Source organism: Aquarana catesbeiana, linkage group LG03 (assembly GCF_042186555.1).
Source record: "Aquarana catesbeiana isolate 2022-GZ linkage group LG03, ASM4218655v1, whole genome shotgun sequence".
NCBI lineage: Eukaryota > Metazoa > Chordata > Amphibia > Anura > Ranidae > Aquarana > Aquarana catesbeiana.
In genome coordinates, this window is record NC_133326.1 from 123,398,746 (window position 1) to 123,459,693 (window position 60,948).

At 42.6% G+C, this 60,948-nt stretch overlaps 1 protein-coding gene across 15 annotated transcripts; it reads left to right on the forward strand.

Annotated features, from left to right (window-relative positions):
• The first annotated feature begins 7,235 nt into the window (after positions 1–7,235).
• On the forward strand, positions 7,236–59,527 carry TPM1 (tropomyosin 1). 15 transcript variants are annotated; one of them, XM_073619137.1, is made up of 10 exons: positions 7,236–7,495; positions 8,764–8,889; positions 9,089–9,214; positions 35,796–35,929; positions 36,268–36,385; positions 36,552–36,622; positions 37,591–37,666; positions 39,309–39,371; positions 39,463–39,532; positions 40,291–40,373. In XM_073619137.1, exons 1-10 carry the CDS (start codon positions 7,382–7,384, stop codon positions 40,371–40,373), a joined length of 981 nt encoding a protein of 326 aa, XP_073475238.1. In that variant the 5' UTR covers positions 7,236–7,381. The 15 variants fall into 15 exon arrangements, with proteins under 15 accessions (XP_073475238.1, XP_073475229.1, XP_073475230.1 ...); XM_073619128.1 differs by lacking the exon at positions 9,089–9,214 and adding an exon at positions 50,701–50,883 and having other exon boundaries at positions 7,239–7,495; positions 40,291–40,369; XM_073619135.1 differs by lacking the exons at positions 37,591–37,666; positions 40,291–40,373 and adding exons at positions 38,261–38,336; positions 58,530–59,527 and having other exon boundaries at positions 7,240–7,495.
• The last annotated feature ends 1,421 nt before the right edge of the window (positions 59,528–60,948 follow it).

Here is a 60,948-nt window from a genome sequence, read left to right on the forward strand (position 1 = left end):
GTAATGTTGCAGCCCACTTTACGATTTGTGCTGTGCCCTTCACCATTTTCAATTTATGGGGAGGTAAGTATATTAGGGAAGTGAGGCCTGGGTGAGAGGGGTAGGAATGGGGTATTGGTACAAGGAAGGTTGGGTAGGGAAGAAGGGTTGGCATGGGAGTGGTAGGATTGGGGGATTGGTAGAAGGAAGGTTGGGCAAGGGAGAAGGGGCTAGTGTGGGAGTGACAGGTAAGGAAAGATGGGGCTGACGCCTCCACAGTTTTAAGAGCCGACCTCCCCTTTAGGGGGCAAAAACCTCTCCTGAATTATGGCTACATCAGGATTCATCTATGAAGAAGAAAGGAGAGATTGCTTAGGAGTATGTAAAGTCTATCTAGTAGAACCACATTTTCTTAAATTCCTCTCCATGGTGTTTGAGTGTGAAGGTTAATCCTCCATTGTATGTAATTCTTGTACTCATGTACACTAGAAAGCCAGGGTAGGTAGAAGGTATTGCTTCCACAGCAGTGGAATACATGCTATAGCAGCGGAATGTTTATACCAGTCCAAAGATGGCCATAGATAGATTGAAATTCAGCCGGTTCAGCAGAGACTGGTTGAATTTCGATCCACGTGTGGCTACTGCAGTTGAATAATAGTCGATCTACTGATCGACTTCTGTTCAACTGCCCTGTTGGATAAAAGCTGCTCGATCAGCGGCTGCAGCCAATGGTTGCAGCCGCTGATCTGTGTATTCTGACAGCGGGGGAGTCTTCCCACTGTCAGAATACAATAGTGCAGCACAACGGGGAGGATTCCCCATCCACCTCAAATGCATGGATGGGGGAATCGGTTCAGTTTTTTTCATTCCACCCCTGGTTAAACAAACAAAACTGAACCATGTATGGCCAGCTTAAAGGTAGCCATACAAAGCTCAATTTTCTCTTGTTTAGCCCGCAGAGAGAAAATCAGTTGATTCCCCCATGGAGGAATTTCCACCGCTGGCTATTGTATGCAGACAGCCACGACATCTGATGCTGCCAAAATACAATAGTGCTGCCGAACAGTGAGTACGTCTAAAAGATGTTTGGCTGATAATTTTCAACCCAGCTCAGGAGATTTTTAAATTCATTTCATGCAACTGTTTGTATGGAATTTTAGAAAAATCGTTTGTGAGAGCATGCGATAGTACCATCTGTAACCCAATAAATTTTGTACAAAAGCACTTAAAATTTTAAATGTATGTCCATGCCAATGTTTCAAATCTAAACATTGAAATATGGTAATGTATAGAAGTGATGTAATGCTTAACTATGCATGTGGACTTTTTTTAACATTCTTTCTTAAAACCAACTTTTTTTGTTGTTGTTGCAGAAAAGCACTGTTATTTCATATATCCTTTTATCATATATAATCATTTACATGAAAGAATGTTTGTGACAGCAGAAGTTCTACTTCCAGGTGAAATTTTTGATGGCTCATGCACATGCACATGCATGGCTCAGGCTCATGCACATGTAGGCAGGTTGCCTACAAATGTGGGTTTTTGTTATAGTGAGCTAGTTAGCCTTCCCAGGCTGGGAAGGGGTTAACTAGGTTCGGACTCCTTTCCCAGGCTTTTTTTCCAGGCTCCTTCCTACCCTGTGATATGAAAGAGGGGGTAGGTCGGGTCCCAGGGCTCCCTGTTCCCACTCCTGGCTGCAGCCCAAAGGGGACACTGAGAAGGGCCGCTGTGCCATGTGGTTCTACAGAACACCAGATTACAGAGGAACTGCTAAATGTCTGGACAACGCCAAACATGGACTTGCAACATTGTCCGTCCAAGCTCTTCCCACAGGACTGCCGGTCCATCCATTACTGGATCTTCCCACCCCAGAGCCAATGGATCCACCTTTGATCCTCCCCAGTGTTGCCTCTCCCGAGTCAGCACCTGTTGAAAAGGAACAGTTTAACGACACTCTGGAACCCGTATCCACCTCCCAAGAGGAACCTTTGCTTGTGTCCTGAGAGAGATTTAGTCTTCAAGAGCAATTAGAAGGAGCTGCCACCTCTCCCAATGTTCTCCCCTGTTCTGTCTGCCACCGCAGAGGGACACTTAGAGTGACTGATTTAAGGGCTCTTTACGCCGCCCTACGAACGCTTACCTTCCGCAAGGGTCAGTGCCAACCCTTAGCTAAATAACCAGGATAACGGAGCACCTGAGAGACTTCAACCACCAGAACAAGCTTATTGAGGTGGAATTCCACTGGCTGTACTGGGAATTTAATATTGGCCAGCACATAAACATTAAGCCCCGATACTCCTTTCCCGTGGTGCACCAAATAGGGGTGAAAGCACCCGGTGTCGGGAGAATGGATCTTGTATCCTGATCCGGCCTTTTATGTGTAATACCCACCAGCAATGGACGCATGTTTAATGTAACATGTTGTATTGTTGGTACTTTACTTTAAGTTGATGTGGTTACATCCCTGTTATTTATTGTGCAGATCGTTATTTGATCAATTTTGTTTGCAAGTCGGTACAGCTTGCAAAAAGGAAAGGGGAAGTGTAGGCAGGTTGCCTACAAATGTTCGTTTTTGTTACAGTGAGTTAGTTAGCTCACCCAGGCTGGGAAGGGGTTAACTAGGTTGTGACTCCTTTTCCAGGCTTTTTGGGCCCTGCTTTCTTACCCTGTGATATAAAAGAGGGGGAAGGCTGGGTCCCGGGGCTCCCCATTCCAACTCCCGGCTGCAACCAACATGGGATACTGAGAAGGACCCCTGCGTCATATGGTCCTACGGAACACTGGATTACCAAAGGAACTACCTAAGTGTCTGGACAACGCCAAACATGGACTTACACCTTTGTCAAGATATGCCTGGGCAGTTTCAGCTTAGGTACATAGGATCTGTGTTGCACTGGAACTGTATTGTACAGTTATGGACTTTGCCATGAGAAGTTCTTAGTAAAGTTTTAAAAACGTCCTAAGCCTGGTCTGAAGTTAATCAAAGGGGTGAATAATTGATTATGCGTATCAGAAGAACAGGAGCTGTTAAGCACACATGGGGTACGAAGCAAGGCCACTACAAAGGGTTAACGCGGCAGGAGAGTTGCAGAGCAGTTGCCCCTGGTAACCAGGAATTGGTGAGGAGTGTATAGCACCTGCTCATGAAGCATGCTACCTGGTTTAGGTGACAGGTCCTCAAATAGTGGGTGGGTTGGTGATCTGGCTCGCTTCCTAGTGGTCAAAGTAATCGGTACCAAACCCATTTTGATAGAGTGGAGATGGAGCAGAACCTTTGTCAGTTTTTATTGCTGTCTGTGTCCCTGTTAGGGAGATTCACCCTCTCCATTTGTCCTGTTTACCATTATCACTGGAAGTGAAAGTAAAAAAAAAATCCCCAATTTTGGGTTGTCCCTAGAAAAGTAATAGAGGGAAAATCTTCCAATGGGGATGCTAGTTCTGGTGACCTGTGGGTCCCCAAGGAATTACATTAATTTGCAGGGATTTCCCCTCACTTCCTGTTTGGCTATGGGGTAGGAAGTGAAGGGAAATCTCCACAATGGGACACAGATGGCGAAAAAAAAAATCCTACAGGGGTTAAAATCCTCCCTTACCCTATCCAAAATGAAAAAAACAAGTTTGGCTTTATAGTTCTGCTTTAACCAATTGCCGACTGGGCCAAAGCTGAATGACAGCTACAGCATGGCCGGCTAGTTCTGGGAGGGCGTACTATGATGTCCTCCCATGAACGAGCTTCTCGCACGCCCCCTGGGGTGCGCATCGGCAGTGTCCATGGCCGCCAGGTCCTCGGGACCCAGCGCATCATGGGTTGGGGTAAAGGGCCAATCCCAGCTGCCCTTTACTATGTGATCGCTCCGTCATTACTGTCAACAAACCGGCATCATGTCCGGTTCTCTCCGATTGTGTGAGGAGAAGAGGGAGAAGCTGCAGTATAAGTCTGCTTGTTTTTTTTTTTCAAGTGCCACATCAGTGCCCAGCAGTGCTCTACAGTGCCACATCTGTGCCCCATCAGTGCTTTACAGTGCCACATTTGTGCCCCAGCAGTGCTCTACAGTGCCCCATCTGTGCCCAGCAGTTCTCTACAGTGCCACATCTGTGTCCCATCAGTGCTCTACAGTGCCACATCTATGTCCCATCAGTGCACATCTGTGCCACATCAGTGCCCAGCAGTGCTCTACAGTGCCACATCTGTGCCCCATCAGTGCAGATCTGTGCCACATCAGTGCACAGCACTGCTCTAAAGTGCCCCATCAGTGCACATCTGTACCCCATCAGTGCCATATCAGTGCCACATCTGTGCCCCATCAGTGCCACATCTGTGCTCTACAGTGCCACATCTGTGCTCTACAGTGCCACATCAGTGCCCTCCGTGCCCTACATTGCCACATTAGTGCCCCTACAGTACCAACACGGTGCCCATCAGTGAGTGTTCATCATTGCCACCCTATCAGTGGATCCTCATCAGTGCCCGTCAGTGCTGTAAAAAATGCATAGAAAAATTAGTTTTCATTTTTTTCCATATTTTCAAAAACTTGTGGAAAAAATGGCATGTTCAAAAGACTCATAATGCCTCATAGAATATACATTGGGTTGTTAGCTTTCCAAAATGGGGTCATTTTGTGGGCGTTCCCATTGTCCTGGTGCTCCAAGGCCTTCAAAAGTGTGATAGGTTGTCAGGAGATTATATGTGTAATTTATGCTCCTAGAATGCCTGACGGTGCTCCCTGCATGTTTGGGCTCTCTATGTGGCCAGGCTGTTAAAAAGTCTCACACATGTGGTACCACCATACTCAGGAGAAGTAGAAAAATGCGTTTTGGGGTGTAGTTACATGTATGCATACGCCGTGTGAGATAAATAACCTGTCAATAGGACAATTTTGTGGAGAAAAAAAAAATTCTTAATTTTGCAAAGTATTTTTACACCGTGAAAAAATTCATCATGTCTCTTACTAAATACCTTGGAATGTCTACTTTCCAAAAAGGGGTCATGGGGGGGGGGGGTATTTGTACTTTCCTGGCTTGTTAGAGTCTCAAGAAATGAGATAGGCTGTCAGTACATCAGGTGTGATCAATTTTCAATGATCGTTGCCACTATAGCTTGTAGACTCTATAACCTTCACAAAGACCAAATAAAATACACTTATTTGGGTTATTTTTACCAAAGATATGTAGCAGTATAACTTTTGGCCATAATTTATGAAGAAAAATTACGAATTTGCAACATTTTATATCAAAAACAAAGAAAAATGCATTTTTTTTTTACCAAATTTTCGGTCTATTTTATTTATAGCACAAAAAATAAAAAAAGCCAGTGGTGTCGAACAACTTGCCAACCAGCCGATGGCGGGTCCACACGTTCCTGCAAATCAGCGTAGGTGTACGTCGGCCGTAGCAGGCATGCGTGCGCCCACTGTATGACAGATCTGTAAGACAGATCCCCATTCTGACAGGGGAGTTAGAGAGACATGTGCTGTTCCTAGTGATTAGGAACAGCAATCTCTCTCCTCCTCCAGTCAGCCCTAGTGTTAACCACTTCCTTTCCAGTGACATATATACAGTAATCAGTGGCTATTTTTAGCTCTGATCGCTGTATAAATGTCAATGGTCCCAAAAAAGTGTCAAAAGTGTCTGATGTGTCTCAGTCGCAGTCCTGCTAAAAATCACAGATTACCGACATTACTAGTAAAAAAAATTAAAATAAAAAAAATGCCATAGATCTATCCCCTATTTTGTAGATGCTATAACTTTTGCGCAAACCAATCAATATATGCGTATTACGATGTTTTAACCAAAAATATGTAGAAAAATACATATTGGCGTAAACTTATGAAGATATTTTGGGATATTTATTATAGCACCAAAAGAAAGCTCTATTGCCAGCTTAACACCATATCCAGCACTGATTGCATGAAAAAAAACAAACAGGCTGGTTGTACTGCAGTCGATTGATAGATTAAATATATAGTAGAAATAGCTTGAGATAGTACAACCAGCCTGCCTGTAGATGGATCGAAATTGAGACGTTTCCTGCAAAATTGGCCAAACTTTGAGTCGTCTGTAGCTAGTTTTAATTCACCTTTTATTTGTTTCTGAAAAGGTGAAATAAAATTTTAGGCTGGGTTCACACTGTCGTGCAGAACGGCTCACAGCAGGGGTCCGGTGCGTCCCTGTTCTCCGTTTCCGGTCCGATTTCAATCTGAGTTTTTGGCTGAATTCGGACCTGAAACGGACCAGAAAACGCACAGGACTCCTGTGAAATTCGCTCTTCAGCCGTCCCGGGGCTGTGTGAACCGACTCCATTGAGAGCCGATCACAGTCTCCTGACATGCGAATTGGATGCAGGGAAAACCGCATCTAATTCGCAAAAGTGTGAACCCAGCCTTCAAATCAAAATGGCCATACAGTACACTATTCACTATCAGCCCAATATTGAAAAATTGAAGGAGCCAGATGGAAAATTTTGACTGAACAGCAACTGCATCCGATTGGTTATACCCAGGCAACATATTAACCACACCTGGAGACTTGTTCATCTGCGCTGTATAGCATGGAGGGAGGAATCTGTTAGAATTTTTTAACTGAACGAAAAAAATCGAACTGTGTATGGCCAGCTTAAAAGCGATGGCTGGTTCTGTAACGATAAAGGCAGACTGACAGCTGACACAAAGCAGCTGTACTGTGACCAACGGCAGCTGGGTCCTGATATGTGGGCAGGTGTGCTTTTGATTTAATATTGTGTGCTTTAAAAATCAGTTTCTTTACCATAAGTTCTCATTCTAGTGCCTGTCAATAAGAGGATGTCAGGATCAATAAATGATACAAGCATAGAAAGGATCTGATATTCTGGGAGCCCCCCCCCCCTCTCAGTCTGTGTGTGATTCTGTACAGAGTGATTAGAAAGCAGTAGGAGCTCCATTAATCCCTGCAGGAAGATAATAGTTAGTTGAAGGAGTTATCCTGAGAAGTCCCATGTAGCAGAGAGCTCCCCTTGCAGCCTCATGTCTAGAGGTTTAGAAATAGGAACAGGCTGCTCCCCCCCCCCATCCCATCCCAGCCTCCCCCTCCCATCCAGACATGTATGCCTCTGCCCATCACACCCCTTATATAGTCAAATGCAGTCAAATGGTTGGCTGCAGCGAATAGAAGGAGACAGCCTTAAAAAAAGCCAGCAGTGGGACACAGAGGCAAGGCTCCCAAAAAAGTATTGGGTGTCCTAAGGAATTTGTGTAACCCCCCCTCACCCATCCCTGGTACATATTTCTGAGGCTGGAACAGCTGAGAGTTTGCACTCCAGCCCAGGGCTCAGTCTAAGAAGGAAGCTCTCTCTGCATCCTCCCAAGGTCCTGCTCTCTTGTCCCGGTTCTCTGTGTGTGACTAGCCCCCAACCAAACCAACAGCCATGGACGCCATCAAGAAGAAGATGCAGATGCTCAAACTCGACAAGGAAAATGCCTTGGACAGAGCAGAACAGGCTGAAGCCGACAAGAAGGGAGCAGAGGACAAGAGCAAACAGGTCTGCTTGGACTTTCCCTACTCCACAAAAAGCCAAAAAGCCCCCCTAGAGCAGTGCCAATAGAGGACATCAAGTGCCAGTCCTGTTTTTTTTATCCAAGAGATTTCCTATGCCATCCTATTAAGTTCACTTTTTTTTTGGAAAAGCTAAAGCTGTATTAAACCCAAAAAGCAAAAATGTAATTCATTGCAGCTTACTAATCCTTAAATGTGGTGGCTGCATTAGTTTTCTTTTTTTAGGTTTGTTTTGTTTTATGTTAACCTGAAGATTGGTTAGTAACGCATTTCATGTCTTAGGGTGTCTGGTCCGGATGGAGGAGCAATGGAGACACCTGTGGACAGCAGGGTTGTCAATCTGGGGAGAGGGTGGAATTAGCAGCCATAGATGGACTTCACTAACAAGTTAAAGCAAAACTCCAGCTAATGTTTTTAAGCAGTTACAGCAACAGTTTGTTTTTCCTTTTGTACTAAAGGTTTTACATAAATCAATAAAAGCTGGCCATTGTCACCTGTCAGTGTTAAATGGCTTGTTTTAACCCTCTAACTGCCATTTTTGCTAGACAGCTGTTAAAGGAAGTTAAAAAAGATCAGACTTACTGTCCAGATACCAGGTGAAAATAAAGGAAAAGCCTAAAAAAAACTAAAGCAGCCACTCCATCTAAGAATTGTTAATCTGCAATGTAATACATTTGTGTTTTGGGGTTTAATACCACTTTATGGCATCGCTCTAACTGCCACTGAATGGACCCATGAATCCTACCAGCACGTGTGACTGTTGCGAGTTGATAGATAGTCAGTAGAAACATGTTGACAAATTTAAAAAAATGGAAGAAATGTTTTCTAAATATTGGTTGCTGAAGCTGATAATTACATGTTATCTTTGTATTTGTTTAAATATGTGATTGTCACAGAGAGCTCAGCTCTGGGTGCTGCTTATTCAAATTGCACTAAGAGCGCCTTCCAAAATGTCATGTCTTCCTGCTTTAGCGAAAGGCTTATTCACAAAACCGACAATGGATAAAAAGCAAAGTTCATTCTCTTATTACTTCTCTAAATGGAATATGTTGATTAGATTTCTGTTACTTTGAGTTTGTGAATAAGCATTTCCTTATGAGCAGATTTCATGCCCTTTAGGTCCATTGGCTCCTTCTATTTATTGCAATAATGTATCTACATATACATTATATGAAATAGATTGGTTACTATACTACATGAATACATTTATATCTCCTTATTTTTCTTGTTCCCGAACATTATAACCCCACTTAGTTAGAGGATGAGATTGCCCAAATGGAAAAGCAGTTGCGGCAGACTGAGGATTTAAGGGATAAGATTTTGGATGACCTTCATCTGGCTGAAGAGAGCCTCCTAGCTGCTGAAGAGAAGGCCACTAAGGTATAAGACGGTACCAGTGACAACTGCCTAACTCTTTTCTCTCTTTTCTCTCTCTTCTCTCTCTCTCTCCTCATGGTTCCTGTTCTGTACTGTCCTCTCTGCACCTCTGTTGCCTGCTGCCACACCTTATTACCCCCTCGTCACTGCCCTTGTCCGTGCACCCACTGCCCCCCATGGCACCGGTCCTACCTGGGCACAGCTGGAGGATGAACTTGTAGCAATGCAGAAGAAAATGAAGGGTACTGAGGATGAGTTGGACAAATATTCAGAAGCCCTTAAGGATGCCCAGGAGAAGTTGGAACTTGCTGAGAAGAAGGCCACTGATGTAAGTTAAGGTTACGAAAGTCCCCAACCATTGATTGCACTTCCCCTTCATTTTCTTGCTAAGACACTAGCTTTGCACCTGTTCTATTCAGACATTCCTGGCCATATTACACTGCATGTGTCACATAGGGGTGTGGACCATTCCTAAAATGTTTTAAATGATATATGCTTCTATTTACTTGTATTAACAAATGTAACCCAATGAGGTGTTGAATGTTTTCATTAACTCACCCATTACCGTTCGAGGGAACTATTAGTGTATTCTCTGGTAATAAGTAGACATCTCAGCACAGTATGGGTTAACTCACAACTGAAAAGTTTAATTGTGATAGACGACTTTCATTTGATATGATTAACTAATTAATGAACTACTCAATATACTAAATATTATATATGTGCTGTATACAGCATTTCTTTTTTTGTGTTATGCACACATGTACACATACACACACACCTGAAATTGGAAGACTGCTTACCACTGCTCGTCATGTGGTCTGCCAGGCCCTGTTGGCTAAGTGGACCTTGTGCCTTGCCCCAGTTTGGGGGGTGTTAGGAAAAAAGTTTATTATTCATATTTTTAATTTTTTTAACGTTGCCATGGCCGGTCCCAAGCCCGTGCTGTGAGAAGAGGAGTAATAATGTGCCCATGATCATCATTACTGAGATATTGAGATAACATAAATTGGGGTTTAACCATCAAAACCAAGGAAAGAAAAAGGTGTGCTAAAATGGAGTTGTTGCCATTAGCAACTGAGCAGATTTCAGCTTTAATTGGCTGTTATGGGCAACAGCTCCAATTTCCTGCTTTTAGTGCAGTTATGATGAATCAGCACTGTTTTCTGAATGAGAGTTATAGGGTTTCAGATAGGGGAGGGGGTGGGGAATTTGTTTTACTAACTGTTTTGGAAAACTATAAGTAATAAAATGGAATTAGGAAGGAAATGAAAAGTTACATGTGAATTTGATATAATCATAAAACAATGGGGTTGACACACTTAAAGTGTAGGATGTTCCCTATAGCCCAGCAAAGCTCTTTTCACATAAATTATTCAATTATGTTCAGTTTCTAACTCCCCAGTCCATTGGAACATTATTGTTTAATTAAAGTGAACACAACTTTACTGTGCTGTGAACTGTCTATTTTTTTAGTGATTCACATACATACATAATTCTTTTATTATAGGCCCAGGGCTAGTTCCAGTAACTTTTATTTTGATTTAATAGATTTGTAGGCCTTAAACAACCATTGTAACTAACAGGATTGTAGAACTATACATCGGAGTTCTTTCTTATTTGTTTCCTTCGTTTTGATGATCCCTAGGCTTGAATGTGGCCTTAAAATTAATTTTTTAATAAGTTTCAAAGAACGGACAAAATTTGCATTTTCAGTGGTGCAAGCAACTCATTCATTTCCCCAGATCCTAAAACCCAATTTCGTAAATGCGCTGTAGAAAATGTTTCAGTGTTGTAATTGTGAACTTATTTTTTACTGAATTAGAAAATGGCCTCTATTCCAAAGATTACAATCATCAGAGAACAACTTTTAGTGTAGTTTTACAAGGTGTGTGACAGCATGGAAGAAAAATGGGAATGGGATTAGCAATCTGAAAGGCAAAATCTTTTTGATGCCCAGCCATTGTTAGCTGATGAGGTCAGAGACAAGAGTCTTTGTAGATGACAGGAGACATTTAAATTTTGCAGTGACCTCTTTCTTCCAATCTGTCATACATGTGCCAAGGAGAACTCCAGCCCTTACAGTAAAGGAAGGAGGAAGATGATACTTGCTGTTCCTGCAGAGTGCAGAGATAGGCACACACTTGGTTTATATATAACTCAGAGCTTTATATGGTATACACTCAAGACTCTCAGCCTCAGCTGTCTGCTCCCTGTCAAAGGTTAAATAACTTGGTCCTGGGTGGACCCTTCAGTATACCATGCATGAGCTTCTCTATACATTATCAAGCCCCTTCTAGAGAATATCTTACAATTCTAGTTAAAACTTTTCATTTTACAGGAAACACTAGGAAGGTGTTTTATTCCGATTTTATTAGTATATTTTTTAAATATTTCAAAGACAGAAAAAAAAATGATGGGTATAATATATGCTTAAAAGCAATCAGCTCACTAGGAATAATTCAAGAAATTTGTTTTGGGGAGTAAGCTGTTCTAGAAAGTGATTTTGAAGCCTATTGTCAGTTCAGCTTAGTTCTGACACTCAGTGTACATTGTAATGGCAGCACAGGTCTGAAGCTTGCAGTCTATGATACAATGGAACATTCTGTATTGTGGAGTGAAAGCGGCTGCATATGGATTCCAGACAGATATTCCTTATAAGGAAAAGTATGTTGACTATTTAGAAATCGCTCTCCATGCAGAATCCAGACTGAGAGAGCGGATTTCATCTGGAGGTTTAAACTGAGAACAGTTATTGCTGTTTATTTAATGTTACAAGCGAGCAGAGGCTTGTCTTAATGAATTAGTTTATTATAGGAAAGCCCAAGGCTAGGTAATTTAATGCAGTGAATCAAATATTCCATAGACGTAGGTTATTCTTTGGCATCTGCCAACCTATTACCTGAATGGGAAGTTTTGAATAAACTGTGCCTGAGATTTGGCACTAAGACAACAAACATGATCACATATACTTATACTATATGCACAGATGAAAGATGCAGAATTAGAAATAGGAGAGGCTTTATTAGCTGGGAGTCAATAATAGATGCCTAAGTATAACTATGAGTTATACGTAACATCTTTTATTAGCAGCCGTTTATATACAGTCATTACTTATATAGACATTACTCTATATATAAGTACTTAATTTATATAAGCCATCGTTGAAAGGATTTCCTTGCAATAATAACATATTTTAAATATACAATGTCTATAAAAGTGATAGCACACTGTAAAATATATGTGTATTTTACATATATATATTTTTTTTTTTTTCTAATTTTTTTTGAACAAAGCAAAGAGCAAGATAACCATAACCTATAAAAAAAAAGCGATTGCAGACCCTTCTCAATGAATCTAAATACAGTAAAACTGAACTCATGTTGCTATAGATTACTGTATAGAGCAGTGGTCATCAATCCTATCCTCAGGACCCACTAACAGGCCAGGTTTGCAAGATAACTGAAATACATCACAGGTGATATCATTTGATGCTCAGTGATTGCAGTATTCTACTCTGCATCTCCCCAAGGTAATACATAAAACCTGGCCTGTTAGTGGGTCCTGAGAACAGGGTTGATGACCACTGGTATAAAGGATCACTGCTTGATTCCCTAACTTACTTAATAAGGCTGTACCATGTCTAAACGCGTGTGATACTGTATAATATACTGTGAGCTATTAAAAGCTGACAGTCTTAAAATAGGTGAGTAAGTGAGGGTGTTTAACATGTCTTTTATTAGGATTATGTGTTTAGTGTTTATTTATATACTTTATATACTGTATCTGTATGAATAAACTTGCTTGTATGAGGATCAGTTATCATGGTGGATTACATTTGATCTGCTGGTAATTGCTTCCTGTATGCAGCAAAGGGCACAGCTCCAATCAAAATTACACAGGATGGCACATAGGTCCACAAAGGACAGTAAATACGATCATTGTACTTATGTGTCCTTTGTCCCAATCTAGAAGTTTTCCATTGACTTTAAATACAGATCGATTTAAGCATAAGAAGATGCGTCCAAATTCAGGAGAGAATACAGAGGCACACTGTTATTCCTCATATAAAAAGACACTGATACTCAGGTCTGTGGTACTCATACACTACAACTTCTGGTTAAGGTCTTCCTGTGTGGCTGATCATACACTATACAATCTGATTGTACAATTTCCTTTAGATCTACCATCAGCTATGTAATGCAGCAAACTGCCTTTATTGTTACTATTTGGATGGATTGTTTAGGTTTGTCCTTATATATCATAGTTTGGTAAATATAAAGGCGATTGTACAGAGATTGTATAGTGAGATAGTACAAATATTCTGATTGCTGAATTCCTTTCTCTACAGACTTGGCACTGCATATCTAGTTATATTGCTTCTACTCTGAGTTCTTCTAATCACAACTAACTCCCTATGTTTCAGTGAACACTCATGTGTCACTTGGCCTACTGAACAAGTGTAAATAGAACAAGGGTGGAGAACGCAGTAACGCACCCAGCAAGAGTGCATGCTATCCCTGAAATAGGCTGCATAAACTATTCATCAATGAGGTTACAGGAAGAGAATCGTATTTAGCGTAAAGTAAAGAGTACCTGTGCTCACTTCAAACATCCAATCATGTACTGGGGATTTTACAGAAACAAAGCCTCTCCCACCCATGAATGGATGTTTAATCACAGATTGACCTAATCTCTTGTCACACTTTAGTAAAACAGGCCTTGCCTTAAGCTGACTATACACAGCTCCAATTTTGGCCAATTCTTGCTGAATCTCGAATTGTGGATGGCCCTGACAGCACCACCCGGCTTTCAAAATTGACTGATCCAGGCGGAAAATTACTGTCTGAACAGTAACTGCATCCAATCCAATGCAGTCACTGTTTGGGTAATCAGGCGTCCACAGTCAGAGCCGCTGATAAGGCAGCACAGCCAGGCCTTCTGTATGGGGCCCATCAGTTCAAAAGGGGGCAGGAGAGGCAGCTGTACTGCCTTATTGCTGACACTTGTGGATCCAGGGCAGATGAGGCTGCAGGGAAGGGACTAATGAATCTCTGTTCTCAGTCCCTTTCTCTGTTTCAAATGTGAGATGTCAGACCCCTGATATTTCCCTGAAGCCCAACCCCTCCCCACCCCCACCCCCAACCCCTCCCCACCCCCACCCCCAACCAAAAAAAAACCATTTTTTTAAATAAATAAAAAATACAATTTTATAAACATGTAAAAATGTACAGTGATTTTTCTCTAGCTTAGTCCATGGACTGACCAAAAAAAATCTAAACGTGTATGGCTAGCCTTAGTCTAGATGTGCACTGCCTAATTACAGAAAGCGATGGCATCACTTCAAACACCTATAAAAGGGAAGATATAATAGTAAGGATTAACAATAGGCACAAAAGAGAGCCTGTGGGTGATGCTGGTTTTCACTGTTGGCTGCAGAGGTTGGTTTTTATCATACAGAAAACGTTCACTGGCCAATTAACAATGATTTCCTATTAAAGTGGTTGTAAACCCACTTTTTGGACTTCTACCTATAGGTAAGCCTAGAATAAGGTTTACCTATAGGTAGTGGAAATATCTCCTAAACGCCGTTTAGGAGATATTTCACTTGTAGTCCACTGAAAATTCCAACAGCGCATGCGCGGGGAAGAAATGAAACGAAGTGCCGTTTCTTCCCTAGCCTGTGCCGTTAATCGCGGCTCCCGTGCGCATGCACGGGAATGACGTCACGCGGCTCTGGCGAATCACAGAGCCGGAATCCGCGGCCCGGAAGGAAGAGGGGCAAGAAGATGGACGCTGCCTACACAGGGGACATCGCTGGATTCTTTTGCAGGTAAGTGGCACATAATGGGCTAGTATGCGATGTATACTAGCCCATTATGCTTTTCATTTGCAGGCTTTGCAGCAAGCAAAAGAGGAAGTAAAACCCATCAGGGTTTACTTCCTCTTTAAGTGTAAATGACTAATTCTATCACTGTGCATACATTAAAAACAAAGCATACTGGGAGGAATACTGTGGTGGCTATATCTGAGCGGCATCTGTTATGAGGAAGATCAGATCCTCTATCTTTGTCCAATTAGATGACAGATCTGCCCATGTGTAGTCTGCATTCGTATAGTCAGGCTGATAAGTCAGTGATGGTTTCATATACTCCATTATAATTTACATCTAGTTTATAAAAGAGAAATGCATATATTAGTTTTTGTGAATGTGTAACAATTTGTATTGTTACACTGGGGGGATTTACTAAAACTGGAGCTCTCAGAATCTGGTGCAGCTTTGCATGGTAGCCAATCAGCTTCTAACTTCAACTTGTTCAATTAAGCTTTAAAAATAAAACCTGAAAGCGGATTGGTTTCTATGCAGAGCTGCACCAGATTTTGCACTTGCAGTTTTAGTAAATCTCCCCCACTGTGATTTCCTCCTAAACTAGAGATATGAATAGTCAGTGATGTTATCCTTCTGCAGAACTGTTAATGGTTATAAAGCAGTACTTAGCACCCTCTAATGGCTAGAAGGTATATTGCACCACTTATTAACCTGTAGGGCATTCTACAAGAGTCAAAGAGTGTCAAAAAGTGACACAGACATAGGGGCAGGGGCGGACTGACCATTGAGCAACTCGGGCACTGCCCGTGGGTCCTGGGCCACTAGGGGGCCCCATCAGGGTTGCCAGCCTCAGTAAAACCAGGGACAGTATGTATAAATCTGTGTTTTTATTACATCTGTCTGTGTATACTGTGTGTACATGTATGTGTATACTGTGTGATTGTATACTGTGTTTGTGTATACTGTGTGGCCCCATAATCTCTGATTGCCTGGGGGCCCCATAATCTCCTATTGGCCGGGGGCCCCATGAGTTATCAGTCCGCCCCTGCATAGGGGTTGAGTTACTAAAACTGTAGAGACTGTTTGAATTGAAATACATTGAAATTAAAGTTCTTTTTATTTTATTTTATTGCCCTTGCACGCGATTGGATATTTAAAGTGAACCCAGTTTCACCATATTTACTCAGTCAAGTGAACATCCATTTTTCTCTACTCCTTTAGCAAATTGACGCTCCTGTGCTTCAGAGCATTTTAAATGCTGCACAAACTATATAAATCCCATATGATGATAATAACAATAGTAATAATAATATAGTGACCAGTCTTGTAACTAGCTATGTTAAGCTGGCCAAACATATTACAATCTGATTGTAAAATCCCCTGTGTATTGAGGAGCCTAATTAATCAATATTGGAAATCTGTACAATTCGATTTTAATCTTTACCATCAGCTTTCCTAAGCCTGCTGTACACTGCCTTTGTGGACTAGTCAGTAAAGTAAGATTTTACTTTGATTATATTTTACATTTTATTCATTTGACAGTTATATAAATATATAAAATCTATACTGTATTTGTATGGACCTATTAACAGCACCATAAATAAGTAACTTAATTTCATTTTAGGAAAATAGGAAAATTAGAGTAACAGTGTTCAATGTCTAAAATATAAAATATTTCTAGGTATATGGCTGATTCTAGGAAGTTTAAAGTGTATTTCCACTTTTGCAGCTAAATTGCTTAAAAATCCTACTTTTCTTTCCCCTTCTATGTAATGTTAAGGAGGGGGCTGGGGAGTTCTGTGCTGGCAGATTTTCATTATCATTTGTAAACTAGATGTGCGCACTGGCTGTCCTAACAAATGGTTAAAGATCCTAAAGTATAACTAAAGTTGAAACTTCCTTTTTTAGTTTTGGATAGAATGGAGAGGGATTAGAACGCCTGTCAGTTTTTACTGCTGTCTGTACCCCTGTTAGGCTGGCCATACATTATACAATTTTCTTATTCAATTTCCTTTATATTTACCTTCAACTATGTAGTGCAAGGGCCTGCCTGATTGCATACAAATTGAAAGTGTTTAGGTTTGACCTCATATTATATGGTTTTAGTAAATCTACATGAAAATTGTACAAGAAAATTGTACTATGTATGGCCAGCTTTAGGAGGAGTCACCTTTTCTAGTTGTCTTGTTTACCGTTGTCACTGAAAGTGAAACATTAAAGAAAACCCCACATTTGTGGTTGTCACTAGATAAGGAATAGAGTGGAAGATTTTTTTTCATTTTGGATAGAGTAGGGAACACTGGTTCTGGTGACCCTGGTGACAATCAGGGATTTCTCTTCATTTTGGAGAGATTTCTTCCCACTTCCTGTTATCGCTATAGGACAGGAAGTGAAGGAAAATCTCACCAATGGGACACAGATGGCAGAAAAACTGGTAAGAGTTATAACCTTCCCTACTCTATCCAAAATGAAAAAAAATCTACCTCTCCTCTGAAGCCCGATCTGCATTTTCAGAGGCAATTGACTGGTGGTGAGGAGTTGATGTGATGCCTCCTTACTGCCTGTTTTATCCTCATTTAATCTATTTTCTTCTGACAAACACACCGCAACCGTGGTTGTGGGGTGTTTGCCTGAATGTGTCACGTTCAGCAGACTTGTCGCTCACCAATACATGTCGAGTAGATTTTGCTGCAGATGCAAAGCGAAGCATTGCAACTGCAGCATTCAAACACTCCTGTCCGTTGCCTATTGCAGCTTAAGGGGAATGGTTGGAAGGCGGTAAAAACACAGCTCTACCATACATTTTTACGCCCCCCCCCAACTACATGTCTCAAATTTGAAATACACTTTAAGAGCCTTTATATATCATAGTCTAGCACTAGCTAGCAATTTTATGTGTTGGCAGGGTGCCAATCCATATGCTTCTGAAATAAGCACTGGTGCACTTGGGGCAAATTTAAATATAGTCTTTATTTTGCTAGGTATACAGAATCATAGAAAATGTACAATAAATGCATTATTAGCTAATTACACATAATGAAAGGTATACATCTGTCTATAGAGAAACAATGCATTGGCACAGGGGGAGATTTACTAAAACTGGAGCGTGCAAAAACTGGTGCAGCTCTGCATAGAAACCAATCTGCTTTCAGATTTTACTGTCAAAGCTTAAGACCCCTTTCACACTGAAGGTGCTTTTCAGGCCTTTTAGCGCTAAAAATAGCACCTGTAAAGCGCCTCTCATGCCTTCCCAGTGTGAAAGCCAGAGTGCTTTCACACTGGGGCGGTGCGCTTGCAGGACAGGAAAAAAAGTCCTGCAAGCAGCATCTTTGGGGCGATGCGGGAGCGGTGTATACACTGCTCCTGAACTGCCCCTGCCATTGACATCAATGGGCAGCGCTGCCGAAGCTCCTGCAAAGCACTTTGGCAGCGGTGCTTTTCGGGCTCTTTTAACCCCTGTTAACCCCTTCTTTGGGGTTAAAAGCTCCCCACTCCCGCATGCACAGCGCCGGTAAAGCTCCACTAAAACTAGCGGCGCTTTACCGCTAACGATCAGGCTGTCTGAGTGTGAAAGTAGCCTAATTGAACAAGCTGAAGTTAAAAGCTGATTGGTTACCATGCACAGCTACACCAAATTTTAGGGTCCCTACATAGGAAGATGGAGCTCCTCCTATTGTTTTAATGTCATGTTTTTTATATGTGTGTTTCCATATACAGGAACTTTTACTGAGTTTATACTATTTTCTCCCTGGTTACTAATGGTGGCTATTGGTGGGCTGATATCCACATAATTGCCCTGTGGTGAGAGTGGTTCTCATGCAGTCATTTGACGCTCTGGTTCTCTCCATAGCAGGGTGAAGGATTGAGCCCCACTCCCTGTGCAGGAAGAAGCACTTCCAGTAACTAGAGGTGCTCTTTATCACCCCCATGTGCTCAGAAACAGACCAGTTATTGCAATTGATGAATCTGGCCATTTATGGCCATCTATAGCTGCTCTGAGAGCTCAGGGTACTGCTCCAGTCTTTATTCCTGACTTGCGTGACATTACGCACAAAACATTCACAAAGAAGCTTAATTTCCTTTTCTTTAGAGAAAAAAAAACAGCTTAGGATACAGTAAGAAGTGAAATAGTTTTTGCATTATGCTGTTTTTTTTTTTTTTTTTTTTTATGATTTTGGGCACAGAACTGCCATTCTCTGTTTTTGCGGGCACAAGCGGTGCCACTGTTTGAACCAAAGCATAACTAGCCCAGTTGAAGAAATAATCCAGATACATAAATCAATTCAAATTTGCAATTCTTAGCTACAGATTGCTACTTTGAGAAATCTATGAATTCCAATATACAAATGATTTCTATTTGTCTAGAGATCAAATAATTGAAAACATTCACTGTAACTGCTACAATGATGCTAGATATGTTTTCATTATTTGGGCAAAATTAGTTAATGATAATAGACATAACCTGAGCCTTGCAGCCACTTGATACTTTATCAATACTTTACACATTTTTATTGAATCAATCAAATAGTATATAGACAGCCACATTTGTTTATTGTTGGTTGCTCTGAGTAACTTCCCTAGTAATTAATTTTGCTAGGTAAATAACCTGAGTACTTCTATTCTTCCTTCTTGCTTGTACTACCTATCCAGTTTTTCCTCTTTTCCCCACCTGCTCTGTTTGAATAGACACAACACAGTTTGCCTAGGAGACAAATTATATGAAATGCAACTGCAAAGTTTCTAATTTTCAGGTTGCAAAGTGTGGGCTGGCATCGGTATACCTGTACATGTAATTTATAAAAGGGAATAAGTATCAGATGAATTCTCTACAGGAGGTCTCCACGTTTGGGGTGGCCATACACTACCTAATATTTTAATATACCGCTTGTACACTATACCCATCCATTTGCCAAGGAAGGAGTTAGAGGCTGGTTCTGCTAGTGTGCAAGGTGCTCAAGCTTGGTGAGACATTAGCAGAACTCATTCTTGAGATCTGTTCCTTGTTGAGTGTCTGATGCCATTGTCACCTTTTCTCCTAACTTGTGTGATCAATTAATTAATCACACCACCCAGAACTGATATTTTGGATATAAGTGGACTGAGTCAGCCCTGACTTCTCCTGAGGGCTCTGATTGCAGGATCTCTGTCCTGGCCTTCTTCCAGCCCACCTAATGATGGATATGTTCATCCACCTCGGGTCTTCAAATCTCCTTTTGCATTTTTCTTGATATACAACAAATTACAAACCCATACATGGATTGAAATTCGACTGGTCCCTTCTGAATTTCGATCCATGTAGGGCTTGCTTAAGCCTGTCTATATTAATAACCCAAGATGAATAGAGGTGAAGTGTTTTTCTTCCTACTTGCCATGTGTTAATGCCGTTTTTTTTCAGTTAAAGACAAATATATAATTAGAATTGGAGAGAGAAGTGAAAGCAATGTCTCTTACTTTAATCCAAGGTCTAGGACTGGCAAACATATAAAAAAAAAGATGTTGATTTACTAAAAGCTTAGTGCTGTTGGTGATGCTCTGCTGACTTCTGTTATCCAATTTTTTTTATTTTCTTTTACTCGTAAAGTGAATTTCCCCCACATTCACTAATGTAAGGGAAAATTTCCCATCAAATTGAACAAGCTCTAATCCTTTAGTACAGGGGTGCAGCCCTTTGCAGGCCTTTATCCAGATCTTGAAGCACTATTCTTCAAAATGATATGAGGCACTTGTTGGTGTCCTCCTACTGACACCAACAATGGGGCTCTATTTCTTCCACTGATACCAATGATTGGGCATATACTGACCACAAACCCTGAGGCCATGTTTACCCTCGATGATCGTTGAAAAAGAGGACATTGTTCCAAGAAATGCATTGAATGAAAATCAGCTTATGCGAGATTATTTGTTATGTATGCTTTACAACAGGGGTCTCCAAACTTTCAAAGCAAAGGGCTAGTTTACTGTCCTTCAGACTTCAGGGGGCCGGACTGTGACCAGTGAGAACTGAAAATGTCCCGACATCAGTAAGCATAGACAATGCCCCATCATTGGTTTGAATTGAAGGAATAGTGCCCTATTGTTGGTATCAATGAGAAGAATAGTGCCTCGTCAATGTCGTCAGTTGGAGGAATAGTGCCCCATTGATGGTGGCAGTGGGAGGAATAGGACCCCATCGATTGTTTAAGTTGGTGGAATAGTGCCTCAAGGGCCAGATATAGGCAGGCCAAGGGCCACATCAGGCCCCAGGGCCGCAGTTTGGGGTCAACTGCTTTACAACAATGGTGTTGTGAGTAAAGGAGGAGAGGTTTGGGCTTGGGACTTTATTGGCACAATAACCACTATAGTAATATATTTAAAAGTTCAATTTATTGAAAGTTATTTAAAAATATATAAAAAAGGGGTAAAAAAAGTATCCACATTACCACTATGTGCTGATACCTTGATTCTTTTAAATGGTGTGGTGAGGTCCTCTCATGGTTTTAACAAAGACAATCTGTGAATCCAGGGGTTCTTCTCCTTGCTGGCTCGAGTCCTTATTTGATTTTGTATGTGGCTTTGTTTGCACAGAAGCATCATTTATTCACAGGGGTGAATTAATAAACTACAAGCCCCATCTGCCACCGCGGAAGAGGGACTTGTAGCTCACAGGAGATCACAAGTGTGGTAATGTCATCGGACTTGCCGTTCACTGATACTTCCTCAAGGCTTGGAAATAAAAATCAATACCGAGGTCACAAGGCTGAGTTGGAAGAGGAGCTTACTGGCCTAATTTACACACATACATGTTTAAACGCCTATAAAGGCATGCGTGCGTATGATGGTAAATTAATTGTAGTGGCTACAATAAATGACTATGCTAGACCCCTGAATGAGTTAATGCACAAATGTTTCTAAATGCCATAGAAACGTAAATGTGCATAAACGTGTGTTATTATCCACCAAAGTGAGCAATTTTATTACCCTGGATTTTACTGCCAGCCGATATGGGAATATTTGAATACACCCATGTGCATGCAGCCTTAGAGTTTACATGCATTTTATTCTTCATGCACATGAGCACTTTCGCCTATGCAGTGAAAACACTCATATTTTGGTGCCTGGGTGTCCTGGTGCTGCATACAGCTGCCCATAGACATAAATGGTGCAGGCGGCTGTATACAGCTAAGTGCCACTACTATTTTAATGTGGTGCCTGTGCACAGATGCAAATCCCAAACATACACGATCTGCATTTTAGGACATGACGTCTATGTACATGTGCCACTTTACGCAAGTAGTGGCACATAGCTGTGTACAGCCGCTTGCACCCATTCATGTGTATGAGTGGCTGTGCACAGCACCAGGACATCCGGGGCACAAAATACACAGTGTGTTTATCTGTATGGGTGAATGTGCCCATGTGTATGAGTCCCTAAAGCAGTCTTATATCCAAAACCAAGAAATTGTATATATTGTAGCTTGCCAATCATTAGATGTGGTGGCCGCATTCGTTTTCTTTTTTTAGTCTTTTTTACTTCTGTTTTCACCTTGTGATCAGGCAAGTAACACGCCTCCTGTATTAGAGTGCCCCCACTCTGGATGAAGGAGCACATGGGCACCTCTGGACAGCAGCACTGTCAGTCTGGGGGAGGGGAGTGTTAGCTGGACTAGCAGATTTAGATACACTAACAAATTGATGCCAAACTCCTGCTAACACTTTATACTCAGTTACAGCAAACATTTATTTTCCTTTGGGGGATGAAGGTTTTACAAAAATAAATAAAAGCTGATCATTTTAAGCACCCCTGTCAGTGGTAAATGGGTTGTCTCATCCCTCTAAAGCTGGGTTCATACTACTGCGAATTCCCCGCATCCAATTCGCATGTCTCTATGGAGCCGGTTCGCACAGCTCCGGAGCGCCTGTGGAGCGAAATGCACAGAAGTCCTGTGCGTCTTCTGGTCCTTTTCTGGTTTCGAATTCAGCCAAAAATTCAGACCGAAATCGGACCTGAAAAGGTGAACAGGGACACACCAGACTCCTGCTGTGAACCGCTCCGCACAGAGATGTGAACCCAGCCTAACTGCTACATCTGCAGGACAGCTTTTTCTGATCAAAAACAACAGACTTTTTGGCCAGATCTTTAGTTGAAAATAAAAGAAAAAAGCCTAAAAGAGAAAACTATTGCAGCAATCACATCGAAGAATTAGAAAACTGCAATATAATAAAGGTTTTCTTTTGTGTTTAGTACCACTTTAATCAATATGGGTGCATTTATCTTTTTTTTGCAAAAGGCGGACTTATCGTTTAGGCCTCATTCATACCAGCGTGATGACGTGCGAGTCGTGTGAGTGTTTTATTTGTGCATTTATGTGACAACCTTGGGGAGTCCATTCACTGAACAGGCTGCCCCACCTACACCAAACACACCAGAGAAGCTCCTACAACTTTGTGTTTGGGGGGCTATAAAGAAATAATGGCATGGCGTGTTTTCAGGAACGCACACAGAAATGGGGGTTTCTGCACGTGTTCCCTGAACGTGGAGGTGTGAATGGAGCCTTTAGAAAAATAAAAACTGAAGCATATTTATTTTTTTGTATCAGTCTGATACTTCCCCCATCTTCACAATGGTGAGAAGGAATGAATGTACAGGGCCATTACCTGGAAGCTGTATTACCCCCATCCCGCCACCAGGTGGCAGCAATGCCCCCTCTACCTGTATGAGGACGGCTTCTCTTAGTCCTGTATATAGGTGTGTGTGGTGTGTACGGCTAGTAGTGCCCCCTCCCCCCTCCTCTCCTCTATCGGGGGTCCTCCAGTGTCAGGCTCCGTACACACAGCACGGGAGGCGGGCAGAGCCCTCCAACAGTCGGTGTGAGAAGAGGGTTAATGATAGGGGACGGAGCCTATGTAAGGAGGAGACTTCCTGTGTGCGGACTGAGCGAGTCACAGTGAGAGTGGAGAGAGCGGCCCGCCCGGGGAGTCACCAGAGTCCGGGGAGCAGGCGGAAGTCCTCCGCACACAGCGCACAGACATGGCCGGGATGACTTCACTGGAGGCGGTCAGGAGGAAGATTAAGAGTCTGCAGGAGCAGGCGGACAGCTCCGAGGAGAAGGCGGAGAGGCTCCAGAGGGAGCGGGACACCGAGAGGCAGCACAGGGAGACGGTAAGAGGACCGGAGTGTGTGTGACCCCCACCTATCCCATAATACCGGGGACCGGCCACGCCCATCAACCGACCCCGGGAACTTTGTATCCAGCAATGGTCACGTGTGCCGGAGGACCTCCACCACCTGGGGGGCTGCTGAGCTGTCATCTCTATCACCCTGATCATTCATCTCTTGTCACCCCCCCCCAATCCATTCATCTCTTGTCACCCCCCCCCCAATCCATTGATCTCTTGTCACCCCCCCCAATCCATTGATCTCTTGTCACCCCCCCCAATCCATTGATCTCTTGTCACCCCCCCCCAATCCATTCATCTCTTGTCACCCCCCCCCAATCCATTCATCTCTTGTCACCCCCCCCCAATCCATTCATCTCTTGTCACCCCCCCCCCCCAATCCATTCATCTCTTGTCACCCCCCCCCCAATCCATTCATCTCTTGTCACCCCCCCCCCCCAATCCATTCATCTCTTGTCACCCCCCCCCCCCAATCCATTCATCTCTTGTCACCCCCCCCCCCAATCCATTCATCTCTTGTCACCCCCCCCCCCAATCCATTCATCTCTTGTCACCCCCCCCCCCAATCCATTCATCTCTTGTCACCCCCCCCCCAATCCATTCATCTCTTGTCACCCCCCCCCAATCCATTCATCTCTTGTCACCCCCCCCCCAATCCATTCATCTCTTGTCACCCCCCCCCCCAATCCATTCATCTCTTGTCACCCCCCCCCCCAATCCATTCATCTCTTGTCACCCCCCCCCCCAATCCATTCATCTCTTGTCACCCCCCCCCCCCAATCCATTCATCTCTTGTCACCCCCCCCCCCCAATCCATTCATCTCTTGTCACCCCCCCCCCCCCAATCCATTCATCTCTTGTCACCCCCCCCCCCCAATCCATTCATCTCTTGTCACCCCCCCCCCCCAATCCATTCATCTCTTGTCACCCCCCCCCAATCCATTCATCTCTTGTCACCCCCCCCCCCCCAATCCATTCATCTCTTGTCACCCCCCCCCCCCCAATCCATTCATCTCTTGTCACCCCCCCCCCCCCCCAATCCATTCATCTCTTGTCACCCCCCCCCCCCCCCAATCCATTCATCTCTTGTCACCCCCCCCCCCCCCCAATCCATTCATCTCTTGTCACCCCCCCCCCCCCAATCCATTCATCTCTTGTCACCCCCCCCCCCCCCAATCCATTCATCTCTTGTCAACCCCCCCCCCAATCCATTGATCTCTTGTCACCCCCCCCCCCCCCCCCAATCCATTGATCTCTTGCCCCCCCCGATCAGGCAATGCCTGACCTAGGGTTGCCACCTTTTCTTTAAGTCAAACCCAAACACTTTAGCGGCACACAGCTATTTATTTTTTTATAGTATAAACTATGCATATATTTTGCTATTAAATAACATTACTAATCATATGAAGTTAATAACAAGAGTCCCCCTTTTACATCTGAACTCAGAGTTCCCTTTCACTGTAAGGGGGGACTCTACAGACTCTGATGTAAGGGAGAACTCTGGGGGCTCCAACATAAGGGATGCTCTGGGAACCCTGATTTAAGGGGGGCACTGATTTCCAGCCCCCACTTTACTTTTCTGAGGCACAGTGCAGAGGATTGGAGTGTGGGCATACACAGGGGGGGGGGGGGTGGAGGTGCAGATCGAGCCCTATATCTCCTCCCATCTGTGTGTGTTTGGGGGGGGGGGGTGTTAGTGCTGGCCTTGGGCAGTGTGAAAGAGTGTAACAGACACACTCAGCTTAGACAACTGCAGCCAGCGACCCTGCTGGGAAGCCACAGTCCAGTTTGAATAATGGGTCTGGGTTTCAGGCTGCCTGAAACCCGGACACAGGATTCCAAACCTGAACTGGACAGGTGGCAACCCTAGCCTGACCTCTCCCCTTCTATCACATTGACTTCTTTTCCTCCCCCCCCCCCCCCCTTCTATCACATTGACTTCTTCCCCCCCCCCCCCCCCTTCTATCACATTGACTTCTTCCCCCCCCCCTTCTATCACATTGACTTCTTCCCCCCCCCCTTCTATCACATTGACTTCTTCCCCCCCCCCCCCCTTCTATCACATTGACTTCTTCTCCCCCCCCCCCCCCCCCCCTTCTATCACATTGACTTCTCCCCCCCCCCCCCTTCTATCACATTGACTTCTCCCCCCCCCCCCCCCCTTCTATCACATTGACTTCTCCCCCCCCCCCCTTCTATCACATTGACTTCTCCCCCCCCCCCCTTCTATCACATTGACTTCTCCCCCCCCCCCCCTTCTATCACATTGACTTCTTCCCCCCCCCTTCTATCACATTGACTTCTTCCCCCCCCCCCCCTTCTATCACATTGACTTCTTCCCCCCCCCCCCCCTTCTATCACATTGACTTCTCCCCCCCCCCCCTTCTATCACATTGACTTCTCCCCCCCCCCCCCTTCTATCACATTGACTTCTCCCCCCCCCCCCTTCTATCACATTGACTTCTTCCCCCCCCCTTCTATCACATTGACTTCCTCCCCCCCCCCCCTTCTATCACATTGACTTCTTCCCCCCCCCTTCTATCACATTGACTTCTTCCCCCCCCCCCCTTCTATCACATTGACTTCTCCCCCCCCCCCCTTCTATCACATTGACTTCTTTTCCTCCTCCCCCCCCCCCCTTCTATCACATTGACTTCTTTTCCTCCTCCCCTTCTATCACATTGACTTCTCCCCCCCCCCCCCTTCTATCACATTGACTTCTTTTCCTCCTCCCCCCCCCCCCCCCCTTCTATCACATTGACTTCTTTTCCTCCCCCCCCCCCCTTCTATCACATTGACTTCTTTTCCTCCCCCCCCTTCTATCACATTGACTTCTCCCCCCCCCCTTCTATCACATTGACTTCTCCCCCCCCCCCCCTTCTATCACATTGGCCTCTTCTCCTCCCCCCCCCTCCCCCTTTCTATCACATTGGCCTCTTCTCCCCCTCCCCCCTCCCCCTTTCTATCACATTGGCCTCTTCTCCCCCCCCCCTTTCTATCACATTGATCTATTACCCCAATGCCTAATCATTGAGCTCTATTACCCCGACCTCTGCTCTGCATGTAAGTAGAGGGTGTCTGATATAAGTCCTGTGATCCAGCAGTTAATACCTGATTGTACTATTTTATAATACAGGATTTATGTAGTGCCAACAGGTTGTGCAGCACAGTACAATACAAAAGGAGACCATACATAGACGGTTCAATATAGGAAGGTTCAGCAGGCTATACACCATACAGTCAGATTGTACAATCTCCTATAGGGCTCTTTCACACAGGGAACCATATAAATACGCGGGCGTGTTGGTTTGACTTCTGCCCAATTAGATCCAGTTCCCACCAGAATGCACACATTGACAGCGCATTCATTTCAGTGGCTGATAGTCACAAAGTAGGGCAGACACAACTTAAAAAAAAAAAAAAAAAAAAAAAAAAATCACACCAAACTGCAGAGTACTGCAGTACTCTGCAGTTTGGTGGCAGCAAAAACGCAGCATTTGCTAGATGCATTTAGGGTGCCATTAACAATTAATGGCACCCACGCACATCTAGCAAGGGTAGAGCGTTCCCTTGCAGTGCAGAAAACACGCACAAAAATGCACCTATTCCACACCGTGTTCTGGTGTGAAACACCCCTTGTGGTGGGGTGCAGGACCGCCACATTCCATACACCTTTCCCACATCACAGGTGAACACATTGCCCTTGCAAAAGCATGTGGGTGACAAAGAATTTTTAATGGCGCCCGACATACATCTCACAAATGCAGCATGTTTTGAGGCACCAAATCGCATTGTACTGTGTGGTTTGGTGCAGTGCTTTGTGAAAAAGTAGCGCTGGTGCTACAGTTTCAGCATTTTAAGGAATGAGCTGCAAAACCGGAACACAGAAAACGCACAGGAATGCGTGCCGGTGTTGCACTGGCCCTAAAGTGGCAACAGCAGCCAGATAGGTATGTAGGCATGATGAATTAAAAATTCTACCCCTTGTCACATCTGGCAGACAGTAGCACTCCCAAGTGCCGCTCATTCAAGAAAATGGAGCTGTGCTACAACCACATATAGTGCAGCTTTTTACAGTTAAAACAGGCGGTGAAGAGGAAATGGACCAGGGGTTGCCACAAGTGTGAACAAGCACGTCGGGTTACCACACACCTTACAATCTGACCATCCAATATCTCTACCATCCGCTTTAAATTTACTAAATCTATGTAATCTCTACCTAAACTATCTATTCAGTTTGTCTCCAATCGGATAGACCCTTACACGACATAATTGTTAGATCTAAAGAAGATTGTACAATCAGATGGTAACATGTACAGGCAGTCCCCGAGTTACGAACATCCGACTTGCGAACGACTCCTACTTACGAACGGGAGGCGGCTGCCGTTCTGCGCATGCAGGGCCAATGTTCACATCGGAAAAACAGCGTCTGTGCATGCGTGGCGACTTGCCCGAACATCGGAAAACACCGTCTCTGCCATTCTGCGCATGTGCTCCCGACTTACGAACATTTTTGACATAAGAACAAACCTACAGTCCCTAACCTATTCGTAACTCGGGGACTGCCTGTATGTGATGAGCCTAAGGGTTGCCATAAACATTACAATCTGGCTGTATGATGAGCTTTAGATTCCCCAAATCTGTGTAATATAAGGAGCTACCTAAACAACTCAATTAGATTCTTTCCAATCAGACAGGCCCTGGCGCCACATAGTTGGTTGGTTCTTAAGGAGATTGTACAATCAGATTGCAGGTTGTGTGGTGAGCTTTAGATTTACTATAACTTAACTATATAAGGATACACATAAATAACCCATTCCATTTGTATCCAATCAGGCAGGATGGATGGATCTAAAGAAGATTGTACAATCTGATTGTATAGTGGCGGCCTCCTTTAGGAGGGCATGCATTGCTCCTAGGAGCTTACAATCTAAATTTGTATTAATTTTTATATAAAGTCTGTTCCCTTAGTCATATTTTTCCAGAATTCACGGTACATTTCTTGCATGAGGTTCAGGTTTGTCAGGTTTGTACGATGATGATAGTAGTTGGTCCCAAGAGCTTGCAGTTGGTGTGTGTGTAGTATCTACCCTCCAGGGCAGATTGTTTCCAGGCAGAGAGGGTGGGGAGGGAGGGACGGTGAGGCCTGAGAATGTTAGGCATGCAACATGGCTCATCTGGACAGCAGAGTTAACTCCTTATCTCCCCATCTACCTGGGGTGTGGTGCCTCCTACACTCACTGTTTCTCATCTGTCACTATACTATGGCCAGGCTGTTTACTAGAAGCGCTTTGCGTGAAATAGAAAACGGCAAACCTGTTCATAAGACAGAATGCAGGAGTCTGGTATGGATGTTCATAAATCCCCCTGATGTACTCTGGAAGGGTGCATGGAGTGTGTATTGTTGTCTTGTGGTTCATTGGAGGCCAAGAAAGCCTAACGGAGCCTTCCTGTACAGGAGTAAGTAAATAGAAGTTCTTTGATACCATTGTTACCTACAGTGTAAGGCCGTGTTCACATGAGCCTCCTGTGTTGGGTTTAAACAGGAGAAATCATCTGGGAAGTATAAAGCGACTTTACACTTCCAGGATCAGATTCACCTGCATTTAAAGTGATGTTAAACCTCTAAAATTGTAATAGAAATTATAGCAGTATACTTGGGTGCCTACCTTGTCTGTTAGTATTTCTTCATCCAGTAGGTCCAAAAATCCCGCCGTAGATTTGCCTTTCTGCTCTGGCTGCATTACCTTGTGGGGTCCTATAGTGCCACCCTTAGAGAGCACAGGCCGTACACTAAAGCTGGCCATACTCTATTAGATATTTTTCATTCAGCTGGCAGGCTGAGCAAAGAAATTCAAATACATTTCTCATGCATACTATACAGTTTGGCTGGATGAATCCCACCTGCCCATGTTGTATTCTGACAGCCGCGAGCGTCAGCTGTCAGAATACCGGACAGCATCTGCATCTGACTGCTGTTTGGATGACCATTCTCCACCCAGCTCCTTTGGTTTTTCAGATGAGGGATGTTGGGTGGGGAATGGGGGCCTTACAGGGTCACCCACTTAGTGAATTTTGGCAGATTCGTTGGTACATGGCCAGCTTAGAGGAACTTCAGGCGCCCCCCAAAAAAAGTACTACAGTATTTGTAGCTTCTGACTTTTTTTAATATAAGGACCCTCGCCTGTCCAGGGATCCAGTGATGTCCGAGCCGATACAATCGACTTTGGGTGCAGGCACCGGCATTTCAGGTAAGGGAAACGGGATGTGAAGCCTTACGGCTTCACAGCTGGTTTCCTACTGCACAGGCCGTGCTGCACCTTGCAAATGGCCCCTTAGTCTTCTGGAACCTATGATGTGTACCATAAGACTGGGGGTGGGGGGGGGGGGGTGGCAAACTTCTGTCTCCAATCTCCGTGGGTACCTGTCAAAACCAGGTACCTGATTTCCCTTTCCCCAAAAAGACGCAAATGTGCTAGTGGAGGGTGTAACTTCCCCTTTTGGGTGGAGCTCTGCTTTATGATGGGGGCTCTTAGACTTATTGGACGTATAGTCCTGAGGCGTAGAGATGAGCTTGGGCATCCTCTGAACTCCTCTCTGGCCAAATTCTGACCTTTTCACTTCCTTCTTTTTTTTTTATTCCAATGAGCTGTGGAATGGTTCATTTCCACCCTGCAGCTCACATAAACAAAGAGGCGGACTGCTGGGTGGGATGACCTGGCCTGCAGCTCATTAGAGTAAAATAAAAAGATGCAAGTTTGGAGTTCAGCTAGAGATGAATTTCGGACGACACCCAAGATCATCTCTACCTGAGCGGGGGCTCGGGAAATCCTATCATGTTATCACTGGCCAGGATACATTTAAATAGAACTATAGGCAAAACTTATTATTATTTTTTTTGATACAGTGAAGGAGGGTTATATAACCCCTGTCAGAAGATTTTTCCCTCTATTACTTTTCTGGGAACAGTCCAAAATTTGGGATTTTCTTTTACTTTCAATAAGAGTAAACAGGACAAATAGAGAGGATGAATCTCCCCAGCGGGGATACAGACAGCAATAAAAACCTGACGGGTTCCAATCCCTCTCCATTCTATCCCAAACTAAAAAAAAGTTTTGCCTTTAGTTCCACTTAATAATCTGGCCAGTAGAATGCATTTATACTCCAATTAAATGCATGCATAACCACGCATACGTATTGTAACAGGCATTTTTTTTTCTTCCAAATTCTGTCCAAAAAGCTGCTTATTTTTAGAAGCCCGTGTGCATGAGGCCTAAAAATGTGAGGGTTTTAATACTCTAAAGTGACTTCCATTCATTTAGACACCTTCCATGTATCTAGTTTGCCCTTGGGTGCTCAGAATTCAGTTTCCTCTAAGTGTACCTGAACACAGGTAAGTGCACAGGGTGAATGATGCCATCTATATGATGACATTTATAATGGGGATGTATGAGGCCTTCCACTGAGATCAGTAACTGTAGCCTTAGGTACCCAGCACACCACCTGGGAACCTGAGCCCCGTCTTCCAGAGATAATGCCGCACTCCAGATTCCCTTACCTCCTTCACACAGGAGAAATGAATTAAAATAATGAATTCTTCCAAAGTGTATGATTGATGGAGGTAAAACTGGCAAGCCTGTTTATACAGTGTTATGACATCCCGTTTTTTTTTCTAGTCTGCTCACACTTTCAAGTTCCCTTATTCACATTCAGAAAGAAGATGTAGGAGTTGCTGAGCAGGGCCAGTTATGAGATCGGCGTCGTAGCAGAACTTTCCTTGCCTTATAAGGCCACAAGTCCAGCCTTGTCATGTCACCGACTATATAGATGTGTCCTTCCCTCTAGAGGCCGCAAATACTCCAGTGACACAACAGGAAGCACTTGAGCTAACATTGCATTTCATTCTTGTAAGGCGACTTTCTCCCAGGCGTTGTCTAGTTAAAGTCACTTTGATTAAAGAAAAAATGAACACTGTGCTGATATGTTGGTGTATAGCCAAAACCTCTCAATCCCTCCTTTATTTCCTGGTTTATGTTCCGATTTTGAAAAGTTGCAGCCTGCTAGTGGATTATTAAATAATCTCCTTTTGGGGAGGAGGGGATTGCTGACTAAACATTTTTTCCTGTAGTCTAATGGTTAATGCAGCCTTTACAAAAGGACCATATAATCAGTCCTTCAAACAGCATGCAAATATTTAGCTACTATCCACCTGATTTGTGAAGTCTTCTGCTTAACTCTTTAGTGACTTTTTCCTTTGTAGTTCTGTGATCTTCATGCATGAACAATAGTTATCACCTGGTTACTTTTCATATGGCAGTTAGCAGTGTTTTGCTGTTTCCTATGGAAACTGGAGAAATTATCTGTTCTCAACCAGGGGTCATGGGACCCTAAGGTTCCTCCAGAGGTTAAGGGTCCCTTGTGCAATTTCCTTTGATTTCTCCCCCCCCCCCCCCCCCCCCCAGTGAAAGGGGGGGATTCTTTCCACTGATCCCCCAGTAGAGGGGGTGGTGGAATTCTTTCCACTGATCCCCCAGTAGAGGGAGGGGGTGGTGGAATTCTTTCCACTGATCCCCCAGTAGAGGGGGCGGGTGGTGGAATTCTTTCCACTGATCCCCCAGTAGAGGGGGCGGGTGGTGGAATTCTTTCCACTGATCCCCCAGTAGAGGGGCGGGTGGTGGAATTCTTTCCACTGATCCCCCAGTAGAGGGGGCGGGTGGTGGAATTCTTTCCACTGATCCCCCAGTAGAGGGGGCGGGTGGTGGAATTCTTTCCACTGATCCCCCAGTAGAGGGGGCGGGTGGTGGAATTCTTTCCACTGATCCCCCAGTAGAGGGGGCGGGTGGTGGAATTCTTTCCACTGATCCCCCAGTAGAGGGGGCGGGTGGTGGAATTCTTTCCACTGATCCCCCAGTAGAGGGGGCGGGTGGTGGAATTCTTTCCACTGATCCCCCAGTAGAGGGGGCGGGTGGTGGAATTCTTTCCACTGATCCCCCAGTAGAGGGGGCGGGTGGTGGAATTCTTTCCACTGATCCCCCAGTAGAGGGGGCGGGTGGTGGAATTCTTTCCACTGATCCCCCAGTAGAGGGGGCGGGTGGTGGAATTCTTTCCACTGATCCCCCAGTAGAGGGGGCGGGTGGTGGAATTCTTTCCACTGATCCCCCAGTAGAGGGGGCGGGTGGTGGAATTCTTTCCACTGATCCCCCAGTAGAGGGGGCGGGTGGTGGAATTCTTTCCACTGATCCCCCAGTAGAGGGGGCGGGTGGTGGAATTCTTTCCACTGATCCCCCAGTAGAGGGGGCGGGTGGTGGAATTCTTTCCACTGATCCCCCAGTAGAGGGGGCGGGTGGTGGAATTCTTTCCACTGATCCCCCAGTAGAGGGGGCGGGTGGTGGAATTCTTTCCACTGATCCCCCAGTAGAGGGGGCGGGTGGTGGAATTCTTTCCACTGATCCCCCAGTAGAGGGGGCGGGTGGTGGAATTCTTTCCACTGATCCCCCAGTAGAGGGGGCGGGTGGTGGAATTCTTTCCACTGATCCCCCAGTAGAGGGGGAAAGGGGATTCTTTCCACTGATCCCCCAGTAGAGGGGGGGGAAAGGGGATCCCCCTCCCCAGCCCAGCCCTTTGTTTGCATTTATCCAGCCCTTGGAACACTAATCAAAGACCCTATTCTGCTCACTGATGCCAACAGTGGAGCACCATTTCTCCCACTGAAACCAATGATGTGGGCACTATTCCTCCCACTGATCCCAAATGTGGCGATGTTTACTCCCACTGATGCCAGGAAAACTGGCTCTTTGTTTAGAAAGTTTAGAGACCCCGATTTAGAATGGCACCCCAATCAATGCACACATAGTAGCTGCCATCTCTTCTGCATCAGTCATGGAAAATGATGCCGGAGTGGACACTGCCACAGATCGTATGGCCGCTGTGCGATTGCAATGCGTGAAACGCAGAATTCGCTCCGTTTTCTGCATCAAGTCTGAACCTAGCCTAAAAGGGGGCAAACTTGGTGAAATATGCAACAGTTAATTTGTTTTCAGTTGTATCCTTTATCAGTTGTCATGTAGTATTCATTTCCATTCTGTCAAGCACATGTTTCACCTCTCACCCTGCATTCACTCTTAACTCAGTAAATCTGGTTTGCTTGGCATGGGCCACAGAAAGGTTTACACGTACAATACGTTATTGTTAACTTGACAGCATCCTGCATTTTAGTTTCATCCACTTAGCTTTGCCATGGCAAGTAAAGAGGTTAGTGCTAATTTTATCATCCGAACTGTATGGCTTGAGGCTGATGGCTCTGGGAAATGCAATAAATACTTTGGGTAAAAGAATGAGGAGTCAATCCCCCCCACCTTTCTAATAGGGACAAAAAACTGACAGTGGTTCCCCCCCCCCCCCTGCTCTTTCCAAATCTGAAAAAAGCTGTGCACAGGTTTAGAGAAGGGGGTTCATTTCTCATAGTTTTACAGGGCGGGTTCTTCACTGCTTAGCAAACATGTCATTGGCCTTGGTGGCCAGACAATGGAGACTTGCATTGTAAGTGCAAAGAATGTGGCGTTCCTTAAAAATTCACCTAATCTGGATGTTCATATATGGCCAGATCTGATAATATAATGCATTCTTTATTAATCATTCAGCGAGACTGCAATTTAAAAATGTTTAACGACAGATGTGTAAATAGCCTGCTCTGAAAGAGGAAGTTCCTATAAATGTTTGCATTCAGTTTGAGAGGTGTAAAACCACATCCTACACACACACACACACACTAGTATATACACCCGTGCATGTACTGTGCAACCCTGCAAATGATCTTGTTAAATATATCAATCTTAACTGAGATCATAACACTAGAGCACTCCACCCTGTTGCCACTTAATAACGGAGACATAACTATTTAACATAAGTTTTATTACAAGTGATTTATGATTGATACATTTCTACAAACCTTGGGTAATTGCAACATAGATTGTGAAACTTTGTTGCATCCCTAGCTAGGAGTCTTAACATGTAGCAAACATTAGCTATGCACAGTTCTGTCAGCCATAACCTACAACACTCTGTTATAGAAACTAACTGTCTTACATGGTTTTACATCAAGGTTACGCAACTTGTAGGTCTATATAGCTTTACAAGTGTCAGCATGTAATGTAATTTCCATAACAGCTGGAACACCACTACATACATGGCATTACATTCCACTTGGTGATCTCTAGCTTTGAGGGCCTTTTCAAACTATTGCTGTAACGTGTTACCATAGTGCATGACCAAGTGCAGTGCGATGCTATTCATTTTGAATGACACCTCAACATGCCTTCCAAGCTCATTAGGCACATGCCCTATTTTGGTGCTGCATTGACAAATGCTGTAGGTCCATTAAAGCATACATTGTGGTGTTGGACAGCCATTCAGAGTAAATGAGATGCCTTACTGCAACGCACGTTAAAGTGGTTCACTTAAAGGCTCAAGGTTTTTTTACCTTCATGTATTCTATGCACGAAAGTAAAAAAATCTCTGTGCAGCATGCCCCCCTAATACTTACCTGAGCCCCACCTTAATTCGGCGATTTGCATGAGTGCCTCGCGCTGTCTGGGGACTTCTCATTGGCTGAGACAGCAGTGGGAGCTTATTGGCCATGTACCTTAATCGTCCATAATTTTTCACGAACAATATGCTCTGAGAGTATTCAAGTCTGACTTCTTGAGCTATGTAAATGGCCTATAGCAAGGGCATTATTGAACTTTAGAGCTGCACATGTTTTTGTATTCATCTACAGACACCCCTTACCTGCATAGGCAGTTTTTTTGTAAAGGTGAACTAACCCTTGAAACACCCATGTGGTACCATACTGCAGCAGTCTGGATGTGGCCTGAGAGTCTCCTGTTTTTTACCTGATGATTCTATTTTACTCTTGTTATTCTAGGCTGAAGCTGATGTAGCCTCATTGAACAGGCGTATCCAGCTGGTTGAGGAGGAGTTGGATCGTGCTCAGGAGCGTCTGGCCACAGCTCTTCAGAAACTGGAGGAGGCTGAGAAGGCTGCAGATGAGAGCGAAAGGTGAGGGTTTCCTGGGATTCTCTTCTAATTTTTACTTACGGTAACAAATCCACTATGGGTCCAGCTTCATGATAACATATGTGACTATAATTTCTTAATTTTGATGCATTAAACCGTTATTACGCCTAGACCATTTCATTATTTTCATATAAAATGTATGTAGCTGAATGTGTTGTCTGCACGTTCTGCTACATTTTTTTGTTTTGCAAGGACTTATTCTGATTTAATATTTGTGCACACTTTTAATCGACCTCATCCCATTTCAGTCGTGGTGTCATTACATAAAGGAAATTGATGGTGGCAATGGTTTCTCATGTGGTGATAAAATTTTATTTCAGAGGCATGAAAGTCATTGAGAACAGAGCCCTAAAGGATGAAGAGAAGATGGAGTTGCAGGAGATCCAGCTGAAGGAAGCCAAGCACATTGCTGAGGAGGCTGACCGCAAATATGAAGAGGTGAATTTCATTTATCTTCTATCTCTGGACTGATATGTACCAAGAGAGGACCAGTCCTTATTCAAGTCCCCAGCACTAAAGGCCATGCCAGCTTTAAAATGACCATTGATTGTGTGCATGCATTTTTTTCCTTAGTTGCTTTCTAAAGACCTCCTCTGTGTAATAGGTTGCCCGTAAGCTGGTGATCATTGAGGGTGACTTGGAACGTGCAGAGGAACGCGCTGAGCTGTCAGAAAGGTAGGTGCCCACTTGGTTGTAGTGCATGTGACCAGCCCTTGGAACTTATTTGTTCTGCACACTTTAACCTTACTCCATAGCACTCTGGAGATGTTTGCACCCCCATATTATGCATGTAACACTGATGATCTTCCTAAGCTGGTGTTATCTAAGATGGATATAAAAACAAAAATGAATCTCCTGGTAGTTTAAGCTAACTTTGCCTTGACAAGTAATTTTTCACACTAGGAAATATTCTGATGCATTCCAGAGAATTGTGTTAATGGAATGAGATGTAGTTTACTGGATTAACAATCCTGCAATAAACTATTGAACAATCTGTTTAATTTCTTGAAATTCAGAAAGTAATTTGGGTACAGTCTTGAGTCAGTGTTCTTGTCTATCTGGATGGCAGCAAAAATCCAGTTAATTTTGTAAAAACCTATACATTGTATAATTTACCACTTGGTTGGCTGGCTGGATCATGTCTATATAAAGTAAAATCTAAAAGATTTAAGTATTCAACAATGTAACCCAATTGGAGGGGACTAGGACAAGCAATACTAGGGTGATTGGGGAGTCTGGCAGATACATTTATTATAATGTACAGTGTAGTCTATTCAGTATGCGATGTCAAAGAAGCTTTTTTTTTTTTTTTTTTTGTTTTTTTTTTTTTTTTTTTTTTTGTTTTCCAATTGTATAGAGCAAATTAAACCTAGCATTATTCTGGAGTTTATTTTTAAGGTAACTAGCATCCTACTTTTAGAACCAAATATTCCTGGAAAGACTAGAATTATTGCCAAGGTGTCTGTGTTCTATGTAGAGGTTAGGACCGATAACCCAACTTTTGGTAGCCATTGCAATACAATTACCTTTTAACGCGTTTACTGTTTTGCCCAACCACGTGTAACAATGTGTTTTTCTTTGCATGCTCCACATATTGTGAATGGCTTGTTCGCTCCTACCTTATTTCATGCACTCATTAATAGTCGCTGTCGGCAGCTGGATGAGCAGCTGAGAATAATGGACCAAACGCTGAAAACACTAATAGCTTCAGAGGATAAGGTACTGCCGTCAATCTGGGCCTTGTCTTTATCCTCAGCTACCGGGCTTCAGTTCTCCTCCTAACTCCCGACTCAAGCAGTATTATTCTGTGCTTTACTCTTGCTGCAGTGTCTCCTTATGATCCATGTGTTTTTTTTTTGTTTTTTTTCTACTGTATTTATCTCTGATGCAGAGAGGAAAAGCTGCATTATAAAAAAAAAAAATGTAAACGGGGTTAATGTCACATAGAAGGTATATAGTGTCTTAGAGAAAGGACAAAATATTGCTCAGGGATACCAATCGCATTGCTTGTTCAATAACTCTGCTTTGGTTCCTGTTTCCGCGCTATATATATATATATATATAAATATCTGCCTCCCTATACAAATGGTTTGCATAGGCTACATCCATACAAAGTTGAATTTTGGATGTTTTGTCTAAAGACATTCTGTATATCTTTTTGAACTGTAATGCAGCTTTTTATCTCGGCCTAGTAAATATTTCCTTTTTTTTTTTGGTTTGGTATCTTATTCCTTTCTCTCCTCTTTCAATCTCCCATTTTTTTTTCTGTTTCTTCCTGCCACCTCTATCTTACACCCCACCCCATCCAAATAGCAAATGTGCCGAGCTTGAGGAAGAGTTGAAAACTGTCACCAACAACCTGAAATCTCTGGAGGCCCAGGCAGAGAAGGTATGATGGTAAAATCTGCTCTGAACTGTGCAGGGCCGAAGGGGGTCTTCCTCTCCGATATGTGCATGTTGCCAAAAGGACCCTCAGCCATGTCAATGTACTTTCACTGCAGAAAGAAAGTGATTATAAAGTATTTTCCAGTGCAGTTCCAAACTCCTTTCAGTGCAGAAACCCTTTGCTGCCAACTCGCAGCCAAAACAGCTTAATGCCCTTTGGATATAGCTATGTTTGTTAGAGGAGCATGGGCACCTCCTTCCAAGTTCTTCATGCATCCCTTGCCAGTAAAAACATACTGTTTAGAGGAACTAGGGATGCAAATTAAACAAAACGCTTATAGCTGCTGGACAGCCATGCACTCCTTTCACAGCTCAAAAAATAGATTATCTCATCATTCCACTTTAGAAAGCTGACATTTTTATTTGAATATATACTTTTAATGCATTAGAATACTGAATGTATCACAATGTCTCCATGCAGTGCAATGCATTTCCCCCTCTACAGATCTGTATACTGATTCTGTAAGAATATCTGACAGCAGAGCTTGTGTAAGGTGAAGGTTTGTCTTCACTCTTTGTCCTCAGCTTGTTTGTCTTGTTTTTACCATGCAGAAATCCCTATGGTGTCTATGGTATTGATGCTTAACTGTTGCAGTTCCCTTAGGACTGAGATGCTGTTTCTTAACCTTTATTTATCCCTGTAATCTTTGTTCCTGATGGATTGCATATTCTAGACAAGGGAGACATTCTGCCTGGGTAGATTAGCAGTTAGAATGGCTCATATCATATAAAGGAACACAATTGCTTCTTTTTATTGTGTAATTTATCACATATATGTTGGCATATACCACTAACACAGGCAGTTTGTGCACAGATAGCAGCATTATTTGGTTAGAAGCTCTCACTGATGTCCAGCTAGGGGAATGTTGGTCAGGACATTGGTGGACCTGCTAAGCTTGTCTATTTCTGATTATAGTACTCCCAGAAGGAGGACAAATATGAAGAGGAAATCAAGGTCCTCACAGACAAACTGAAGGAGGTAGGTTTTGTTACTTGCTTTGTTTGTGGGCGAATTCATTCTTCCTGAAATGTTTGGAGACTTAAACTTTTATCTTTTTACCCTATCTCAGGCTGAGACACGCGCTGAGTTTGCAGAGAGGACAGTAGCCAAGCTGGAAAAGAGCATTGATGATTTAGAAGGTATGACTTTTCCTTCCTTCCTCTTATTTCAGATGGTATTATGGTTGTAAGACTGCATAGCTTCAGTTGTGACATACAGGAAACTTCTTTACAGAAGCCATAAATGTGGCGGGGTTTGTTTATTATATATTTTTTTTAAATGGTATCCTTGTGTAATGATAGCATTAGATTATAATGGTTTATGTGATTTTGGTTGGTGAATCTGAGAAATGTAAAGCTTGTATTGAGTTAAGTACCGATTTATCAGGTAAAGTAATTCTTTGTGTTGTGAAGATTCTATACCAACATAGTGCATCTTTTCAGCACCCAGATATCTTGCAGTGGTAATGTTAGAATTATCCAAGAATTGGAAAATCCTTTTTTCTCGGCATACAGTAGTTTCCTAAATAGGCAATGAATTTGCCTTTTCTACTGCTAATCTGTCTTTATTTTTCTTTTTTTTTTCTTTATATACAATCTGTTATCTCATGCTGGGCCTTCACTGCTTCTCCGCGCGCTGTCTGCTTCTTCACCCTGTTCCTGGATGGTGTTGCGAACCCTGGACTTCTTTCCACCCTTTACTGTTCCTCCATCTGTTTTTCTGTCCACCATATCCTTATTTGTTGCCCTTCGTTTGTCCCCCTCCTTATACATTTTCTCCCTTTACAAACATCCCTTCTGTTCCTACTATCCCCATTTTCCTTTTTTTTTTTTTTTTCTTGTCTGTCCACTACCCTTGTTTTTCCGATCAATCTCTCTCCCACCTTCCCTCCGAGCAGATGAACTATATGCCCAGAAACTGAAGTACAAAGCCATCAGTGAAGAACTGGATCACGCTCTCAATGACATGACTTCAATGTAAAATTTTTTTCTATATGTTCGCTTATGTTCGTACCTTCTCTGCTCGCTTAATAAAACTCACTTCCTACCCTTACACCATCAACCTTTTAATTTGTTTGCTCACTTTCTGGCTTAATTTTTATCTCACCACTGCTTTACCTCTGTTTAGACAACTGGCAAAATCTGTCTAATTCTGATTTAAAAAACCCTGCAGATTTACTACTTTTAAATAAAACCATTTACTACAGGAGTGTGGGCCTTTTGACTTATGGGACCACTAAAACAAAAGTGCATCTCAAAGTTTGCCAAGCCAGTGTTAAACAGATGTAAGCTCTGCTTTTTCTTATTGTGTTACTTGCTGCTTTTCTTCTCCTCCTTTTTTTTATTTTTTTTTCATAAGTTTCATCTTTCTCATTGCACACTAATTTAGAACGAGACAATGCTATGAAAGTGAATGCAATATTTCAGGCATCAATGGCTCCTCTCAATGTGCTCTTGTTTACTTCCAATGCAGTGGCAGTCTTTGTAGTGTGGTGTCTGTTATGTAAACCAGTATATATGTATACCCGTCAGTCGAGGTAGGGGGCACAGATCCTAAGTAGGTTATCACTGCACTCCTAAATTGTGTACCAAATATATAGCTAACAAAAAGAAGCTTGGTAAACCCATTACCTGCTGTTTTGGCAGTTAGCTTGCATTTTAACTTGTCACCAATGCCCTAATATAATGCATTACTGTAGGTATTTTGTTCCAGCCTCTAGCTGGATTGTTTCTAGCAAAACTTTTTAATCTGGATAAACTAGAAAAATTTTCAGAATTGTGCAAAAACATTACCTATATACTAGATGGATAGATATAGAGAGATTAGTTGGAGAGAGAAATCTCTCTCTCATTTATTTGATCTTTTTAATACAGTGCATTAGCATGTTAAGCAACCATGTGGTAGAACGCTAGACCTTGCAGTACTGTCCTCTGTACCTTATCCGTTGTGCTTCATTATGTGAAATGTTTTATATTGCTACTTTTGCTATGTTTGTTCTTAGTAGAAGTGCTTGAAGTTGCTTAACAGAATTTCACTTTGATTTGGAGGATTCATATTCTTCCAAACAAAAGAGCATTAAAGTAGAAGTAGAGTGAAGAAAAGTCAACATTTTTTCTTTTAGGTTCTGCTAGGCTTATTTTTGTCTGATCTCAGATGAGATTTTTGCTTCTGAATCCTGTACAAGAAATGAGGAATGCAATAGTCACTGGGACAAGAGTACAGACTGCAATAAAAAGCATTGTTTTTTCTTTGTCTCCCAGTTGGAGAGAGATACCCATCACTTCCTGTCTTGACAAGGAAGTGAGAAGACTGGCAATAAAACTCTGGCAGAGGCTTGGGCTCCATGCACACCGGAGCTCATAAACAGCCATATTTTGGAGTTTGGGAGTCAAGAGCAGTACTGGAAACGCCAGACACCGGTAAAAGGTGTTAAACGAGGGTTAACGCTGTAAGAAGAGCGTTAAGCCTTGTTCGGCGATTCTCTGCCTCTATTCAAAATCAATGGTTCCCTATGGGAGCCCATTGATTTGAAGTCGCATCATCATGATCCGACTTGCGGTGCGTCTTCTATGCTGAGGCTGAAGGGGAACCCCTGCCAAAATGGAAAAAAAATTGGCGTGGGTCCCCCCCCCCCCCCAGACAATACCAGGCCCTTCGGTCTGATATGGATATTTAAGGGGAACCCCTTTCGCTGAAAAAAAAGGGTGTGGGGTCCCCCCAAAATCCATACCAAACCCTTATCCGAGCATGCAGCCTGGCTGGTCAGGAAAAGGGGTGGGGAGGAGCAAGTGGGACCCCCCTCCCCCCGAACCGTACTAGGCAACATGCTTTCAACATGGGGGTAGGTGCTTCAGGGTAGGGGGGCGCTGCGCCCCCACTCCAAAGTACCTTGTCCCCATGTTGAGGAAAAGGGCCTCTTCCCGACAACCCTGGCCTTTGGTTGTCGGGAGTCTGCGGGCGAGGGGCTTATCGGAATCTGGGAGCCCCCTTTAATAAGGGGGCCGCCAGATCCCGGCCCCCCACCCTATGTGAATGAGTAAGGGGTACATTGTACCCCTACCCATTCACCTGGGGAAAAAAAGTGTCAAAAACAAAACGCACAAGACAGGTTTTTTTAAAGTAATTTATTAGGCAGCTTCGGGGGTCTCTTCTGACTTCTCCACTCTCTCCGGCCTCTTCTGCTGGGCTCCTCTGATATCTTCTGCTCTTTTGCTAGCGTTGGCCCGGTCTTCTCCGTCTTCTTCCCTCTGCTCTTCCGATGTTGAGACAACGCTCTCTCCCACCGGGTGCGCAACGACTTATATTGGCATGGGGCGTGGTCACTGGGTGATGTTATCTGGTGACCCCGCCCCTTATTATGTCACCACCCGGAGGCATCATGGGATGGTGACGTCATAAGGGGCGGGGTCACCAGATGACATCACCCGGTGACCACGCCAATATAAGTCACCGCGCACCTGGCATTACAGCGGCAGAGCATCGTGTCAACATCAGAAGAAGAGCAGAGGGGGTGTTTTTTCGGCGAGGGGGGGGTTCCCCTTTAAATCCATACCAGACCGAAGGGCCAGGTATTGTCTGGGGGTGGGGACCCCACGCCAATTTTTTAATTTTTTTTTTTTTTTTTTTTTTCGTTTTGGTGGGGGTTCCTCTTCATCCTTAGCACAGATGACGCACCGCAAGTCGCATCATGATGATCCTACTTCTGGTGCGACTTCTATTCAAATCAATGGGCTCCCATAGGGAACCATTGATTTTGAATAGAGGCAGAGATACGCGGCTAAAAGCTAGCGCTGCTAAATGTGCATTAACGGCAATGCAAAACGCTGATAAAATCGTGTTTTTAAAGCAGCGTTTTCCTGCCAGCAATCCGACATTCAGAACGGCCGTTCTATGAGCTCCAGTGTGCATGGAGCCTTGTAAGTAGAACTAAAGGCAAAGCTTTTTGGTTAGTGGGGCCAGGTTATAACACTGCCAGCTTCTTTTCCATCTGTGTCCCATTGGGAAGATTTCCCTTCACGTTCTGTCCCATAGCCAAATCAAATCAGAAAGTGAGAATCGCCATAACTAATGTTCCCATTGGAAGATTTCCCTTCTAGTCTTCTGGTGACAAATTAAAATTTTAGCTTTTCTTCGACTCTCACAGTCACAAGGAAAAATGGGGAGGGTGAATCTCCCACAGACTAGGGTCACACCTAGAGTTTTGTGGATGTGCTTTTGTGTGCGCGTGTGTTTGTTTTTTTTGTTTTTTTTTTTTTTTCACTAGAAGTATAGGGCAACTCATTCATTTCAATGGGCGGCCTTATGCGCAACAAACACACAAGTAGCTAATGTACCTTTTTTTTGCATTGAGCTTCGTGTGGTTTTGACGCGTAACAGTAAATGGCACTGCAAACATGACGTGGGCTTTTTTTTACGTTGTGACCGGGTACTTTTGCACCTGTTCACAAAATGCACTGCAGCTTAACGGACACAGACGGCCATAAAAATAAAAAAAAAATTGACTTGTTCTAATTCCTGCCCACTCTATCTAAAATAAAAATTAAAATGGCCTTTTTAGGTATGCTTGAACCCTTTCTTGCTCTAGCTAAAATGCTCTATGTTGTATGTAGATGGGATATGTGTGCCTATTTTGTCTAAATAGGTGTTTTTATATGTCAGTAGGAATTTATTCTAGGTTTAAATGCCTTTTCACCTAAAATATGATTTACTTAGATACACATTGTGTGGAGCCATTGCATGTGAGATATTCGCTTTCTTCCAGGCAAACTAATGATTTAACACTAAGATACATTTTGCTGATCCACTTCAAAGATCTAGAAATCTGATATTACGTGCATTTACTGAAACTGAAATGGTGATATAGGTTTTAAAGAGGGATTTTTTTCTGTAAATCTGCTTTTTACAGTTTTTTACATTTTGTCCTGTACTGTTTCCAGCACAGGACAGTCAACTTTTCATCTGCTACGTGGTCAGATTGGGCAATATGCAATGTGTGTAGAGACAGATATCAGTATCAGCAATACAATTGCTAGGGGTACAGCAGTAGTCCACCACAGTTCATTTTTTGTTAAATGCATTAAAATACAAATATTTAAATCACCGGATCCTGAAACCAGTTCCACATACACTATTGTCAAAAGTATTGGGACACCTGCCTTTACACGCACATGAACTTTATTGGCATCCCAATCTTAGTCCGTTGGGTTCAATATTGAGTTGGCCCACCCTTTGCAGCTATAGAAGCTTCAACTCTTCTGGGAAGGATGTATACAGGGTTTAGGAGTGTCTGTGGAAATGTTTGACCATTCTTCCAGGAAGTGCATTTTTTTGAGGTCAGGCACTGATGTTGGGTGTGAAGGCCTGGCTCACATTCTTTGCTCTAATTCATCCCAAAAGTGTTCTATCAGGTTGAGGTAGGGACTCTGTGCAGACAAGTCAAGTTCCTCCACCCCAAACTCGCTCATCCTTGTCTTTATGGACCTTGCTTTGTGCACTGGTCCAAATCCATTTGGTGGAGGGGGGATTATGGTGTGGGGTTGTTCAAGTGTTGGGCTTGGCCTCTTAGTTCCAGTGAAGAGAATTCTTAAGATGTCAGCTTACCAAGACATTTTGGACAGTTTCATTCTCCCAACTTTGTGGGAAGAGTTTTGGAATGGCCCCTTCCTGTTCCAACATGACTGCGCACCAGTGCACAAAGCAAGGTCCATAAAGACATGGGTGGGTGTGTTTGGGGTGGGGGAAATTGACTGGCCTGCACAGAGTCCTGAACTCAACCTGATATAGCACCTTTGGGATAAATTGGAGCAGAGACTGCGAGCAGGGCCTTCTCGTCTACATCGGTGCCTGACCTCACAAATGCACTCCTGGAAGAATAGTCAAACATTCCCATAGACACACTACTAAACCTTGTGGACAGCCTTCCCAGAAGAGTTGAAGCTGTTATAGCTGCAAAGGGTGGCCAACTCAATATTGAACCCTACGGACTAAGGCTGGGATGCTATTAAAGGTCATGTAAAGACAGGTGTCCCAATACTTTTGACAATATTGTGTAAGTAGGACATGTATTCACCTAAAGCTGGCTAGAGATGAAACTATTTTGTATAATATGAGAAAATATGACAGGCTAACCTCCCTGCAGGCACTAAAAATCCTTAGCAGATCTGGGTGCTGGTCATTTTGGAAAATGTATTAACCTGAGACACATTGCATTGTCTGCTCTCAGTCCATGTCCTATGAATTCCATACCCAGTCATATTCTTTTCCTGTACCCTGTAAACACCGTACGTTGCTACTTATTCTGACTTCCAATGTAGAGGAAAGCAGTATAAGGCATTGTGCCCTGTTCTTGACCACTTGTAGAATTAATCTTGTGCCTAGCCTGTTTGTACAGTGCTCTCTAGTGCTAATGATCCCTTGAATGACCTTGTGGTAGATGATGCGGATTAAACACACAACACGATTTGTCTTCACAAATACTATATTTGAGCCAGCTCCCACAACATCCACCAATACCTTTTTGGACCGTTTCCCATAATGTATGTGTGCAAACGCACCTTCAGTCACACTGCCTGTATGTTGGAGCATCGGTTGGAAGGCTGTGGACTTGAATCAAGGCTTCCCACTTGGATTTGATGCCCCGCATTGATGGAAAAGGAAGAACTTTCTGGTTTCAAGGGAATAGCTTGCATTACACAAAAATATGCAGGACATTTTATACTTGAGGCATTAGCATAAAAAAGGGCATTACAATCAGTGCAAAGTATCCTTTGTGTGCTGGCTCCTGGTTTAGTTGAAATGTTCCTCCTCTGATCCCCTGTGGGGGGGGGGGGGGGGGGGGGTGTAATGAAGAGGTATTTGTCATATGCACTGATTGCAAGTGCAGACTATGCCTGCCCTTTCCGTTCACCTCTTCCATTCATAAAAGCTGTACTAAAGACTCTATGAATGAAAAGCAACATGAATGAAGGAGGTGTGTTTTTTTTCATGCATGCACCTAACCTGCATTGTTGCAAACAAAGATTTCAGTGCTGCTAGCCATATAATCCACCATCAGCAGAGCTCGCAGGTGCTTGATCCATAGTTGCCTATCTGAGAGTAATAGTCCATAAAGATGATCCACACAACTGCTTATGCTCTAAAATCTTGCTTTTATACAGGAAACCAGTGTACAAATGCAGTCAATTGATGTGTTTCAACCTACATGGCTTTAATCATAACTACCAGTTAACTGAATAAAAGCAAGATATTTTAGAGCATAAGCGGTTGTGCGGATCATCTTTATGGACCTAACCTCCATTGATGTACAGCTTCTATGAATGGAGAAAGGGCCGGCATATTTTTCACTCTGAGTGCATATGGCATGTCCTTTGGCTCTAGTAAACTCCCCTGCAGGGGATTGAAAAGAACATTTCAACTAAACTAGGAGCCAGCAGCACAAGCGACACTTCACATTGATAGTAATGTCCCTTAAAATTTTAAGCTTTAAGAAGCAAGTTCTACAGCTTTAAACATGTCAGCATAGATTAGTATGTTCTCAATGTCGGAATACGCTCCCAGTATGAAGTGCAGTACATTTTACTATAGTGAAGCTCTAGTGGTAGTTGTAGAACATTTTCTGTTTCCCTTAACAGCCAGTCAAATCGTCCTCTTTAGCATTTAATCTCTATTGAACCATGGGGACCTTCATTGTTTTCAAGAGTATAGTTAACATTTGGCATGATCCAGCTTGAGCGCAAAATGAAAAAGTGTAGGGTGTACATTTCCATTTAGTTCGTATTACAAGACTTTCATTTAACGTAAACTTGCAGTTAGCCGCTTAGAGACATCGCATGCATTTGCTAAAACACCTAACACTTTTTATATTGCTCATTAATGCACTCCTTTTTTATTTAGTTTTATTATTTTTTTTTTTTTTCTCAATGTTCGAATTCAAAAATCTGTGTGCATCCGGTGGTAAAGAATGGGAAAAGTTTCTATTTATCAATAACCTCTTCTCTGCCAAACCTACAACTACCAGGAATAAATTGGCCTCAAATCATCATACAAGCTTTTGACACTTGAAAAAAGCCCACACTTGTATGTTCACCATCTGTGTATAATCTGATTAAATCAATCTAATGGCTACAAGCTGCATATGTGTCCTCACAAAACATATGCTTGGGTCATTTAGACATTTTAATATTGATCAGTTGTGCATTGATGGTCCTGCATACGCAAACATTCATGTGGAGCATTTTGAGCCCCAGCACATACAGTAGCTCCTATGTGTCCACCTAGACGTGTGGCTATATTTGGTATTAACTTTAACAGACCCCAAGAGGTCCCGCCTACATGTATGGTACACTGCAATCCACTGGGTCACAGCAGAGCTGATAAATATGTATAGTTGAGGATCTAGAGGTTTTACTGAAGACCCACACCCAGTTTTGACAGAATCCTTCTAACCTATTTGCCCTGCCCTTCCATTGGAAGTCCTGTAATAGAGGCACATGTCCCTGAATGAGATTTCACTTCTGAAGAAGTAAAGTTTAAACTAGGGTTGTCCCGATACCGAGCATTTTCCCCAAGTACTTGTACTCGGGCAAATGCACCCGATGCTTCCCCCGATACCTGGACTGTCAGCGGTGATCGGCATGTGGAGGAGTTACAAGCTTCTCCCCCCGCGGCTTTCAGCTGCTTTAGTGACATACAGCGGTGATCGGTGCTTGTAACTCCCCCACACGCGATCACCGCTGACTATTACCGCATCCTCCTACATGCCCCCTCCGTTCCCCTCTCCTTCTTCTGTCCCCTCCGTTCTGCTGTCCTTCTTCCTTTTTGTATGGACAGTCAGCTGACTCTCTCCATTCACATAACTGAAACATTGTAACCTCCTGTGATTACAATGTGTCAGTTTATGAATGGAGAGGAGCCACTGTCTTCTCTCCATTCATTTTCAGTGCAGCTGAGAAAGTGACTGGGGAATCTCTATCCTCTGTCTTTCTCTGTCTCAAGGGGGAGATATCAGAGGTCTGTTAAGACCCCTGATATCTCACCAAAGCCCCCCAACAGGGCTGTTTAAAAAAAAAAAAAACACATATTGCAATAAAGAATAAAAAAAAATTATTGTAAAAAATAAAAATTGTAAGTAAAAAAAAAAGACACCGTTCACCCCCTCCCCCCGAAAAAAAACAAAAAAAAAAAACAAAAAAAAAAACAAAACACACCACTGTCACGTGACATTAAAAAAAAAATATCGGTACTTGTACTCGGTCCTAAAAAAGTGGTATCGGGACAACCCTAGTTTAAACCTGTTCAGATTCACTATGTTGTATGTGCCAGGGGCAAGTTTATAATCTGGGAGGCAGATAACAGCTGAATCTATCAGGTGTTGAAGGCTGATGTTCAGGTTCCCGTAAACAATTCCCGTCGTTGGAATGTTGTACATAGTTAACATTAGCTCAGCTTGGACCTATATAACTATGATATACCTGGCTGATGCAGCTGGAAATCACTGAAGTAGACACCGCTACTTCGGTGATCTCCACTTCTGGATCCCATCCTGAGTGGCCAGCCTGATGCCCAAGGTGTGTGTTTTTTTTTTTTTTTTTTTTTTTTTCTGATTAAAAAGAAAAAAAAAAGTGAACACAGGTTTGCCCACTCGGCACAAGTGCTATTCAAAGAATTCTTTATCTGAATGAATGCAAAGCATTCTCTGGACAGGGTGGAGAGCATTGTTTCACCGCCGAGCCATTCCACCTTGTCCAATCGGAATGCTCTGCAGTCATTCAGAATATGCAGAGCATTCTCTGAATGGTGCACATGCCAAGCGGCCAACCTCCTGTGATCACAATGCAGGAGAACAGCCTTTGGCTCAGGACTGGCAAGCAGGGGGAGATCGCCATAGTAGCTCTGTCTACTTTAGTGATGTCCAGTTTCCAGCAGCATCGGCCAGGTATTTTGTATACATAGTTACCAGGTAGATGCCAGTGAACTATGTATAACATGGTGATGCCTGGAATTGCACCTCTGCTAGGGGAGTTTATATACCAATGTGCTACTAGTTTGCTGACAGACACAGCAGTGCTCCTATAGCCATGTATAAGAAAATACAAATGAACGAGTGCCACAGACTTGGCTTCAGACTCCTATTATCCTGTTTATGCATCCTAGTGTTTGAGCTCATTTTCCAGTTTAGGATGTTTAGTTGATTACTGTTGTTGGATCGTATTATGGATCACTCATGAGAAACTGTTTTCACTGAAGATAGACTTCATAAATGCTAGAACTACATCCAATATACAGCTTTAGCACTTACCGTAGTCTGCAAACCCAATATTATTATTCAGGATATAGTGCCAGCAGTTTGTGCAGCACTTTACATCAACTCGGTTACAGGAGTGGAGAAGTTTAAAGTAGAACTCCAGCCACAACATTCTATTTTTTTTTTTTTATTTTATTTTTTTTTTTCTCAATCATCGGTTTTCCTGGTAGACTTCCACCTCCTCAATTTCTAGCTAGAGACCTCCGGAGTATAACTGCACTCTGAGATAATTGGTTTCCTCTCTAGAGTGCATTTTCCATATTCTCCTTTGAAGAACTCACTAGGGAGCCAGTTACTGTCATATGGACAGGAAGAGAAGGGAAAAAGGGGGGTCCACAACAGGGGCACACATTGCAGTAAAGGCTTCAGAAAGAGTTTAATTTGTCTGGCTGAAAATTATAGTTATGACAGATGACCTCTTATAGCACAGTGATCTGACCCTTGTATCCTATACCAGTGTTAGACAAATCTATTAAATTCATGTATTGGTATGTTGTCAGTTACATCAGGGATAGACAGCCTTAGAACTCCAGTTGTGATGGAGATACAAACCCCATAAGACATTGACAGCCATAGGCATGACTCCTGTAGGCAGCAGCATGATGGGATTTGTAGTTTCACCAAAGCTGGAGTGCTGAGGTCGCCTAACCCTGTTACATTAGGCTTATCTATAAAAATACATCTCTCAGCTCTAATACCAGTGACCATTGCACAGTTTGTTCAAATATAGCACTCGTTATGGTAGATGATGGGGTTGGATGCAGAATTGGCGCATCATTTCAGGTTCAATTTCTCAGTGTACTAGTTGCATTCTATTTCAGTCTGCCTTGTTACCGAACCTTAGTTTCAATGGTGATACGTGTGGTTTTGAGAGAATCATTAATTTTGTAGAATTTGCAGAGAAGGGGTTATTATTCGATTTCTGAAGACTCAATTTCCTGTCCAAAGTTTCATGTACCGTGAGATCGTTGATTTTGTTTTTTTGTTTTTTTTTTTTTCATACAGATAAAATGCTTTGCTTGATATGGTCATCTTTCTCCTACCTGGGCTGGATATACCTTTCTATGCTGTCCTATTATCCTAGTCTCTTCTGGGAACTCTTAAAACTGTCCTGTATCACTCCTCAAGACACTTTTCTGCTGTACAGACACTCTGTAAAATAAAGACCCACTGTGTATTTTCTCTCTATTTTTCCTGCATTATTTATTGAATGCCTACATTGAACCTTTAATAAAACTGCAAGTCTCTACTTTTTTGACATCTGTAGGACATCTTTCTGTCTAATCCACCTCATACTTTAATATATAGTACCATCAACGTATTGAATGGGCATTAGGTGTATGTATACCAAAAACCTTTTTTTGTTTTTTGCAAAGAATGGGTCAGGATTAGAATTTTCTGTGTGGGGTGTTTTTTTTTTTCTCTCTATTGCCGTCAATGTTACGACAAGTTAGATTCGCCCTCTTTACTTGTTCTCGTGACCGTTGTTACTGTCCGGTTAAGTAAAGGGAAATCTCCCAATTTAAAACGGACACCAAAAATAGTTTGACTGGGTTTAACACTTCCTCTCCTATGTTTATATAAAAAAAAAAACCTCAAACTGACACTAGTTCCCTCAAGCAGTATGAAGATTTCTATATACCTGGGTAACATTAGTTATGTCTGTTTGGTCCTATTGCTCAGTAGCTGTTTAGAAATCTATAAGGCATCTTTAGGGTTTAGTTTAACTTTCTGTTGGTTGGTAAAAATACGTTTTTTTTGTTTGGTTTTTTTTTTTTTTTTTTTTTGTTTTTTTTGTTTTTTTTTTTGTTTTTCTGTTCAACTTAAGTCGGACAGGGTTGTACACGTCACAGCCACAATTCTTTGTTTTGTAGTGCAGCAAAAATGTCCCCCTCTGTTGCTTTTGCTAGGTAGTGCTACCTATTCAAGTGAATGAGGCCACATTGCAACCGTGCGGCAGATGCTGAGGTCGCAGTTGTGGTGTGGTATTCCCATTAAAAAAAAAAAAAACACTCTGCTACCAAAAAAAGTTGGGTGCTGATATTCTGTAGATTTTTAACTTTTTTTATTTTTACACTTTGGTTTGGTTTTTGTTTTGTTTTTATACTTTCTATTTAAAACTGGCACCTTTTTTAGGATACCAGTAATCCGGAAGTGATGTGATGTCATGAGACCCGAACAAAGCTGATGTGGCTTTGTTTGGGTCTTCGGGCCAGCCGGCGGATGTGTCGGCTGTTCGATTGGGCCACCTGGTGGGACGGGAGACCGGGGCGGAGCTGCGGGAGGGGGAGACGTCCCCTCCCCTCACACTGCTTGTTATAATAGCCGAGCGGCTGCAGAGCCACATCGGTTGTTACAAGAAAGCTGACCGTCCACTCTAAAGAACGGTACCGGGGTGATGCCTGCAGCTGCAGGCATCACCCCGGTACAACCCTTTGAAGCAATTCTGGTAACCTCGGTAAGTTTGACCGATGCTTTAAAAGTGATAATCGATCGCACCTATAATCGGTCGACTCCTAGTATTTAGGAGGCAGCAGTTTCGCCTCCTGAATGCCAGTCAGCCACGGCTGAAAGATTCATAATATATCATTTTTCAGAGACCAACACAGGTGTAAACCAGCTCTTGGGAATATTGTATCTTAAACTGGCTTTACAATGCTGCCCAACTCATTCTGGTGCCCAGAGGGTATCTGTCTGCCCCATTAATTCCATACACTCATATTGTAAAAAAAATTGTGTTGTAATTGTCTATTAGGGAACAATTGTACACTATGTATGAGTACTGTTACAGGTTTGCCATGACAGAGTAAATGAGTTCAGCTTGGGGAGGGAGGTTGTATACAGACTTGTTACAGTCAATGGCTCGTTGAAGACCTTATTTAGAACCCACAAGGCTGTCTTGAGCACAGCTGCTTTTAAGATTAGAGGGAAGGCTTTACATGGCTTTCGGCTATCTCAACATTACAAAGTTTTTTTTTTTTTTTTTTTTTTGTTTTTTTTTTTCCATGTTTAAAAATAGTTTAACAGAATCCTTGGCTTATGATGAATGTAGCTTTTTACAAGAGAACTTTGGTAGTTTTTTCCTTGATGGAAGTAAACACAGACCAAAGAATACATTTTAGAAGCACTCTGCAATGTGCAATATATTGCTAATGTAATTTGAATAGAGGAGTGCATATAGAGATTTTGCTCTTGTTCAGCCTCTGAAAATCCTTAAATCAATTATTCATTTCATCCACACTGAAATGTGGTGATGCTGACAACCAGTGACTGCATCTGACAGGATGCAGTCACTGTTCAGCGGATTTTACACCCAGCTTAATCGGTTTTTAAATGGACTTTTTTTTTTTTTTTTAACCAGGTGGTGCTTGCTGGGCAGAAGATTCCTGTCCAGATGTCTATGGCCAGGCTTGGGGTCTAAAGCACTGTTTGCTGGCAATCCTATAGCTGATTGTTTTTATTGATGAAATGTTCACTTCTCGTTCTACCCGTTCATAACACTACGTATTGGTACTAGGCATTGCCATTTATTCTCAATGGCACCCAATGCATATTCCCAGCACACTATTGTGGGCTGTGATGGTAAAAACCCTAAATGCACAGCTTCTATTCTGTTATGGTGCATTAGGCAGCCCATTTAAATGAATGGCCTGTGCCAGTGCAACCTACATTTAATGTGTGATGCAACATGCTGTTAACCCATCACAGCAGGCCAGGCTGGTGTGACTGGGTTCTATATGTTGGGTTCTTTGTCCAATCTAGAGAGATGCATTCTCCCTAATAAACCTGGTGACCCCTGTCATTTGAAGCAACATTCAAACTTTGGAGTTGCCACTAGAACAAGAATAGAGGGGAAAATCTTGTCCCAGTGGCAACTGTTCATGTCCAACAGGAAATTTCCTGAACTTTGGTGGGTTTTGCTCTCACTTCTTGTGTCTACACATATAGGAAGTGCAGATAAATCTTTCCAGTTGAACAGAAATCACCTGAAACAAGCATGTTCACATTAGGTTGTGGGTTTGTATATGGTTTGTCCAGCTCGGTGACCAAATACTTCAGCGGAGAGACGATGATGGCTTCAAAGCATGTTTGAACTTTGTACACAAGTCAGCATAGGCAGTTCTGATGTTTGTCCTGACAGCCGCATTTAAAAAACATTTTATTGTGCTGTTTTGGGGTATGCATCATATGGTTCCTCAGAAGTTAAGAAATTACAGCTTTTTTAACTAGATTTTATGGGCACTTTCAGTAAGGCAGGGAATAGATGATGTGGGGAGACATCACTGCCAGGAAAAGAGTTATTGCTAGCGGCTATAGACGCTGGCCATAATTGCATGCCATCCAACATGCTAGTTGTACCCAAGTTGATCGCTATATCGACTTGGGTACAGTCAGCCTGCCCAAAGATGGCTCGAATCTCAGCCAGCCCCTGCTGAACCAGTCAAGATCTGAACCATCTATGGCCGGCTTAAGATGATTGCTTTTTAGGTCTAAATACAATTTCTGTGGCTAGAATGATGGCTGGTATAGAACAATTCAAGAAATTCATGTTCCTGTATTAGAGCAACATGTTCATGGTTAATAGTTAATCTGACAGTGAGTCATTGCTTCTGTTCAGGAAGCAGATGCTACATCTTAAGCCTGTTATCTTTACTCGCAGCTCCGCCCATCTTTTTCTATCCATTCTCTGAGCAAAAAACATGCACTCCATAGCTTTTATTTCACATGATTTTAAAGCGGGCCAAATGTATAGATAATACAGTCTGTGGGTGTGCCTTATTTCATCTTTTTAAACTAGATGTTTCCCATATATAATTTGTTTAAACTCCTCCTATTTAGATTATACGCCGTACTGTGCAAAAGTTTTAGGCAGATTGAGAAAATGCTATAAATTAAGAACGCTTCAGAAATAGAAGTGTTAATAGTTTATCAATATTTGGTGTGAGCACACTTTGCCTTCGAAATGGCATCAATTCTTCTAGGTACACTTGCACAGTTTAAGAAACTCGACAGGTCGGTTGTTCCAGACAACTTGGAGAACAGACCACAGATCATCTGTGTTTATAGGCAGCCTCTGTCTCCATGTAATCTCAGACAGCTTCAATGTTGTGATCAGGGCTCTGTGGGGCCAAACCTTCACTTCCAGGACTCCTTGTTCTTTACACTAAAGATCATTCTTAATTACATTGGCTGTATGTTTAGGGTTATTGTCCTGCTACAAAATACATTTGGGGCCAATCACATGCCTCCCTGATGGTATGGCATGATGTATCTACCTGCGTTTTCAGCATTGAGGACAGCCTTGATCCTGACAATCTCCAACTCCATTTGCAGAAATGCAGCCCCAAACCTGCAAGGAATAACCACCATGCTTTGTTGCCTGCAGACACACATTGTACCACTCTCTAGCCCTTCAGCGATCAAACTGCCACCTTCTACCGCTACATAAATCAATTTTTTTACTCATCCATCCAGAACACCCGCTGCCATTTTTCTGCACTCCAGTCCCAATGTTTTCATGCATAGTTGATTTGCTTAGCCTTGTTTTCATGTCAGAGGTATGGCTTTTTGGCCGCAATTCTTCCATGAATACCACTACTGGCCAGACTTCTTTGGTCAGTAGATAGGTGTACCTGGGTCCCACTGATTTGTACCAATTCTGTGCTGATGCCACTGCTGGACATCTTCTGAGGTAGAAAGAAGTAAAACGTGTATTTTATTTGCTGCATTAGGTTTCCTTAGTGGACCACTGCATCTACAGTCCCCAATGTTGCCCGATCAATGGTGTCCTTCAATGCTGAGAAATAGACAGATACTTTTTCCTTCATGCCATATCATCAGGAAGGTGTGTAATTTGCCCTGATTGTATTCTGCAGCAGGACAATGACCCCAAACATACAGCCAGTGTTATTAAGCATGATCTTCAGTGTAAAGAACAAGGAGTCCTGGAAGTGATGATAGTTTAGCCCCTACAAAGCCCTGATCTCGACATGTCTGGCATTACATGAAGAGGCAGAGGGATTTGAGGCAGCCTACATTTACAGAAGATTTGTGGTTAGTTCTCCAAGATGTTTGGAACAACCTACCTGCCGAGTTCCTTCAAAAACTGTGTACAAGTGTACCTAGAATTGTTTGTATTTTGAAGCCAAAGAGTAGTCACACCAAATATTCATTTGATTTAGATTTTTCTTCTGTTCGCCCACTTTGCTTGTTAGAGTGAAACATGGGGAGAACTGTTATTACTGTCTGAGTTACTCATTTGTTCTGATGACCATTGTTGCCAGGACTGAAATGTCAGAAGTCCAAAATTTTAAGCTACTTGATAAAACAGGGTAAAGGAGCTCTTCCAATGGGGGACATGTTCCATAAACAACTGTCTGAGATGACATGCCTACCTTCAGAAATTTACTGTTATGTCTCAAAAGGAAGAGAGGGTTACAGTGGGTAGACTTCTATTCCTATCTTGATCAACAGCCTATGAATTTGATGTCTGTTCATGGTAAGTGGACAGGAGAGGTTTCCTCGAAGCATGGAAAGCATATGGTTTGCATTTATAATAGGTATTGTATGTTTCCCTGTTGTGATATGCTTTTAATTCTAACCAAAATCTTTGTCTGACTGTTTCCTACCTGAAGATGGTGTGAAATTAACATTTTGCATTTGATACTGCTGGGTGAAATTCATTTAGACCCCTTTCACACTGGGGCGTCTTTCAGGCACTTTTGGGCTAAAAATGCCTCCCCTATAGCCCCAGTGTGAGAGCCCGAGTGCTTTCACACTGGAGCAGTGCGCTTGCAGGACATTGGGAAAAAGTCCTGCAAGCAGCATCTTTGGGGCAGTGTATACACTGCTCTTCCACCACCCCTACCCATTGAAATTAATAGGCAGCGCTGCCAAATTGCCTGAAAAGTGCTTCGGCAGCACCACTTTTCGGCCACATTTAACCCTTTCTTCGGCCGCTAGCAGGAGTGAAAAGCGCCGCTAAAACTAGTGGCACTCTACTGCTGACGCCCAGCGCAGCTCAGTGAAAGGGCTCTTAAAGTTCAAAAATGTGGATTCATTTAGATAACATATTCTGTAAGACCACTGGTTGAATTGGTAAACTGCTGATGAATTTCACCTATGCATTAACTTGTTAACCAACTTGTAAATTTATATAGTAGAACTCCTTTCTGGTTTCATTGGTTTGAAATGTATCTAGACTTTTATTTTTTCTTGTGTGACTGAAAGTTTGCAACACTAATATTATAGCATAACCACTTGGCATGAATACATTTTATCCTTATAAAAGATTAATGAAAATCTGGGTGAGTTAAAGTTAATCCATCAGGAAAGAATATAGGAACTTTGATTATTGGTGTTTTCTAAAGGAGATTGCACTAGCACTGTTTTTGCTTATCCTTGGTTTATTACTTGGTGACTCGCTGACCAGGAACCAGGTTAGTTAAGATGCACTGCCCTACAGCTGGTGGTTCTAAGCCAGTCACTCACCAATTAGTAAAGTAAGGATCGATCATGCGCCTTAAGTGAGTCACCTATAGAATGATCCCAATATTGTATATTGGCATGCTCTGTTTAAGGTCCTTACAAATCCTCTAGTTACTATGGCATTTCCTCTTGAAAGTGGCTTAAATGAGGTTAACCTATTTTGGCATAATTCAACATTTAAATCTTCACATCCGTGCACACACATGTGTTGAACTGGAGGGACTGTTGTCTTTATTCAACCTTACCAACTATGTAAAGCTGAACTCCAGCAGGGATAACACTGCTTACAACACATGCGTTCATTTTACAGAAATAGTGCAAAGCAGCATAGGATCTGTAGTTCCTGGTTGCACTGGAAACACCACTGCATACACTGGCAATACAGCTAGAATGTGGGTGCACTAACCATATCGGCTAGACTGAATAAAAAATTTAGAAGTATTTTTAAAAATATATTTTAGGAAGATAAAAAGGCATTCAAGTTTTTTGTGTTTTTTTGTTTTTTGTTTTTTTTTTTGTTTTTTATGGTACTCTGCCTAAGCAAGTGTTTTTTAAAATTAAAAAAGGCTTTATTAAAGTTTTCAGTAGGGTTTTTTTGACTATGTTCTAAATTTAAATCATATAAATGACTTTGCTACATTCATGACTTAATTGTCAGTTAATAAGATTTGCCTCTACACAGGTATGACTAGTAGCAGACTTTGTAATAAACGACAGCAACCGTATTTCATCAGATGTTGCAGGGACCTTGACATATATACTGGAGAACTGTGACTGCAATAAGGAAGTGCTTCAACACCTCAGAATTTTATATAGAGAATTCATACATTCTCTTTATATATATATATATTGAATTGTTTCATGATGGCCATACACATCATGATCTGAACTATTCTTAGCAGAATCGGATATTGTAGGATCCATGAAACGACAAATACTGTGTCAGATTGATTTCAAGCAAGTCAATTTAATCAACTTTATTCTAATTGGTCTGGGTGGGAAAAACTGTTAGCAGCAAAGTGAGATTCTATATGATTAAGTATTGGTGCATTGAACAATCTTTTTGCTCTTCTGTTTGTATTTCAGAATGGACAGTTAATCTATTGCTAATGATTGTATATAAAATCCTTCCTCCTTTTGTATGGCCATCATAAAAACAAAAGCAACATTTTCATGACATATTGGATGTTTCTGTATGTCTGTTATGAGCATGTGTGTTGTTAACCTGAGTTCTAACCTTTTTTTGGTTCCTAAATGCCTGATTTGGTGTGCCATAAAGGAAAAGAAATGCCTGTGTTACATTCAAGACCATTTGGATAACTCAATGTTTTTGTTTTTAATCACAGAGAAAGTGGCACGTGCAAAAGACGACAACTTAAATATGCATCAGATGTTGGACCAAACGCTTTTGGAATTAAACAACATGTAAAAAGATCTGCTGGTGTTTACCTTTGACGTCTGGTTTTCTGTAGACACTGCTTGTCAAGAAGTCCCTAATTTTAATGCAGTTTTTGAGGAAATCATGGGTCTGGGATGGGGGCAGGTATTTGTGGATTTCCCCCCCTTTTTTTTTTTATTCCCCCTTTTCTCATTTTGAAAAGACTAAAAGGAGTCTATGTCCACAGATAAACTGGGAAGGGTTCTATGGAATGCAGTTAGCCATTGTGCCAATTGTGGATGGCCTGTTGGTGGCCAAAATGTTCAGACGTGTCTATTTTTTTAACGGTTTGTCTGGGTAGCTTCTTACATGGTAATTTTATTACAACAAAAATAAAGTCGGTTAATTCTGTTTGTGTTTTAATTGTAATACCCTCGCTTAAACTCTGGTCCATTTCCATTACCTTTTTTTAATCTGTTCTAGAAGGTTATTGGGGTATGAAACAGGACAAAAACAAACTCCGGATTAAGTAGGGTTTACGCATTTGACAACCAGTTGAATTATGGCTAAGTGGGATTATATATGGTATTTGGACAGTTCCTATGGACGTTGCTAACTTTTTATACCTGCTTGTAAAAGATAGGTGGTAAGGAAAGTCTTACCATTGTAACAGCTGTCCATAATCAAAGTACCCACTAGTTACTGAAGAATGTTTAAATTTTACATTGTGCGTTGTACTGTACAATGGTTGTTTATAGAACGTAGATTATTTAATTCCTGTATAATTTAAACTATGAAACTCCAGATATTGGATACTAGTATAGCTGTTAATATCTAAATGTGTAAAGATAATTAGGGAAAAATTGAATGGAACAAAAATCTTACACAAATTCCGTTCTGTTTTTATGGTCTAACTGCATTCATCTTCCCCCCCTTTTTTTTTTTTTTTTTCGTTTCCTTTTTAAATCAAGTCACATGTAACAAATATTCCAGAGTTTAAATTTGAGAGAGATTAATCTGTATCAATGCGGACATACATTTTTTGCAATGCTTCACTTCTAATTTTTTTTTTTTTTTTTTTTTTTTTTTACACTAGTTTTAGATTTGAACCAAAAATGTAAAACATTGTAATAAGAAATAAAAAGCACACTTGAAATTTTCTATATTATGGTCTCTTCATAAACTGTATGCTACCTTGTAATGTGGATAATTTTGTATTTAATGGCTTGTGCTTAAATGAAACCATCATACTGTTATAAGCAAAATACAAAAACGGCCATTGATAACCTGGAAAAGCGATTTGCCTACTATCATGCATATTCACTGGCTTCAATACTTTACATCCCTTGTTTAATCATACTTGTTCTGACCAAGTGATTAAAGTGGTTGTAAAGGCACTAGGTTTTTTAGCTTCATGCATTGTGTATGAAGCTGAAAAAACCTTCTGTGTGCAACAGCCCCCTAATACTTGCCTGAGCCACCCCTCAATCCAGCGATGTCCAGGAGAGCATTGCCTCTCCGGGGACTCGCACTCCTAATTGGCTTTTGTCAGCAGTGGGAGCCATTGGCTCCCACTGTGGATCACAGGGAGACCCTGGAGACAGGGTGCGGAGCCGAGCCGTGGCTCCGTGTGTGAACGGACACACAGAGTAGTGGCTCAGCTCTGGTGCCCGCAGTGCAAGCTGCTTGCTCCTGAAGGCACTCGACAGGAGGAAGGGGCCAGGAGTGCTGACATGGGACCCAAAAAGAGGAGAATCGGGGCTGCTCTGTGCAAAACCACTGCACAGAGCAGGTAAGTATAACATATTTGTTGCTTGTGTTTTTTTTTTTTTTTTTTTTTTTTGGATTCTTTGTCACAATGTTAAAGTGGCACCGTAGGCAAATGGCTAACTTCAAAGTAACCACACATTTGGGTGAACAGTGTTCTCAGAAGTGTGTGTGTTTTTTCTCGTCCATAGATGAACCGAGTAATTCAGAAACTCCTGCCTACAGGAGTTTTAGGACACTGCAAACAAAAAAATCTATATACCCTCCTCCGCTACCCAGCATGCCTTTTTTTTTTAGTGTTTTTTTTTTTTTTTTTTTTTTCCCCCCCCCCCCCCTAGTCTTCCCTTTCCCCCCTTTCCCCCCTTTCCCCCCATCATTTTAGTAATTTTTGCCCTGTGGTTCTTTGTTGGAACTGCTGCTTAACCACTTCAATACCGGGCCTATTCTGGCACTACTCTCCTTCATGTAAAAATCATAATTTTTTTTTTTTTGGTAGAAAATTACTCAGAACCCCCAAACATTATATATGGGTTTTTTTTTTGGTTTTTTTTTAGCAGACACCCTAGGGAATAAAATGGCGGTAATTGCAACTTTTTATCTCACACGGAATTTGCGCAATA

Bases quoted from the DNA above. Each gene is read 5' to 3' on its own strand.
- TPM1 (XM_073619137.1), top strand. From the start codon at position 7,382: ATGGACGCCATCAAGAAGAAGATGCAGATGCTCAAACTCGACAAGGAA. The intron at 35,930-36,267 runs GTGAGGGTTTCC...ATTTTATTTCAG, and splicing joins GCTGCAGATGAGAGCGAAAG to AGGCATGAAAGTCATTGAGA. The intron at 37,667-39,308 runs GTACTGCCGTCA...TTCTGATTATAG, and splicing joins TAATAGCTTCAGAGGATAAG to TACTCCCAGAAGGAGGACAA.